Source organism: Schistocerca americana, chromosome 5, assembly GCF_021461395.2.
Source record: "Schistocerca americana isolate TAMUIC-IGC-003095 chromosome 5, iqSchAmer2.1, whole genome shotgun sequence".
Lineage (NCBI taxonomy): Eukaryota > Metazoa > Arthropoda > Insecta > Orthoptera > Acrididae > Schistocerca > Schistocerca americana.
The window spans coordinates 686,523,660-686,595,748 of NC_060123.1; positions in this window are offsets into that span (position 1 = coordinate 686,523,660).

A 72,089-nucleotide genomic window follows, 5' to 3' on the forward strand; every position below is an offset into this window, starting at 1 on the left:
CGTAATCGTATAGTCGAAAATTGTGTAAGACGAGACACGTTTTGTAACCGGAAGTCTTTTAAGTACAAATCAACTGATAACGATTGTATCCACGTGCTTGGTCCGTACTTTCTGACGCTTTGCGCCGATTGTAGATCGTTTCGCGAGTTTGTTTTAGCGGATTTCGGACACATTTTAATACATTCAAAACTAGACACGATTTTTACATTTTTGTGGATTAGGTACTACGTCTCTTTATAAACGATCTTCTCGTCTTGTCCTTGCTGCTATGCATTGCGTGAAACTTATCGCGTTTATTTTTCCCATTTCGAAAGTAACGCAGTGTCCACCTGTGAGGTTTTCTTCTTATTTATGTGTTTATCCTGAACTATTGCGTATCCTTTCCATAAGGTCGGTCCTTCACTTGTTTATGAGCCACTTCTTGGTCCTTAAAAGTGAAAATAAACAATGATTTTATGGAAACAACCACAATCTATGCCTATTGGACAACAAAACGCTTTACACTACTCGTAAAGTATTACAGTCATATCTTCCTGTACACTCACGTAAAGTAGCCTAATGTGATCCATAACGTTTCCTTGTTCTCATGAGCTTCTTACGACATGCTAGTTTTGACAATTTCCTGGCTGTTTATACACGATCACAGTAATTACTTGCAACCACGCGTTTCCTTACTCAGTCTAGTAGAAGACCTCAAAAATATACCAGTACGTATATTTTTGTGAAACTGAAATAGGAAATTAAGTAGGTACTACTGAAAAAGTTGACGACTTCTTATCCGCAAGCTCAAAAACTCCAGGCATTTTTATAAGACAGTAACATCTTGGTTGCCCGCCCGGTTAGCCGATCGGTCTAACGCACAGCTTTCTGAAGTGGGAAGGAGCACCTGGGGCCCTATTCTGTATCGTTCATACTTTCGGTGTAGTAGGTTAGTCTCGGTAGTGACGTCATTTTCGGTTCTTTATCGAAATATCCCATTCAGTAAGCTTCTGAGACTTGCTACCGAACGGTCCTCCCACCGATTTTAGGACAATTGTACCGAGAGATTTTGGATTTCGGTCTGGCCCTGTCGATCGGTGGTTTGTTATTTTAAACATATTTAGCGGTTTTAGCTTTGGATTTAACCATTGTGTTACTAAAGAATCACCAGATGATGCATCCGGCTGGAAACTGAGTTCATAGTAGACTACTTTCCTTTGTTAGAAATATGGTTAGGTTAGGTTGTTACTGTGAATGATTACATAAAAAAAACGTTTTCGGTCAATATTCACTCAAAATACGTGTTATTTTTATGCAAATAAGTGTTTAAAGATCATTAAATATCAAGACATCGGCTCTGCTTACGTATATTACATGAATGTGAACTGACGTTACTAGTGACTTTGTGCATTTTTTCCCACAAATGGTTTAATTAGTAATTGTCGAAACGTGTTTACAAGTAACAATGGAAAGCAATTATGTGACGCCTGATATTGGAAACCTCCCAAACTTTCACGCATTTATGACTCACGCAGCACCGTTTAGCAACCAAGTTAGCCTACGTTCCTCTACGTAATAATAGAAAAATTGAGGCGCACGTTACCGTCGTTCGGCGTGTCCGAGTGGTGCCGGAACGGTAGCTCAGCGTGTTCGGCCAGAGAGCCGGTTGGCCTCTGTAATAAAAAAACTGAGTGGAAGGATCAACCACCGAACTCGAACAGGATGTCTTGCGACGTCCGCAACGAAGAAACACAACGGGAAAAAAAGTAGTTAGCGCGCGAGAATGCGATACGAAAGGTCATTCGTTGGAGCATGGGTGGATGCAAAAAAAATGTTTTTCCTCTTCATATATGCAACACGTTCTGAGATATTGTTATTCGTGTAAATTAAGATTTTTCTCCAATATTCGTTATTACTTTCATGTAAGAGCGCACATTCACAGTAATGATTTCGTGTTTTCTATGTGTTTAAAATACGAAATATGAAATGGTTGGAGATGAAATTGCTGTGAGTGAAACAACCAACAGTGATCTTCATATTTTTTCTTGTCAGAAATAATTCAGCATTTTTTCCGAATATGTAGCGATTTCCCAGTATGCGGTTAGACAAGAATCTAAGAGCACAAGTTAAATTACTGGGAAGGTAACTAGCAGCAGTCATCTTCGTACTCTTGCTTGTCACAAGTATTTATGTGCTATCTAATCCTCAACCACAGGAGACAGAGATGAAAGATCCCTGCCGTAATTTTTTAGACTGTAGTACCATTTGTTGTTGTTGTTGTGGTCTTCAGTCCTGAGACTGGTTTGATGCAGCTCTCCATGCTACTCTATCCTGTGCAAGCTTTTTCATCTCCCAGTACCTACTGCAACCTACATCCTTCTGAATCTGCTTAGTGTATTCATCTCTTGGTCTCCCTCTACGATTTTTACCCTCCACGCTGCCCTCCAATACTAAATTGGTGATCCCTTGATGCCTCAGAACATGTCCTACCAACCGATCCCTTCTTCTGGTCAAGTTGTGCCACAAACTTCTCTTCTCCCCAATCCTATTCAGTACTTCCTCATTAGTTATGTGATCTACCCATCTAATCTTCAGCATTCTTCTGTAGCACCACATTTCGAAAGCTTCTATTCTCTTCTTGTCCAAACTATTTATCGTCCATGTTTCACTTCCATACATGGCTACACTCCATACGAATACTTTCAGAAATGACTTCCTGACACTTAAATCAATACTGGATGTTAACAAATTTCTCTTCTTCAGAAACGCTTTCCTTGCCATTGCCAGCCTACATTTTATATCCTCTCTACTTCGACCATCATCAGTTATTTTGCTCCCCAAATAGCAAAACTCCTTTACTACTTTAAGTGCCTCATTTCCTAATCTAATTCCCTCAGCATCACCCGACTTAATTAGACTACATTCCATTATCCTTGTTTTGCTTTTGTTGATGTTCATCTTATATCCTCCTTTCAAGACACTGTCCATTCCATTCAACTGCTCTTCCAAGTCCTTTGCTGTTTCTGACAGAATTACAATGTCATCGGCGAACCTCAAAGTTTTTATTTCTTCTCCATGAATTTTAATACCTACTCCGAATTTTTCTTTTGTTTCCTTTACTGCTTGCTCAATATACAGATTGAACAACATCGGGGAGAGGCTACAACCCTGTCTTACTCCTTTCCCAACCACTGCTTCCCTTTCATGTCCCTCGACTCTTATAACTGCCATCTGGTTTCTGTACAAATTGTAAATAGCCTTTCGCTCCCTGTATTTTACCCCTGCCACCTTTAGAATTTGAAAGAGAGTATTCCAGTCAACATTGTCAAAAGCTTTCTCTAAGTCTACAAATGCTAGAAACGTAGGTTTGCCTTTCCTTAATCTTTCTTCTAAGATAAGTCGTAAGGTCAGTATTGCCTCACGTGTTCCAGTGTTTCTACGGAATCCAAACTGATCTTCCCCGAGGTTGGCTTCTACTAGTTTTTCCATTCGTCTGTAAAGAATTCGTGTTAGTATTTTGCAGCTGTGACTTATTAAGCTGATAGTTCGGTAATTTTCACATCTGTCAACACCTGCTTTCTTTGGGATTGGAATTATTATATTCTTCTTGAAGTCTGAGGGTATTTCGCCTGTTTCATACATCTTGCTCACCAAATGGTAGAGTTTTGTCAGGACTGGCTCTCCCACGGCCGTCAGTAGTTCCAATGGAATATTGTCTACTCCGGGGGCCTTGTTTCGACTCAGGTCTTTCAGTGCTCTGTCAAACTCTTCACGCAGTATCGTATCTCCCATTTCATCTTCATCTACATCCTCTTCCATTTCCATAATATTGTCCTCAAGTACATCGCCCTTGTATAGACCCTCTATATACTCCTTCCACCTTTCTGCTTTCCCTTCTTTGCTTAGAACTGGGTTTCCATCTGAGCTCTTGATATTCATACAAGTCATTCTCTTATCTCCAAAGGTCTCTTTAATTTTCCTGTAGGCGGTATCTATCTTACCCCTAGTGAGATAGGCCTCTACATCGTTACATTTGTCCTCTAGCCATCCCTGCTTAGCCATTTTGCACTTCCTGTCGATCTCATTTTTGAGGCGTTTGTATTCCTTTTTGCCTGTTTCACTTACTGCATTTTTATATTTTCTCCTTTCATCAATTAAATTCAATATTTCTTCTGTTACCCAAGGATTTCTACTAGCCCTCGTCTTTTTACCTACTTGATCCTCTGCTGCCTTCACTACTTCATCCCTCAAAGCTACCCATTCTTCTTCTACTGTATTTATTTCCCCCATTCCTGTCAATTGCTCCCTTATGCTCTCCCTGAATCTCTGTACAACCTCTGGTTCTTTTAGTTTATCCAGGTCCCATCTCCTTAATTTCCCACCTTTTTGCAGTTTCTTCAGTTTTAATCTACAGGTCATAACCAATAGATTGTGGTCAGAGTCCACATCTGCCCCTGGAAATGTCTTACAATTTAAAACCTGGTTCCTAAATCTCTGTCTTACCATTATATAATCTATCTGATACCTTTTAGTATCTCCAGGGTTCTTCCATGTATACAACCTTCTTTCATGATTCTTAAACCAAGTGTTAGTTATGATTATGTTGTGCTCTGTGCAAAATTCTACCAGGCGGCTTCCTCTTTCATTTCTGTCCCCCAATCCATATTCACCTACTATGTTTCCTTCTCTCCCTTTGCCTACACTCGAATTCCAGTCACCGATGACTATTAAATTTTCGTCTCCCTTCACAATCTGAATAATTTCTTTTATTTCATCATACATTTCTTCAATTTCTTCGTCATCTGCAGAGCTAGTTGGCATATAAACTTGTACTACTGTAGTAGGTGTGGGCTTCGTATCTATCTTGGCCACAATAATGCGTTCACTATGCTGTTTGTAGTAGCTTACCCGCATTCCTATTTTCCTATTCATTATTAAACCTACTCCTGCATTACCCCTATTTGATTTTGTATTTATAACCCTGTAGTCACCTGACCAGAAGTCTTGTTCCTCCAGCCACCGAACTTCACTAATTCCCACTATATCTAACTTTAACCTATCCATTTCCCTTTTTAAATTTTCTAACCTACCTGCCCGATTAAGGGATCTGACATTCCACGCTCCGATCCGTAGAACGCCAGTTTTCTTTCTCCTGATAACGACATCCTCTTGAGTAGTCCCCGCCCGGAGATCCGAATGGGGGACTATTTTACCTCCGGAATATTTTACCCAAGAGGACGCCATCATCATGTAATCATACAGTAAAGCTGCATGCCCTCGGGAAAAATTACGGCTGTAGTTTCCCCTTGCTTTCAGCCGTTCGCAGTACCAGCACAGCAAGGCCGTTTTGGTTATTGTTACAAGGCCAGATCAGTCAATCATCCAGACTGTTGCCCTTGCAACTACTGAAAAGGCTGCTGCCCCTCTTCAGGAACCACACGTTTGTCTGGCCTCTCAACAGATGCCCCTCCGTTGTGGTTGCACCTACGGTACGGCTATCTGTATCGCTGAGGCACGCAAGCCTCCCCACCAACGGCAAGGTCCATGGTTCATGGGGGTAGTACCATATACGAAACGTTTTCATTCATGAGATGCATGAACTGCAGAGGCTCTCGAAAATGCGTTTTTCCTTTCAATTTTGTGTTTAAGATCCAAATCGTTGACGTAGAGAAGTGGGCTACTTAATTATTTGGGTCTCTAGGAGCGTGCTATAACCACATTCTGTTTATCATCTTATTCTTTGAAACTCTCAGAATCAATTTTTCGGTCGTTTTTATAGATGTATTAGTACAATGTAGTACTGCACATCATTCCTAACTCATTTTCCGAAGTCCGCAGCTCGTGGTCTCGCGGTAGCGTTCTCGCTTCGCGAACACGTGGTCCCGGGGTCATGGATTTTCACCTGCCTCGAGATGTCTGGGCGTTTGTGTTGTCCTCATCATTTCATCATCATTCATAAAAGTGGCGAGATTGGACTGAGCTAATGTTGGGAATTTGTACGGGCGCTGATAACCGCGCAGTTGAGCGCCCCCCAAACCAAACATCATCATCATTTTCCGAAACGTAAAATCCAAAACACGATGTCAGTGTGAGTGAGAATAAGATGACATAATGCGGCGTTTACGACTATCTGCAGAATACAGTCAAATACGCTATCGTTGTTATGCATGCATGGAAACATGTGGTCAGAGAAACTGTAAAAATATTTATGCATTTCAGCTAAGAATCATGGAAATGGATATACTGTTCATGATACTGTTAAGGAGGAAGCAAGGGCGATGAAGGCGGGCACATCAGCTCGATGGAACGCGGTGTCATGAGTTATGGCAACGTAAACGCAATTTTTGGTACTTGGAAGAATAGCGCGCCTGTGTCGGCTGCTAGCCGCATTGTGTTCGTGGCGCTGTGCGTGCTGCAGTGCGCATGCGCGGATCTGCGGCAACTTGCTTTTGATTGGCTTGCGCGACACGAACCGACGACAGCGCTTTGGTTCTCTAGACCCGAACGGTATCGCTACCGAAATGCATTCTGAATAATGCAGGGACTCTAATACGAGTACTAGACCGTTCGGTACTCTTGAGTACAGAAACGATCGGCACAGTGGCGGAAAGATACACAATAGGCACCCTGGTCCCTAGCACGAATCCGTCCGGCGGCCTTGTGTCGAGGTCTGGTGAGCCGGCCAGTCTGTGGATGGTTTTTAGGCGGTTTTCCATCTGCCTCGGCGAATGGGGGCTGGTTCCCCTTATCCCGTCTCAGCTACACTATGTCGGCGATTGCTGCACCAACAAGTTCTCCACGTACGCATACACCACCATTGCTGTACCACGCAAACGTAGGGGCTACACTCGTCTGGTGTGAGACGTTCCCTGTGGAGGGGGAGTGGGGGGGGGGGGGGGGAGGAGGGCGCACAATAACCCTTGGTTCGGTGTGGGGCGGCGGAAGGGTGTAGTGGACTGCAGTAGTCGTCATGGGGTTGTGGACCACTGCGGCTCCAGCGGGGACGGAGCCTCTCTGTCGTTTCTAGGGCCCCGGTTAACGTACAGCATCTTGGTTGTCGATTGCTTACCTGTAATCAGGAACATCCAGACATTCTTATAGATTAGTAAAATCTTGAAATTATAGTTAAGGTTTTGGGATTCTCATTAAGAACCGCAGTGCTGGAGACACTGCGAGGGAGTGGAAATGTTAAACACTTTCTCGCATTTCCTAGAATATAACTAGCCATCCCTAAAATGATTATTTGTTATTCCTAACGTTATTGACTAACCTTTCAGCATCCTTTGATTGGGGCTACAGTTTACAGTGTCACAATAAGCGCCAAAATACAACCGCATTTCACTGTGTTTCTCCCTCCATCATCATCATTCATCCCCATTAAGGTCGGAGGAAGGCAATCGCAAACAACCTCCGCTAGGACGTTGTCTAGTCGGCGGTGCGGGCCTCCCGCATCGTTCCCTATGCTCCTCGGAGTATGGGACCTCATCATCATCATCTCCCTCCATATACACACACACAATCGTTTCGTAGTATGTTATGTTCATAAAGGCCGGTCGCTTCACAGCGCTGCAGTAGCGAAGTTGCAGAAAATCTCAGGGAGTTTCGAGGCATATGTTTGTCTCTAGTCGCGTCACTGGCGTGTGTGAGCTACTATTGGCTGCTGACACTTTCGTGACGCGCTCGTCGTTCCAGAAGTAGCCACGTGCGGCGCTGCCTGTCGAGAGACGGCGTCCCCCGTGTGGCAGAGGCGCAGCGACGTCTGGGCCGGCAGCAGCCAATCCGCCTCCGCCAGCTGCCGCTGACGGCAGGTGGGGCCCGCGGCTGCTGCTGCTGCTGCGGCTGCGACCGTGAAATGGGACGTCTGATTGGCCCGCGGGACGCCGCCTTTGCCGAGGCAATCGCTATTAAAGAGGGCCCCCTGGGAACGAGGCTTCTCTTGCAGGCTCACTCATTATCTGTCCGCAAGAGGCGGAGAGCCGATTGAGGGTTAAATTAAGGCGCTGCCATGAAGTTGAGTGGCTCACAAAGAAACGCGCGTGGCGTGGAACGAGTACTCTCCATTCACTGATGCTCTCCCCTGACGTGTGCTTGAAGTGAAGGTTCTCTCATTCGATCACTGTATTCCGTAGATCCTGTCGTGAGGACGAATCCTCCACTATGGGAAACAAGTAAAAAAAAAGTAATTTATTTATTATCTACTTATCCGCTGTCTAGGTACCGGGTGGCTATAATTTAAGTGCAGCTATTTACAGAGATCCAGTGAGGGGCTGAAACTTGGTAGATATTCCAGTGAATTAACGTGCAATCGATTTGACCTAAAAAATCTAGTTCCAATTTTGGACAACAGGTGCGCATCTGGTGCTACGAATGCAAAGAAGAGGTACGGAAATTGATGAGGGTGAGATGCAGAAATGGAGGAAAACTGGCAGGGATAAATTTATTTGCCAGGAATATCACACAAGATTTTATAGCTAAGTGCTTAACGCACATTTTCAAAAGCGTTTTCATTCAAAGTTCAACAGCTAACATTTTTGAAGTCACTGAATAAATCAAAAAATGATAGCAAGAGACTCCAAAGGCATTTTAACACATACTTACATCATAATTAGGTAACATTGTTTTTTAATTATTGAGGAAAATTCAAAAAGAGTAAAACACAGCTCACAGAAGGCTATCAGCAACCAGAAGCCAATGATATTTATGTAGAATTTGTCCTTGGATGTAAAAGACATAATTGCATTCATCTCTGTTAGTGTTGATCGAACTGACTCCGAAAGAAGTCATTTGGAAGTAGGCGTTGTAGGCTTTTATATTTCGAAGAAAGTGTTTTGATTCTGGAGTTTCCTCGGTCATGTTATGTAAAAATTCCTACGGAGATTCTTGCAATGGTGGTAATCGAATTTTTCCATTCATTAAGCAGAACACTGGTGTTTTTCTACTGGACTTTTTCGCATTGAAAAATTGGTAGATGTCATCCATCTTTCCGATTGCGTCGTGTTTGTGTGTGTTTTTTTTGTCCGGTCGTAGAGGAATGCTTCACTTGTTAGCTTGTATTGCTTACTTGTCCTCGTTCGCGCTTCTCGTGGGACGATACTTTCATGGCTGGATTGAATTCGCCGTCTCTTATTGTAAGATTGTGTATCAATTCTTGATTCCTCGTTGTTCTTCGGTTTTTCTGCTTCTCATGGTGCTCCTTGTTGTTCGTTGACTTCGCGCATTTCGTCTGCTTCGTTTTTATTCAATTCCTTTTTTTTTTTATTTTCGCCGTTTTGCATCAGAACTGGCAAGATCTCCTCCTCTTTCACTTTTGCGTACTGTCAGAATACGTATATGAAATCAACTTTTTACTCACAAATACACTAAGTACACTTTACACACTTTTCGCACTTTATTTTCGATTTACGTTCAGTCACTGTATCACTCTGACTACTCACACTGGGTGCTTTTATTCAGTCACCCCACTAATTTTTCGTTTCCTTTCTTTATCACTGATAAGAAACTAATGGGTAGCCCAATCAGTGGCGAATTCCAGAACATACCAAGAAGGCTTCGAATGGTCCACAATGTCCAGAACATTTCACAACATTATAGAGTTTTCTGGAATGTTCCACAATGATCTGGATGTTCCCGAGCATTCTGGAATCTTCCGGAAGGTTCTAGACTGTTCTCGAACATCCCAGAACATCCCGGATCATTGTAGAACATTCCGGAACATTCTGGAATGTCGTGGAATGCTCTTGAATACTCTAGAATATTCTGGAATGATCTAGAACTTTTTAGAGGGCGAAACGTCCCAGCCCTTATATCTTCCCAGCCCTTATATCTTCAAAACCCTTCAAGTAAAAGTGGGAACCTTCTTCACGGATGAGGGTAAAGCACTGCCACACCACACAATTCCCTTCATCGTAGCGTGACTCGTTTCTCAGTTTTACCGATACGCATATTGTGCACTTAGTTTTATAATGCATGTAGGTTAAACCGTATAGAATTAGGATGCTAGATCCGGGGAAGTACGCGTACCTAGTTATTACACGTGATTCTTTATTATCTTAATCCAGAAAAAATACTATCAGGATAGCTGAGAGCAGTACTACTTTTTGCTTTAGCAACCGATCCACACCGAGCGATGTGGCGCAGTGGTTAGCACACTGGACCCGCATTCGGGAGGACGACGGTTCAATCCCGCGTCAGGCCATCTTGATTTAGGTTTTCCGTGATTTTCCTAAATCGCCCCAGGCAAATTCCGGGATGGTTCCATTGAAAGGGCACGGCCGAATTCCTTCCTGGTCCTTTCCTAATCCGATGAGACCGATGACCTCGCTGTCTGGTCTCCTTCCCCAAAACAACCCAACCAACTGATCCACTCGGTACTGAAGGTGAACTAAGTTTCATTATTCCTGTGTCGGTCATTACAAATGTCTCGCATGTCGAAGATTATATATCAGCCTCGTCCGACACACACGGAGTATAATGTTCATATATTGCTCACCATGCAGTCCCTTCGCCGACAATCCATCCACGTACGTTTCAGAAGTTGACCAACATTCATAAGTCCAGACTGTCTTCCTTTCTAAGAGACAGTTCCATATAACCGGTGCCACTTGAAATTCAGCATCAATGTACTTTCCTGTCCACTGTGCAGCCTCAAACACAATCACCGGTCAAGCGAACTCCTCGTGTTGTGACCAGTTAGTAGCTACGAAAAAAACTGTCCATAGTCACTGCAGGCGATAAACCTCCTCTCCACGCCGACGCAGCCGCTTAAATCGCCTTCCCCAGCCATGCCCTCTCTCAGCCGGCCAAGGAAGTTACCGAAGTCTCAGAGCAAAGATAGACAAGCATAATAGCTATCGTTACGTGCAGTGTTTCCAAAAGTAATGGCTTAGGAATGGAACGAGGACAGAAAGGTGAAGCAAGAGATAAAGGCAGAATGTTGATTTTATTATTAACCGCCGATTACACATTTTGTTGAATATGAGAACTGGAGACGTCGGCAGGTCAGAGGTATAACAGGAACGATCATTGGATGGAAAAAGTTTAGCAAACGCGGGCTGTTAAAATCATACCTTAAGTGCTGTGAGTACTTCTTCATCTTCGACACTATGAAACAAATCTTTTCTATAGCAAGCTCTTTGCTTTCCATATTTTTAGAGGTGGTAGAATGGACCAAAACAAAAAAAAGCTGTTCAGTAAACATGGACCTTACGAGTTAGGAGCACTTGTTCATTTTCGCTACTGTTGAACACGCCTGTTGTACTGAACGAATGCTCCTAAACAACGCATTTTATAGCCCAGGTTTACTAGACTTCTTCGCTTCGAATGGTCGTTGCTCTCATCTCCCTGAATATTAAATATTCCTCCTAGGCACCGTAATATCCTAATTAAATGTTCCAACTAGGTGAATTACGATATCATCTATAACATATGCTAGTAGTGGATGTCCATACGCTCCAACTACTGTTTCAAAAAATCGTAACTTGGTAACTGTTAGAGATAGAGCATCATGATTTGTTGTAAAAAGTTAAGCAAGCATGAAAATTTATTTTTAATGCTAGAATATCAATGTGTGCATCACTTGTCGCTCGTAGAACATCGAGGTGATATTCGAGTTCCGCTCATACACGGATCGGTATCGCAGCAACAACAGCTCCGAACGCTTCAGTGATTCACGAACGAAGGGTACCTGGGTCATTGGCTACTGTTGTGTACACTAGATCCTTGACGCAAGTCCATAAGTAGAAGTTTAATGACGTGACTTCGGGAGAGTGCAGGGGGCGCAGGTCATGCCGGAAGATCATGGGTGGCTGCAACTCTTAGATCTTTAGATCTATTGTAGGAGCATGTTTCGTTAAACATTTTCCGCGATTGTTTTCTCTGTGAAGAAAAATGGGCTTCATCCTGTCGTGCTTAGCCCGCACCAAGCACTAATCTTCGTGCTATCACGGACGTGTTGCACTGTGTTGTGTTGGTTTTCGGAGCCCTAAGTGAATGGGTGTTTTTTAAAATGGCATAAGACAAAAACATCAACTGATAAAGGAAATTAAAAAACTGCTTTAGAAGAAAAATACCAGGAAATAAGAAAGTCTGCTCATATGAAATAGTAGTGTAGGTGCCCTTTGATTGGTGTACACATTAACTGTTACGTGACTACAAATACATACAAAGTTATGGACATTTAAAATGTGAAAGCATCGGCCCTGTTAAAAAAAAAAAAAGGTGATCTCCCAGAAAGAAGATCCAGAAAAAAGTTGATATTTAGCCACGTTACTGAATTAAATGTCACAAAAACGTTTCTAAGCCATAGAAAATGAACATAATACTTTCAAACTTGCAAAATAATCATGTAGAAATACTTGAAAGAGACATAAAACTCAAGTCTCTCCGATTGTGATGACTTGTTCCTCTGTCACCATCGTGATCTGTACTACTGTCAGCAGTCCAGGTCAACAGTTCCCCGTAGAACTGCAAATGCGCACTTGGAAAGTGCTGCTGCATCTTTTCTAAGTTTTGAATTTTTTGCATTTTAATTGGCGCCTGTCCAGCTGGATAGGCGTAGTTTCTTGGTGGACGGACAGGCTTTCCTTGATGTTCCATGAAAAATGTGTGACTCACTAATCCGTTGATACGCGTCTATCTTTAATGAATCCAACTTTGGTACTCGAATATATTATGTGAAAGAAACTGCTGAATCCAAAGGTCTTCGTATAATATTTTGCCAACCCGTCTTTAAAGTCCAGAATGTCAGATGTGTCAATTTCTCTCACTATAAATTTTCCAGGTTTCGTTCTGCTTGGTAGAATGTGCTGTGCCATGAACAGTGAATATCCTGTCATTCTTTCGAAGCTTCTTTGAAATGATAGCAAAGTCTCGATCGCACGGCAAAATGATGTGTTCCCTCACCGGGAAGTACTGCTGAATGAGTCTGAAACGTCCAGAATTTGTTAGTGAAAGTAGGAATGAAGAGAGCGTTTGATTTTTGTTCCCTCCTGTGCAGTTGTCACAAAACTGTGGAAACTCTGTGATATTTTCGGGGATACACTTCAGATAATCAAATATGAAGGAACAGACTTCATTGGCACTCTTTCCACCGGTATCTTCATCATAAACGTACAAAGTGATTGGCCCCTTTTTCATGTCCTGAATGTTTACACTCACTTTATCATTGGCAATTGTTCGGTTTTAAAAGAGAACGTGTCAGTGACTTACACCTATTTAAAACAAAATTTGATTTTCAGTTTCATGTTGTAGCACACTCGAACGTGTTACAGGCGCCCTTTTAAACGCAAGTGATGTTCTACCCTCGTAACATATGAGCCAGCATAAAACGCGACGTAGCCAAAGTAGAGACTAAGCATGTCCAGACACTTGGAACTTTGCTCCAGCTGATAACACACTTTTTTTCAGGTAGTAATTATCATCTATGGGGGGGGGGGGCAGCATGGAATACGTGAATACATACCCCAGAGAACGAACATTTGGCTAGGACCTTTTGCACTTTGTACGCAAAAAGAGTGAGAGGCACCCACATGCCTTGCTCATACTGTGGCATCAAGCAGTCAGGCCTGCAAGATGATTGGTCTGTCAAGCGAGTGGATTTATTCTTATTTATCGAGTCTCCTGTTTGAATATTACGCAACGGAAACGGATAACGCAACCTGACTATTAGGAATTTACACAACTCCGATTGTTCACTACGCTAAGGCAATACCACATTCTCCTTCTTACCCAACGGCTTTGTTCAACACGTGGCCATCGCACTGAATATGAATGGCGCACACATTATAAACTCTGGATATCATGACTACACACTATTCGAAGAACAAAGCCACCATTCTTTTTCTTTTCACTATGCTCTTTGTTCCGATAAAACCTTAAGGACAGACAACCTTGTAGGTGGGGCAATCAAAGGCACGAGTATTCATCTTGGGTATTAATAATCGCTTCATCTGTATTTTGGTCCTTTATTACTGTACCACTACCGATTTCGTGGCGTTAAAGCCACATCTTGTGGCCAGCCGGCTGGATGAGGTATCGGATATATTGCTTCCCCCTACTTATACTTCCCGAGGAGATCACGAATGTAAAAATTAGAGAGATTCGAGCGCGCACGGAGGCTTTCCGGCAGTCGTTCTTCTCGCGAACCATACGCGACTGGAACAGGAAAGGGAGGTAATGACAGTGGCATGTAAAGTGTCCTCCGCCACACACCGTTGAGTGGCTTGCGGAGTATAAATGTAGATATAGATGTAGATGTAGATGTAGATCCACTGCGGATAACTTGATAGTTCGGTAATATTCACACCTGTCAGCACATGCTTTCTTTGGAATTGGAATCATTACTTTCTTGTTGAAGTCTGAGATCGAGGGGTATCAGGTGACAATTGCTCTGGCGGCTTTCAGCAAGTGTCAGGATGAGGAGCGGCTGCTTGTGTTCTCGTAAGAGGAAGCTCTGCCTGGTGTTGGAACGAACCAGAGCGAGAGCAACAGTTTGCCCGGCGGCTGTTGCGAGTTAACTCTGCACGGACAAGCGCGACGCGTCTCCGCCGACGGCGAGTGGCCGCCGAGTGCGTGCGCCGTATTTTGATGTGGGCGGGGGTGCTGCGGCAGCAGGGCGCAGGGCGCAGGGCGTGGGTCGCAGGGCGGAGGGCGCTAACCGCTCCCCGGGGGCAGCGCCGGCGCCGGCGCGGCCGCCATAACTGTGCCAGTGAGTTAATCGCGCGCCCTCGCAGCCCCGCCGCCCACTCTGCATGTAAATGGCGCTGTCGCGGCCGGCGGGCCGGTGCCGGCAGTCAGCTGTTCAATTACCCCCTGGCCCCGGGCCTGCCCACGCGCCGCCTCAGCTGCTCCGCTCACACTGTCGCCGGCAGTCCGCTCCCGCTGCAGAGCTGCCGAGCCTCTGTTGCGAAGATGGTGGTGGGCACTGCAGTTCACTCGTAGACCGAAACAAGTGCACCAACATTATAGAAGAAGAACGCTTCACACACGCCAAATACCGGGTGATCAAAAAGTTAGTATAAATTTGAAAACTGAAGAAATCACGGAATAATGTAGATAGAGAGGTACAACTTGACACACATGCTTGGAATGACATAGGGTTTTATTAGAACCAAAAAATACAAACGTTCAAGAAATGTACGACAGATGACGCTTCATCTGATCACAATAGCAATAATTAGCATAACAAAGTAAGACAAACCAAAGCTGATGTTCTTTACAGGAAATGCTCAATATGTCCACCATCATTCCTCAACAATAGCTGTAGTCGAGGAATAATGTTGTGAACAGCACTGTAAAGCATGTCCGGAGTTATGGTGAGGCATTGGCGTCGGATGTTGTCTTTCAGCATCGCTAGAGATGTCGGTCGATCACGATACACTTGCGACTTCAGGTAACCCCAAAGCCAATAATCGCACGGACTGAGTTTTGGGGACCTGGGAGGCCAAGCATGACGAAAGTGGCGGCTGAGGACACGATCATCACCAAACGACGCGCGTAAGAGATCTTTCACGCATCTAGCAATATGGGGTGTTTCTTTTTTTTTGTGCTAATAAAACCCTACGTCATTTCAAGCATGTGTGTAAATTTTTACCTCTCTATCTACATTATTCCGTGGTTTATTAAGTTTTCAAATTTATACTGACTTTTTGATCACCCGGTACGTTTCCGTGAGAATGTCATTTAGCTAGGTGTCTAGTTAGACCGGACCACGTACAACACATCGCCAAACGAGCATATGCGAGGCTCAGACAACTTCACCCAGAGCTCAAATAGGAGGGTGTCGATGTCCATATAAGTTGATCAGGAAGCACATTATAACCACGTACTTAATAGCATGTATGTACACCTTTGCCACCGATAATAGTGGTGACGCGTCGTGGCCTGGAAGCAACGAGGCCCTGGTAGGTCGCTGGAGGCAGCTCGCACCACATCTGCACACATGTCACGTAATTGTTAAATTCCGGGGAGCGGGCGATGAGATCTGAAGTGACGATCCATCACGTCCCACATGTGTTCAGATCTGGCGACTTGGGGAGGGGGACGGCAGCACATCTATTGGAAGTATCCACTGAATTCCTCGAACCATTCCACCACACACCTGGCCATGTGACATGGCGCATTGTCTTGTTGAAAATCATCACTACCTATGGAAAACATGATACTTATGAAGGGGTGTACGTATGTGCAACCACTGCACGATACTTCTTGGCTGTCATGGTGTCTTGCACGCGTTCAGCTCCACCCATGGAAGCCCAGGTGAATGTTCCCCAGAACATAGCCGCTACCAGCTTGTCTCCTTCCCGCAGTACAGGTGTCATGGATCTGTTCCGCTGGAAGATGACAGATTTGCACCATGCCATCAGCATGATGAAGAAAGTATCGGGATTCATCAGACCATGCAACACTCTGCCACTGCGCCAACGTCCAGCGCCGGTGGTCAATTTCCCATTCCAGTCTTAAGTGACCGATGTTGTGGTGTTAACATTGGCATATGCATGGGTCGTCGGCAGTGGAAGCCCATCGTTAGGAGTGTTCTGTGCACTGTGTTCTCAGACACACTTGGGCTTTTCCCAGCATTAAGGTCTGACGTCAGTTACGCCCGTCCTCTTTTAGCAGTATGCCCAGCCTACGACGTCCGACATCTCCAATGAGGGGTCGTCGCCCGACCAAACGAGGTCTGCACGTGGTTTCATCTTGGTAACGCCAAGTGTTGAAGACATTCAGCACAGCACTCCTCGAACACCCGGCAGCCTCCTAAATGCGAGTGCCGAGTCTCCTGGCCATCACAATCTGCCCTAGGTTAGACAGATCGCCTGCCTTCACCATTCTATCACGGGACAGCACACTGACGGATACTACATGCACCTTTCGTGTGTCTGACTAGCATTTATTTCTCATCAGATGACGCTGCTATCGCCTGCACGGATCTAAATCGACATTAGGACGGTGGTCATAATGTTCTGGCTGGTCAGTGTGCATGACACTGATTAGGCCCTTGATCACGTATGCAGCACCAGTCTGGGGCTACGCAGCTCCAACACACTTGCGCCGCCTGGAGGTCACTCAGAACAAGGTGCTACGTGTCGTAAGCAGCTCCGCGATACACACGCATCGGTGAACTTCACGATGAATACAACCTCGAGACTTTCTTGGAGGTATTCAAAATACTCACCACACGACTGTATAGGAACTCGAGACACTGAACAACACCTCCATTCTCAGTCTGGGGAACTACATCCGCGACCGTAGGTGGAAGCATAATTGTCCCAACGCACTCCTCAGTAGAGACACAATACCACCTATGGCAAGCTAACGCACAAAACAACTCAAGTAACGGCGGACCCCTGCATCACAGCACAGCTGACTGCCACTGCCAGATGAATTACACAGCCGCTCAGTCGGCCACAGCAGGGAAGTCAAATTTTGCGCACTAAACACAAACAAAACCCACACATCCTACCGCAATGTGCGATCGATTCTGCGACTAATCGACCGCTAATACGTCGACTATGGCTTTTACAGGTATGCAGACGGTGCACCTGACCCAGGAGACCCATATGTGGCCAGCCCAGCCATACCCCTCCTCGACAGGACTGACACATTTTACGACGACCTAAGCTATGACAGGAATGGGGGAAAGAAGTGTAGTAGAAGAAGAATGGATTGCTTTGAGAGATGATGTAGTGAAGGCAGCAGAGGATCTAGTAGGCAAAAAAAAGACGGCTACTAGAAATCCTTGGGTAACAGAAGAAATATTGAGTTTAATTGATGAAAGGAGAAAATATAAAAATGCAGTAAATGAAGCAAGCAAAAAGCAATACAAACGTCTCAAAAATGAGATCGACAGGAGGTGCAAAATGGCTAAGCAAGGATGGCTAGAGGACAAATGTAAGGATGTAGAGGCTCATCTCACTAGGGGTAACATAGATACTGACTACAGAAGAATTAAAGAGACCTTAAGAGAAAAGAGAACCACTTGAATGAATATCAAGAGCTCAGATGGAAACCCAGTTCTAAGCAAAGAAGGGAAAGCAGCAAGGTGGAGGGAGTCTACAGAGGTTCTATACAAGGGCGATGTACTTGAGGACAATATTATGGAAATGGAAGAGGATGTAGATGAAGATGAAATGGGATACGATACTGCGTGAAGAGTTTGACAGAGCACTGAAAGACCTGAGTCGAAACAAGGCCAGGGAGTAGACAACATTCCATTAGGACTACTGACGTTCTTGGGAGAGCCAGTCCTGACAAAACTCTACCATCTGGTGAGAAAGATATATTAGACAGGCACAATACCCTCAGACTTCAAGAAGAATATAATAAATCCAATCCCAAAGTAAGCATGTGCTGACAGATGTGAAAATTACCGAACAATCAGTTTAATAAGTCACGGATGCAAAATACTAACGCGAATTCTTTACAGACGAATGGAAAAACTGGTAGAAGCCGACCTCGGGGAAGATCAGTTTGGATTCCGTAGTAATATTGGAAGACGTGAGGCAATACTGACCCTACGACTTATCTTAGAAGCTAGATTAAGGAAAGGCAAACCTACGTTTCTAGCATTTGTAGACTTAGCGAAAGCTTTTGACAATGCTGACTGGATAATCTCTTTCTAATTCTGACGGTGGCAGGGGCAAAACACAGGAAGCGAAAGGCTATTTACAATTTGTACAGAAACCAGATGGCAGTTATAAAAGTTGAGGGGCATGAAAGGGAAGCAGTGGTTGGGAAGGGAGTGAGACAGGGTTGTAGCCTCTCTCCGATGTTATTCAATCTGTATATTCAGCAAGCAGTAAAGGAAACTAAAGAAAAATTCGGAGTAGGTATTAAAATCCATGGAGAAGAAATAAAAACTTTGAGGTTCTCCGATGACATTGTAATTCTGTCAGAGACAGCAAAGGACTTAAAAGAACAGTTGGACGGAGTGGATAGTGTCTTGAAAGGAGGATATAAGATGAACATCAACAAAAGCAAAATGAGGATAATGGAATGTAGTCGAATTAGGTCGGGTGATGCTGAGGGAATTAGATTAGGAAATGAGACACTTAAAGTAGTAAAGGAGTTTTGCTATTTGTGAAGCAAAATAACTGATGATGGTCGAAGTAGAGAGGATATAAAGTGTAGACTGGCAATGGCAAGGAAAGTGTTTCTGAAGAAGCGAAATTTGTTAGCATCGAGTATAGATTTAAGTGTCAGGAAGTCGTTTCTTTAATTATTTGTATGGAGTGTAGCCTTCAATGGAAGTGAAACGTGGACGATAATTAGTTTAGACAAGAAGAGAATAGAAGCTTTCGAAATGTGGTGCTACAGAAGAATGCTAAAGATTAGATGGGTAGATCACATAACTAATGAGGAGGTATTGAATACAGGTATTGAATAAAATTGGAGAGAAGAGGAGTTTGTGGCACAACGTGAGTAGAAGAAGGGATCAATTGGTAGGGCATATTCTGAGACATCAAGGGATCACCAATTTAGTATTGGAGGGAAGTGTGGAGGGTAAAAATCGTAGACGGAGACCAAGAGATGAATACACTAAACATATTCAGAAGGATGTAGGTTGCAGTAGGTACTGGGAGATGAAGAAGCTTGCACAGGATAGAGTAGCATGGAGAGCTGCATCAAACCAGTCTCAGGACTGAAGGTCACAACAACAACAAGCTATGACAACCGTACCGGTATTGTACTATACCCGAAACTAACAACCTCACTCTTGCATGAGCTGTCGCAGATAACAACAAAACCGCTACTCCCCTTATCACCCGACCAGAATATCGCAGAGGTTTTTCTTTCCCTTGGCGCTTACCTTGACACTTTTTCCCCCTCTGCTCTTGAATCCGCTACCCTTCGTTTACTTTTTGTCGTCTGTCTATCTCCTCGATGCGACCGTATTGGTGGGCAAACCTATCCAGACGCTCGAACACCATCACGAAGACGAATACCATGAACTCGATTTGCGACAAACGATATGGAGGTGACAGTTGATCTTTTGACGCTGTTCTGCTCGCGTCTGCATCATCCTAAATGGTAATAAATTTACTTTTTTCTGTTTAAATACCAAGTTAATTTTACGATATTTAGTGAATTTGAAAATGCATTTCATGTATGAAAATATTTTAACTAGCGAGCGGTGTTGTGACTTGGCAAGACAGCCAGGCCACTATGAGATAGCCGAAAGGCACGCATTTAATCTCACGCAGGCTGTCGTGAGGTCTGGAACAGTTAAAGGAGTTGAGACTAGTAAAAAAGGTACGTAGCTTCTGGAATACTTAACTTTAATCCATTATTGGTAAATATCGGTCCGACGGTACATGCTTCACAAGATAAATAGCAATTGATAATGGCGCCTTGCTAGGTCGTAGCAAATGACGTAGCTGAAGGCTATGCTAACTATCGTCTCGGCAAATGGGAGCGTAATTTGTCAGTGAACCATCGCTAGCAAAGTCGGCTGTACAACTGGGACGAGTGCTAGGAAGTCTCTCTAGACCTGCCGTGTGGCGGCGCTCGGTCTGCAATCACTGACAGTGGCGACACGCGGGTCCGACGTATACTAACGGACCGCGGCGGATTTAAAGGCTACCACCCAGCAAGTGTGGTGTCTGGCGGTGACACCACAAGCGGGGGTACTGATTTTTTGTAACAAGAACGGGCGCACGGCGTGTCCTGCACACATATCAAGAGTAGCTGTCTTTATGTTACCGAGGTGAACATATATGAATCACACCGCAATCTTTGTATAATTTAACAGCAATAGAATTAAGTTACATTATTTGAGATAAATCACTGTTTAATTCGACAATAAGAAAAATTTCATTCTATCACTCACATGCAGCGTACTTGGGTAACGCGACTGTAACAACACACTCTAAGTAGTGAACAACGAAGTTGCGTTAAATCACAGCCAATCGCTTATTCGATTTCTAATTATATCGTAGACAACTGCCAAATAGGAAACTGGGGTTCTAACTCGGAATCTAGGTTGTTTTTTTTTTTTTGTGCACAGGGCGTACATTTTTCTTGCCTAACTCGCTGTTTATTTTATATTATTGCTGCTCACTTGGACGTACGACAGCAAAATTTAGCACTGTGTTAGCTGAAGTAATAATGAAGGAATAGGTCTGAGCTCGCTATTTTAAAACAACAATGGAACGGTACAAGAAAATGTAACTTGTGGTTGGTGCTCTTTATACACACGCGGTCCCACTCGAGAATTAATAAATTTTAAATAGTTTATTCATAAACGTAACGCTCGAGTCATAATGATCCGACACAAATATGAAGGGCGTTCAATTATTCAACAGTTTTTTTTCTGGAAGCATGTTGGTTTTATTCATTACTCTCTTTTGGCTACAAAATCCTCTTTTGCAACGTATCTCCCGTTCAGTGCGGCGGCCTGTATGCCCGCATGATACCACTCTACTGGTTAATATCGGAGCCAACACGTCTTGCTGCATTAATAATCTTCCCATCGTCCACGTACTGCTTCCCGTGGAGTACGTCCTTCATTGGGCCATACAGATGGAAGTCAAAAGTGCGAGATACGGGCTGGAGGATGGATGAGGAAGAACTGGTCAATGAAGGTTTGTGAGCTGGTCTCGGGTGCGCAGATTTGTGTGAGGCATTATGTTGTCATGGAGAAGAAGTTCGTTTGCATTTTTGAGGCAGCGAAGACGCTGAAATCGTTCCTTCAATTTCATAGCGTTTGCAGCATGACAGACGCCTCGCCCAACGACTCACCTTGCTTTTGTTCGCTGCCAGATCTCCCTAGACACTCTGCAAGTGCTTATGAATATCTGCGATGCTCTGGTTTTCCTCCAAAAGAAACTCAGTGATAGCCATCTGCTTGGAACCCACCTCCGTTACACACGCCATTTTGAAGGTTGCGCATAGCGCCGACACCTTGTAACGTGTTACTATCTTTACGACGTTTCTCATCGACCCATATACGTTATCTCGCATTTAGAGCTGCTTCTCTCACACAAATAATGATAAAAATTCGGAAATTCAGTGTCGCCACCAGCCCAAGCCCTTCCTAACCATTTAAAAAAAAACGGAGCTGGAAAATTGTTAGTTTAATTACATTAATAATTTAATTACAACTATGCAAATTTCTTTAAGTAGCCACATAAATAGCACTCCATGTCGTGCGTGAAACAACTTGATTAATTCAGGATTGGAAATCGGAGTAAGTGGGTTAGATCAACACCACAGAATTTACCTTTCACGTAGATTATTTATTGTATCTAAGTAGTTGGTTGCACATCCTAACTACACATAACTGGTGACTGACTAGAATTATTGAAGTAAGAATTACGTGAGGATGTAACAGAGCACAATTTAACTACAGCAAGAAGAAACACAGAAAACAGGGGTGGGAGACAATGATACTATCATCTCCTTTGCCTTCATACCATAAAAATATCTCAGTGAGATTCGCATTACGATTCTATGCATGCACTATTCTGGACAGAGGTTTAACCAATGCACGAGGTTGTGCGATAATTCTTCAACATACTAACTGCGACTGCTGCTTGCAAACGGCCGAACTACAGCACGTGGTGCATTCCGAATCAAACTGTTGTGCTGCTTTGTAGAAAGCGCACGAAAGTACAGATACTATGGCCGAAATTATAGCTCATCAAACAAGCAAACTGTTAACATAAAGCCTATTGTGGTGCCGTGGTGGACCAGAAGTGTCATTGATTACCAAATGCGTGGCACAAAATCGACACACAAAGACAAAAGCAGCTTCCACAAAATTTAAGATTAAAAATCATTAAAAATCATACTCGCTTCGACACAGTATTACACTCACGTACGGTTGAAGTGATCCTAACCAGCTTTTCCTAATCTGATTTACCGTTTGAAATTCTGCTTCATCGTTGTTCAAAATGAACAAAGTAACTTCCACACTTTTAACTCAAACATCCAAAAATCGCCTATTTAAAGGAATATAATTATGGCACATTCGGAAAAATAACTCGCTTCACACGCTTCAGTTAAGCTGAAGTTCTTAAGTATTTCAACAGTTAAACATAACGAAGTCCTAGCTCACCCTACTTCCTATCACCTGAAACCCCTCTTAAGAGCCACGATCCGTACTCACCATGCGTTCACCGAAGAGTGCCGCTTTCTCTTTCGAGATTACCTAGGTCCCCGTGCAGCGGAAGCTACCAGAGGGTTAGCCGTCTGTCACCAACCTCACACACAAAAACAACCTTCGACTGAGATGGGTAAACCTCTCTGTTCAGGCATTGGAAACCTAAATTTGTCATCTTGTGCTCTCCTTCGAACGAGAAGCAACATCGTCTGCTCCCAGCAGACATGACCAACTCAGCGTTTTCCACAAAACAAAACCGATACCCCACATTAAAACACACATATAATATTCAATAGGCCTTATTTGAGTGCTCAGTCGTGCTGGGAGAGTTCATGAATTGAGCTAAAATCAGGTAGTAAAGTGAATAAGTTGTACCGAATTCGATAAGCGTCTTATGAAACGACTTCACAGAGACGTTTCAACCTATTGTAACTTCATGAAACTATAGGGGCTAAAGCGGGAATATTCCACGATGTCCCACAACAAATTTCCATTTGTTAAACCGAAACTGACCAAGAAGATAAATGTGCTGCACTGAATATTCAACGCTTCTCGTATTATTACTGTAATGTCAAATACTTTTCAGCTTTTTGTTATACGTTACGCTAATTACGATTTTTATCGCTACAGCTTACTACTGTGTACTGCGCTGCTTTACTGATGCATATGCAATGGAAGCGTTAATAGAAATGCAAGTTCTAGAATGTGCTGCTAAAGTATAGGTAATTATCCTTATTAACTAAAGACACCCAAAGAACGAGAGGCACGACAAACTGTAAATAGCAGCCACAATAGGGCTGAAGGCTCATTAAATAATCATGTGCCCTCCTTATTTTGCGTTAATTTACTTAATAAGTGTTGGAGAAGGTTTCATACTAAGAACTCGTATGCAGGAAATTTTTTGAGCGACTGAAGTGAGCAAGTTAACGAAACTTCCTGGCAGATTAAAACTGTGTGATGGACCGAGACTCGAATTCGAGACCTTTGCCTTTCGTGGGCAAGTGCTCTACCAACTGAGCTACCCAAGCACGACTCACCCTCCGTCCTCGCAGCTTTACTTCTGCCAGTACCTCGTCTCCCACCTTCCAAACTTTACAGAAGTTCTCCTGCGAACCTTGCAGAACTAGCACTCCTGAAAGAAAGGATATTGCGGAGACATGGCTTAGCAACAGGCAAAGGTCCCAAGTTCGAGTCTGGGTCGGGCACACAGTTTTAATCTGCCAGGAAGTTTCATATCAGCGCACACTCCGCTGCAGAGTGAAAATCTCATTCTGGAAACATCCCCCAGGCTGTGGCTAAGCCATGTCTCCGCAATATCCTTTCTTTCAGGAGTGCTAGTTCTGCAAGGTTCGCAGGAGAGCTTCTATAAAGTTTGGAAGGTGGGAGACGAGGTACTGGCAGAAATAAAGCTGCGAGGACGGGGGGTGAGTCGTGCTTGGGTAGCTCAGTTGGTAGAGCGCTTGCCAGCAAAAGGCAAAGGTCCCGAGTTCGAGTCTGGGTCCGGCACACAGTTTTAATCTGCCAGGAAGTTTCATATCAGTGCACACTCCGCTGCAGAGTGAAAATCTCATTCTGAGAAAGTTAATGCCGTTTTACTTGCTAATTGGTTTCAGAAATTTAAAAAAAAGTGGCTGAAAAAGTAATACGGAGTCCGTACACGGATAGATTAACATAGGAGGGCGTTGGAAAGTACTCCCTTTGCTCATGCAGTATTTTATTTCCTTATTTTCCAGTTTTATCATTTTGCATCGCGTCTGTAGGTATCTTGCAGCATTCAGAGAGTGAGAAAGTCGGGAGTGACCATGCTGGCTGAAGGAGCCGGTGGACCATACGGAGCAGTGGACGCAGGTATGAGGCGCTATGGCTAGAGATTAGAGCGCTCGTTTCGTAGCAGCGAAGTACATAGGGAAAGCACAGTTATTCTGGCACGGAGCTAGTAATCTTGCTTGATAAATATTGGCTTGTCGTTTTTCCCAAACCAGATATTAGGAGATGCCTACAGATCACAAGTACTTTCTTACAACAATATTACAACACTAGAAATCCATCATCTTAATAAACAAAGGAATAATGTTTAAGCCAACGAAAATTGGCTACGAAATACCACGAGCGTAAGTGTGAAGTACAGGCTATACCCCATAGTCATCAGCTGCCGACAAGGAGGCCTTCCGATCTTGTTCTAGCGTAAGACAGTGCTCCCAGGAAATGGTAGTTTTTAATTAGATATTAATTATCAGTTTATGGCGTTTAGTAAATAAGCACATTATAATGGAACCCGATTTGACCGTTATACCCGATAATATAGCTTACCGATACATCACACAGAATCACAGGAAGTAGAACTGCACTTTACAGAGAGAACATGACGGCGCTGATACTGCTTCTGCGAGGGACATAAACTTCGAGAGCTTCTCAGCAAAACAGGTAGAAAGAATCCTACACGACGACTGACTAAGGCAGTCCAAGGGTGAGTGTCTTAATCTGCGCAAAACTCGTATGAAAAAGCTTGGCCTGTCCTCCACAAACACTCTGGCTACAATGAGACGTTCATGGAGGTATATTACAAGTGGGGTTTCTTGCAGAATGCTGAGAAGTAATACCTCCAAATTTTTTATGTGACTGGCCGGGATGGCCAAGTGGTTCTAGGCGCTACAGTCTGCATCCGCGCTACCGCTACGGTCCCAGGTTAGAATCCCGCCTCGGGCATGGATGTGTGTGATGTTCTTAGGTTAGTTAGGTTCAAGTAGTTTTAAGTTCTAGGGGACTGATGACCTCAGATGTTAAGTGCCATAGTGCTCAGAGCAATTTGAGACATTTTTATGTGAAAACTATTAAAACTGTTCAAATGAAACAAACTTGATTAAAATTCTACGTTTTTATTCTTCATGTCCTCAACGTAGTCACCCCCGCGACAAACACGTTTCTGCCAAGGAGTAACCAGTCTGTTGATACCGCCCTTGTAGAACATTTGACTTGTTGACGGAGCCCGGGTTCACCTTTGCTTCATCATCGTCTCAATGAAGTTCTAGAAACAGGAGAAAATCGGATGGAATCGAGTCGGCCTTGGACGGAAGATGATCAAAGACAGTCAACCCAAGGCGACGGATTGTTGCAGATGTGGCCAGCGTTCGTGTGTAGTCTCGCATTGCCTAGCCCAAGGAGAGAGTGCTCCATGTGTGGACGATGTCTGAGAATTCATGCTTTCAGTTTTCTTACTGATCACAGCACGCTGTTTCACACTTACCGGCATAATTAAGTTACACTCTGACGTGTTGCACGCTACAGTTCGTCACCCTCTAATGGCACACGGTTGCAACTTGTGTTAGCGAGGCGGGAAACTCGATCAAGTAATGTGCATGACGTGTAATACCTCAACCGATGGTGAGAACAGGATAAAAAAATCCGAAGGCATTACATTTCACCACGCCCTCATAGTTTCTCTGGATGGAAGTCGCTCAAAGCATAGCTGTCTCTGCCTCGTCGAGCACACTCGTAATGTATTTTAAACGAATTTTATCTGTTGTTGAAATGTGTGTGAATTCCTAAGGGACCAAACAGCTGCGGTCATCGATCCGTAGACTTGCACACTACTTAAACTAACTTCCGCTAATGACACCACGCACACCCATGTCCGTGGGAGGACTCGAACCTCCGGCGGTGGAAAGGGGGGGGGGGGGGGGTGGCGCAGTCCGTGACAGGGCGCCTGAAACTGCGCGGCCACTCCACGCGCTCGAATTTTATGGCATGCTGTTACGTGATATACTACATTACTCTGCACAGGTAACAAAGTCTCTGCCTTTACAGAAATATTGTTTTGGCTTTTTTCCAAGAAATCGTCCCGAGCCACTCAGTAATTTGAAATTATCTCATCAGTGTGAATCGTGACACCATGGCCATTAGATCATTGACTGATGTTGAGGCATCGCGAATTACTAAATTTAGCAAGTTTGAAGATTATGGAGGTGATGCATCTGAAAGCAGGTGCACTGGGCACAGTAAAGACACTACAGAACAGTGTATAGTCCTTTCCTTCTAACAAAGGGAATGCAGACTGGCAGTTACACCAACTACCAGCCCATCAGCTTCGAATATCAGTTGGAGTAGTTCAGAGTTCTGCTCACGAGATGACTAGGTGAGCACAAGCGATCACGCTCGCTAGCCTGATCGGTAATGAGCGCAGCGCATGCGGTAAAATGGGTTGCCACACGACATTAAGTAGCACAGTGAGGCCCACTAAGAAGGCGAAGCCGGCCGGAGTGGTCGAGCGGTTCTAGGCGCTACGGTCTAGAACCGCGCGACCGCTACGGTCGCAGGTTCGAACCCTGCCTCGGGCGTGGATGTGTGTGATGTCCTTAGGTTAGTTATGTTTAACTAGTTCTAAGTTCTAGGGGACTGATGACCTCAGAAGTTAAGACCCATAGCGCTCAGAGCCATTTGAACCATTTGAAGTAAGAAGGCAAACCGTGGTGCGTACGACACACTACGGTACTCTGCAGGTTTTAGAGGGATAGCGGCCTCTCCGGTGGGGAGCACGTAATTATTTCACACGAGCTTAATACAGGGTGATTCAAAAAGAATACCACAACTTTAAAAATGTGTATTTAATGAAAGAAACATAATATAACCTTCTGTTATACATCATTACAAAGAGTATTTAAAAAGGTTTTTTTTTCACTCAAAAACAAGTTCAGAGATGTTCAATATGGCCCCCTCCAGACACTCGAGCAATATTAACCCGATACTGCAACTCGTTCCACACTCTCCGTAGCATATCAGGCGTAACAGTTTGGATAGCTGCTGTTATTTCTCGTTTCAAATCATCAATGGTGGCTGGGAGAGGTGGCCGAAACACCATATCCTTAACATATCCCCATAAGAAAAAATCGCAGGGGGTAAGATCAGGGCTTCTTGGAGGCCAGTGATGAAGTGCTCTGTCACGGGCTGCCTGGCGGCCGATCCATCGCCTCGGGTAGTTACGGACAGATAAGTGCCAATGTGGTGGCGCTCCATCCAGTTGATTGTGGAATTTGCAGCTCTCTGCTAGCTCTGCGAGTCAATTTTCCTGGGCTGCGAACAAATGCTTGCTGGATGCGTGCTACATTTTCATCACTCGTTCTCGGCCGTCCAGAACTTTTCCCTTTGCACAAACACCCATTCCCTGTAAACTGTTTATACCAACGTTTAATACTCCACCTATCAGGAGGTTTAACACCATACTTCGTTCGAAATGCACGCTGAACAACTGTCGTCGATTCACTTCTGCCGTACTCAATAACACAAAAAGCTTCCTGTTGAGCGGTCGCCATCTTAGCATCAACTGACGCTGACGCCTAGTCAACAGCGCCTCAAGCGAACAAATGTACAACTAAATGAAACTTTATAGCTCCCTTAATTCGCCGACAGATAGTGCTTAGCTCTGCCTTTTGTCGTTGCAGAGTTTTAAATTCCTAAAGTTGTGGTATTCTTTTTGAATCACCCTGTAATTCTAAACTGGGCGTTTGAATGCGTCCACAGCACATCACGAAATTAGGGGCTGTAGTAGGTACGTATTCACTGACATATTGATTTCCCATGGGTCCTACAAGGGGACAAGCGTTCACGAAGTATGGCGACCAAGTCGACTAATCTGACGTCACAAGTTCGTTAGAGGGTGGGAGGACATACTTCTCATGGCAGAGCAGGGAAACGCAAACTTCGCGCGATCTTCACTTGAACGATCGCGCATTACGTTGGCCGCAGCCTTAAGCGCAAGCATTATTTACTTGATGTCTCAGTACTTAAAGTGTAGAGCAGCTCTTTCAAAATCAGTGAAATATAGCATTATATCTTATTTAGGACCACGAAGGCCAAGGTCAGACACACCAGAATCAGTAGTTTATAAAATGGCAGTGCTGGATTCACTGAAATGCTACAGTTGGAACTTACAGACCTGCAGTGTGACAGGTAGTTGCCTGATCTACATCTGCATGATGACTCTGCAGTTCGCACTTAGTGCGTGGCACAAGGTTCATCGAACCACCTTTAAGCCACTTCTCTACCGTTCCACTGTCGAACGCTGAAATCTATCTGTGCGAGCTCTGACTTCTCTTGCCGGGCGGGGTAGCCGCGTGGTGTTAGGCGCCTTGTCGCGGTACGCGCAGCCCCCTTGGCGAAGGTTCGAGTCCTCCCTCTGGCATGTGTGTGAGCGTTGTCCCTAGCGTAAGGTAGTTTAAGTTAGATTAAGTAGTGCGTAAGCTCAGGGAGTGAAGACCTCAGCAGTTTGGTCCCATAAGACCTTACCATAAATTTGCAATTTTTGAGTTCTCTTATGAAGCAAGTGTTGTAGATTTGTATAAAAATGTTCTTCGGCACAAATCTTCACAACTTCACAGCTATGATTATGCCAGTTTTTGGACTTACAAAGTTATGCGCACAGGTATTTTTCGCAATGAAGAGGAAGAAACGCACCCATAGAAGCACATTGACAGAATTTCATTTACAAGCTTATCTTCGAATTAGTAAAGCTCATAAAGTGGTACCAGACACTGTTGCTGTAGTGAAAAGCAAAATGAGTAGTTTTTATTGACATCCAGTGTTTCTAATGTGTAAATAAAGTAGTCAATTTAAACTTCATCATAAGGCTGTGTCAGTCATAAGAAATCTCTTATTCCATACTTAGCTGCCCATGTACTTCCCTTCATCAATTAAAAGAAATAAAATTTCCATTTCGTTGTCATTTCTCATCAATGCAACAGTCCTAGGAAATAAATCCTTCACGGAAAGCATTAATTAGCCACCGTGAAGCGATACATCACTGCAGAACTAATGTGAGCGGCCGTACAATAGACTCAGCTGACAACAGTTTCTCGTGCAGAGCTGCCTTGTTCCGATTCCTCCTATCCTCCTCCCCCCCCCCTCCCCGCCTTCCCCACACTTCTTCCATTTCCATTACTCACAGTGCGCCGGCCGGTTGCTCACTGCTCGAGTCAGCTCGCATGAGACGATCGGTGAACGCACTTGATCAGGAGTACCCCAGCAGCTTCCAGGTATGCAACAAGCAGAATAAGTGACGTAAGAAGTTCATTTGGAGCAGTATTTTGTACAGTGCTTCAAAACAAAATAATTAAGATGTGAAATATTGAGGACCCGAATATCCTTGGAGAAACATGGAAAGTCGCTGGTATCAGAACACATTGATTGAGTCAAGGAAGCACTTCCGAAAAACACAAAACTCCTTAAGAATCGTCAAGTGCATCCAAAACCCCGAGGTTAGGACAAGTATGTCAGACACACTGACAAAAAAAAATCTCCTAAATGTGCAATCATGATCGCATGTGCACATTGCACATGATCCAGCTAAAATCCAGCAAACGCCGTCAACTGCACGTTGTCTTCCGTTGCAAAGCCCGCCAAATGTCCAGTGTTTGCAAAACCCGCCAAGTTCAACAGGCATGGCAATCGCTGTGCCATGTCTGGAAGCAAAGCAACCCAGTTGACGTCAGACTTACGAATCTAGACATTCAAAGCTACCTTTCTACCTCTATATGTACATGTGCTTCTGCATAGATACTCCGTAAGCCACCATAATGTGCGTGGAGGATAGTATCCGGTACCACTACTATTCATTTCGTTTCCTGTTCCACTCCCAAATAGAGCGAGGGAAAACCGACTGCCGGCCGCTGTGGCCGCGCGGTTCTAAGCGCTTCAGTCTGGAACCGCGCGACCGCTACGGTCGCAGGTTCGAATCCTGCCGCTGGCATGGATGTGTGTGATGTCCTTAGGTTAGTTAGGTTAAAGGAGTTCTAATTTCTAGGGGACTGACGACCTCAGATGTTAAGTCCCATAGTGCTCAGAGCCATTTTTTTAAAAAAACTGGCTTCCTGTATGTCATCGTATGAGTTCTAATTTCTCGAGTTTTATCTTCGTGCACCTGAAGCGCAATGTATGTTGACGGCAGCAGGATCGTTCTGCAGTCAGCTACAAAAGCCGGTTCCCTAGCTTTTCGCAATAGTATTTGTCGAAAAGAACATCGCCTTCCCGCCAGCGATTCCCATTTGAGTCCCAAAACGATCTCCGTCGCACTTACGAGTTGTTCGAACCTACCGGTAACAAATGTAGCAGCCCGCCTCTGAATTACTTCGATGTTTTCCTTCCATCCGACCTGGTAAGGTCCCAAACACTCGAGCAGTACTCAAAAATAGGTCGCAGAAGCGTCCTACATACGGTCTCCTTTATAGGTGAACCACTCTTACAATATTTCTGGCTTTGCAGCCATGATATTCAGATATGAGAAGGCCTTCTTAGAGCAGCTGAGAAGGCAGAAATGGGAAGATGACGTAATGTGGTGTGAGGTACCGATAACAGATGGTTTACTCCGCATGGGGATTGTGAGAAAGACCGCCTTAAATATGGTCCTTCTCCACAATCGGCTGCTGCATTCGAAGTTGCGGGCCAAAATTAAACAGCCTATGTACTTGCACTTCAAATTAAAGCATCGCTCAATAGCGTGCTATCATTCCGTTATTTCACAAGTATTAGTAACCAGGAGAATAATAAACAACTGCTAAATGAAAAACCAGACGAAACACTTCTGCGACCATAGGATAGCGCCTAATTTGGATGGCGGACGAAGTGGTTCGGCTGTAAGATCAGAGGTGGTTCGGCAGTCTCAGAAGACAGGCATGTTGTCTGCTGCGGTTGGCATTAGTTAAAACTTAATTATCAATGTCTACTTTGTAAAACATAGCTGATTCGGCAGTGTCAGAGGACACACATATTATCTGCCGCGGTCGGAATCAGGGTCCGACTTTATTAGCAATGTATGGTTATATGGACATGTAGTTGAGAGCTGTGTGATAATACACTCCTCGAAATGGAAAAAAGAACGCATTGACACCGGTGTGTCAGACCCACCATACTTGCTCCGGACACTGCGAGAGGGCTGTACAAGCAATGATCACACGCACGGCACAGCGGACACACCAGGAACCGCGGTGTTGGCCGTCGAATGGCGCTAGCTGCGCAGCATTTGTGCACCGCCGCCGTCAGTGTCAGCCAGTTTGCCGTGGCATACGGAGCTCCATCGCAGTCTTTAACACTGGTAGCATGCCGCGACAGCGTGGACGTGAATCGTATGTGCAGTTGACGGACTTTGAGCGAGGGCGTATAGTGGGCATGCGGGAGCCCGGGTGGACGTACCGCCGAATTGCTCAACACGTGGGGCGTGAGGTCTCCACAGTACACCGATGTTGTCGCCAGTGGTCGGCGGAAGGTGTACGTGCCCGTCGACCTGGGACCGGACCGCAGCGACGCACGGATGCACGCCAAGACCGTAGGATCCTACGCAGTGCCGTAGGGGACCGCACCGCCACTTCCCAGCAAATTAGGGACACTGTTGCTCCTGGGGTGTCGGCGAGGACCATTCGCAACCGTCTCCATGAAGCTGGGCTACGGTCCCGCACACCGTTAGGCCGTCTTCCGCTCACGCCCCAACATCGTGCAGCCCGCCTCCAGTGGTGTCGCGACAGGCGTGAATGGAGGGACGAATGGAGACGTGTCGTCTTCAGCGATGAGAGTCGCTTCTGCCTTGGTGCCAGTGATGGTTGTATGCGTGTTTGGCGCCGTGCAGGTGAGCGCCACAATCAGGACTGCATACGACCGAGGCACACAGGGCCAACACCCGGCATCATGGTGTGGGGAGCGATCTCCTACACTGGCCGTACACCACTGGTGATCGTCGAGGGGACACTGAATAGTGCACGGTACATCCAAACCGTCATCGAACCCATCGTTCTACCATTCCTAGACCGGCAAGGGAACTTGCTGTTCCAACAGGACAATGCACGTCCGCATGTATCCCGTGCCACCCAACGTGCTCTAGAAGGTGTAAGTCAACTACCCTGGCCAGCAAGATCTCCGGATCTGTCCCCCATTGAGCATGTTTGGGACTGGATGAAGCGTCGTCTCACGCGGTCTGCACGTCCAGCACGAATGCTGGTCCAACTGAGGCGCCAGGTGGAAATGGCATGGTAAGCCGTTCCACAGGACTACATCCAGCATCTCTACGATCGTCTCCATGGGTGAATAGCAGCCTGCATTGCTGCGAAAGGTGGATATACACTGTACTAGTGCCGACATTGTGCATGCTCTGTTGCCCGTGTCTATGTGCCTGTGGTTCTGTAAGTGTGATCATGTGCTGTATCTGACCCCAGGAATGTGTCAATAAAGTTTCCCCTTCCTGGGACAATGAATTCACGGTGTTCTTATTTCAATTTCCAGGAGTGTAATTAAGGAAATACTCAGTTCATTTTTTGCTGAAGAAAGGAAATTACTTGTGACTCTAAAGTGAAATGTAATTGTGCAATGTCTCGTGTACTGACAATAAACAGCGATTGGTATAAAAAATTAACTGGAAATGCAATTATTCACATATTATCAATTCCTCGCTAAGAGTTTCTTACAACCTCAAGATAACGGATCTGCGACCTAGGTGCTGATTTTTGCGCAGGGGACAAACAGGGCAGAAGACTGCAGGTTGACGAACATTTGTTAGAACTTGAGCATTGTAGAAGCAAATAGGCACCTCGCGTGTATTGCAGAGTTAGCACGAATGAGATCAGTGACTCAGAGGAGATAAGAAAAAGAGAAATTATAAACGGATAGGGTTTATCATACGCACGTATAAATATCCAACCCCCTCCCTCCCTCACTCTCTTTTTCAACTTGCTGCACTCTTTCCTAAAATTCTCCCAATAAAGCGAAGTCGATAATTCGCCTTTCCTACCACAGTTCTGACATTCTCGTTCCATTCCACATAGTTTTGCAACGTTATGCCCGAATATTTAAACGACTGTGTCAAGCAAGACGCTAGTAATATTGTAACCGAACATTACAGATTTCATCTCCCTACTCACGCGCACTAACATATTTTTCCACATTTAGAATGGCTCTGAGCACTATGGGACTTTTTAATTTCTAAGGTCATCAGTCCCCTATAACTCAAAACTACTTAAACGTAACTAACCTAAGGATATCACACACATCCATGCCCGAGGCAAGATTCGAACCTGCGACCGTAGCGGTCACGCGGTTCCAGACTGTAGCGCCTAGAACCGCACGGCCACCCCGGCCGGCTCCACATTTAGAGCTAGCTGCCATTCACACACAACTTCGACGCCTCTACGCCAAACTATTTATGTATACAGAGAACAACAGCGATCCTATTTCACTTCCCTGGGACACTCCTGACGATACCCTCGTCTGTGATGAACACTCGCCGTCGAGGGCAACGTACTGGGTTTTGTTACTAAGTTCTCCGTGCCGCTCATATATCTCTGAACTTCTTCGTTAACAGCCTACAACCTTTCAGTTTGTTACGATTAGAAGTGATATTTTTCTTATTCAGAGCTTGGTTGATTGCGCTGTAGCGATGGCGTACGCAAAGATGGAAGCTCTCGCTACCCAAGCATTCTCGATCGAAATATTCGCCGGTAAGCCAAGTTCACCTGATCAGCAGGGTGTTTGTTGCCTCATTTGGATGAGAGTTTTGAAGAAAATGGGTGATTCTGTGGACGGTTTATATGCAGGCGACGGTTCCTCCTGGAAAAGGAAGAGGTATCCTGATCAGTGGAAGAGAAATATTTCCAAAACAGAAAGGCAAGAACGTAAAAAGTCACATTAAAGCAATGTTATGCAATGGAAACTACCTTGACACTAACTGTTGTGACCTAACCTCAACAAATTCGTGGTACGGTCTGTGCTCTCCTCTACACAGTGGCGCAGTCCGATCAATCGACAAATTTAATGAACAATTCCCGCAAAACTGAAACTGGTAGCTATCTGGCAACAATGTAAGAGTGTAGTGCTTAAAAAAGTTGTGTTGAATGCAGCAGGTCTCGCAGGAAGCAGAAAGGAGTGTGCGCGACCACGTGTAGTTGTGCAACACACTACACTACTACTATTGCCAGATTGCTCCCAGTTTCAGTGTCGCAGGAATTGTCCGTTGGGGAAGATTTTAAGCAAGCACTGTGGTGCGCGGGTGTTGGCAGAAAAAATGAAATTTTCTACCGGGCATGTGGTTTAATCACGCCTTTTTATATATGCTACTTCATTTTTTAACTTAGCTCGTCGTCCTCACTATCCCTTTTATTTTATCCGCATCTACAGACTTCTGCCTACTTTTCAAGACACGTGATGTGGTTTCTGCTCTTTCTCCCCCTCCCCTCGTCACCGTTTACTGTTTCTATGTAATTAAGCAGGGTACTTTGTTTCAGAAGCGAAACCAAGGCTTTCCCAAATACGCCTGATCGTAAACATCGCTTCGGAAAACTAAGATGTAGCGAACTTACCATGCAAGACGCAAGAAAATTACACCAAACGTTTTACTAGAAAGTAACCCGAGAGTGTCACAGCAACTATATGACTCAACGTGTCTACCACGTCGTCTAAAAGAAGATCCGGCAAGGAGGAGAAAAGGAAACGAACTGTCACTACCCATTTTTACCGGAAAAGAGGGGCGAGGAGATCGAAAATGTTGCTGTTTGCAAAACGGATTTTCTGTAATTTTTACAGGTTAGGGAAACTTGGGTTACCGGGTTTTACCACAAAATCTTAGGCCAAGATGCAGCTCCCCCTGAGGGCAGATGAGGTGACAGAAGAACCACGTTGTATGAAGCGATAATAGTGTGTGCGAAAAATCACATTAAGAAGTTCATCCCCTTAAAACGTCTCTACTCGTGAGAAACCATCACCCAACGGTTCTATATAAGCAGTGAAGAGAGCATAACGAATATGTGAACCGTATACTGTGAACACAAGGCTAAAACGTTGTCAAACGCGATCACTACAGGAGAGGTATTTGCCATGATTTCAGTACTGGCTTTGATGCCCCACATGTTGACACGTTGATACCTGCTCGACATGCTCATTAGTGGAAAATCGTACTGCAGAGGGAAAAGGAAGCGCCGGAAAGGAGAGCCTGTAAACCGAGCCTCAATTCCAAAAAATGAGAGCTGATGTGGTCTAACCAAAGCTGAAAGAAAATAACGAGGGTCAAATTGTAGAGTCTTGCACCGCAAGGAAGCAAGGCAGAGGATTTTGTTGTGGGTGACCAGTTTCCTCCTTCTGCAACACATATCCACACGTGGATTATTACTGCTCTTTATTTACAAGAACATTTATTTAACTTGAATAGAGTCCATGTTCTGTGGTACAAGCTCATCATTAGTAGCCCTGTTGCAAACAATATTGGTACTCTTGCTATTACAAACTTTAGTCTCGCTATAGTCACAAATCTGGTCGCTTTGCACTGTCGTAGGCGAAGTGAGTTTATGAGGCCATCCGGTCAGCGGTGGCTGCCTAAATACGTGCTGTCGAGATTGCGCTGGCGGCCTGTTGCTTCTCGGTGTGTCTTTGGTCTCTCTCGTGATACGCACGCTTGATTCAGCGCCTACTATCGATCTTCGCATTACATCTTTGCCGACCGGTGTGCTGGCAACAGCTTACGCCAGCACAGAAATAACTCTCAGCTACGATTGTCAAAATAATCAGTACTACCAGAAGTTCCAGACCAAGCATCCTATTATTACCGTCAAATGTATCTTTACAACTTTCCACTCTGCCAGGATTCCTCGAAGTCCCCCCAGAACGCTGACTGGGTGTTTTAGTGCATTTGCTTGGAACATCAGTATGCCAAAGGAATAAACCAAATAGCGTCGATGTTTCACCACAGACTAACTCATTTAAACTTCGAAGGAGCGAAAAAACTTCGGTTGTTTCCTGATGGATGAGGGCGTCTGAATAGAAATATGGCGATGATCAGCATGCTATATCACTTGTTTCTTCTCGTATCTCCCGACAATCTAGAAGAAATAGAACTGTGGTTCCCAATAGTGGGCCACTCATTCATCTCACCTGACATTTTGTTGTTGTTGTTGTTGTGGTCTTCAGTCCTGAGACTGGTTTGATGAAGCTGTCTATGCTACTCTATCCTGTGCAAGCTCTTTCATCTCCCAGAACCTACTGCAGCCTACGTCCTTCTGAATCTGCTTAGTATATTCATCTCTTGGTCTCCCTCTACGATTTTTACCCTCCACGCTGCCCTCCAATACTAAATTGGTGATCCCTCGATGTCTCAGAACATGTCCTACCAACCGATCCCTTCTTCTAGTCAAGTTGTGCCACACGCTCCTCTTCTCCCCAATTCTATTAAATACCTCCTCATCAGTTATGTGATCTACCCATCTAATCTTCAGCATTCTTCTGTAGCACCACATTTCAAAAGCTTCTATTCTCTTCTTGTCTAAACTATTTATCGTCCACGTTTCATTTCCATACATGGCTACACTCCATACAAATACTTTCAGAAACGACTTCCTGACACTTAAATCTATACTCGATGTTAACAAATTTCTCTTCTTCAGAAACCCTTTCCTTGCCATTGCCAGTCTACATTTTATATCCTCTCTACTTCGACCATCATCAGTTATTTTGCTCTCCAAATAGCAAAACTCCTTTACTACTTTAAGTGTCTCATTTCCTAATCTAATACCCTCAGCATCTTCCGACTTAATTCGACTACATTCCATTATCTCGTTTTGCTTTTTTTGATGTTCATCTTATATCCTCCTTTCAAGGCGCTATCCATTCCGTTCAACTGCTCTCCCAAGTCCTTTGGTGCCTCTGACAGAATTACAATGTCATCGGCGAACCTTAAAGTTTTTATTTCTTCTCCATGGATTATAATACCTACTCCGAATTTTTCTTTTGTTTCCTTTACTGCTTGCTCAATATGTAGATTGAACAACATTGGTGTGAGGCTACACCCCTGTCTTACTCCCTTCCCAACCACTGCTTCTCTTTCATGTCCCTCGACTCTTATAACGGCCATCTGGTTTCTGTACAAATAGTAAATAGCCTTTCGCTCCCTGTATTTCACCCCTGCCACCTTCAGAATTTGAAAGAGGGTATTCGAGTCAACATTGTCAAAAGCTTTCTCTAAGTCTACAAATGCTAGAAACGTAGGTTTGCCTTTTCTTAATCTAGCTTCTAGGATAAGCCGTAGGGTCAGTATTGCCTCACGTGTTCCAACATTTCTACGGAATCCAAACTGATCTTCCCCAAGGTCGGCTTCTACCAGTTTTTCCATTAGTCTATAATGAATTGGCGTTAGTATTTTGCAGCCGTGGCTTATTAAACTAATAGTCGGTAATTTTCACATCTGTCAACACCTGCTTTCTTTGGGATTGGAATTATTATATTTTTCTTGAAGTGACACTTTTTTAGTAACATCGAAAGACAACTTCGCAACTTGAACGTCGTTGAAAACTCATCTGTATACATGCAGCACATTGAGGAATGTATCTCCTGTTCAAGATTGGAAAGAATACGTGGAAGTCTCAGCGAAAGTTACTGGTAACTGGTATTTCTAGTTTGAAAAAACCTAAAAAAAATATTGTGTTTGTGAAAAGCAAAAACAAAAAGATTTTTGTAATTCGTGGAGAGCCGTTCTATAATTTTGAAGCTGGAGAGGGGAAGAGCATACTGAAGAGAGGAAGAAATTTCAGTAAAGCTAGAGGCCCAACTCAAATCACAGCAGGTGTACAACTTTAAGAAGCCAAACTCGGAGTTGTCGAAAGGCTTTTGGAGCTCCGCTTTGGTAATGACTGGGCGACCACCGGAAACTCAGACTCTACACCAAGGTGTTGGACGAGCGGGAAGACACTCCTTGAGTAGCTGCTGCCGCTCCCAACCCTCAGAACGAGGTAGAAGGCGAAGATATTTTGAGTCGATGTCACTTAAAAGCAATTTGCAAGCAATTTCATTTTCTAGATTTTTTTGGTCTCTGTTTTAACTAGAATGCAACTTTTCGCCATTTTTTTCATTTTCTAAAATGTTGTCTATGTTTTACTAAAATGCAGTCTGGAGCTTATTTTATTCTCTATAATATCTTGTGATGTCGAAAGCACGATGGTGCGTTTTTTTAAAAAAACCTAATGCTGAACATTAATTTCTGTTCCCTTTTTGACGTTAAATAAGACAATTTTTCCTGATAAAATAATGTCACTTTCGTATTTTTATATTCCATTTCTGTAGAATTTTCAGACTTCTCTTTGAAATAAAATGTAATCTGTTTCTACTTTCGCAAAATTCCGTCCTTCCGCCGTTCTTAACATATCACAGAACAGCGGGTTTTCAAAGGAATGTTTGTTTCGTAATTGGATCGATACGTTTGTAAAACCAGCTGGCTGCATAAATCTGGTGCAAAAACTGTTAAGTCAATATTTCGCTTAAGATTTTAACGTATAAATCATAACTGGAGATTTTAGTTATTAACATCCTGTAATCAATTAATTTTTACTTATTTTTAAAAAAGAAACGAAGTCTAACTTCAGTAGTTCATCGCGATTATCTCACTTTCACTTATTATGCAGTTCTTCGTACATCCACATTTAAACTAGATGAAGGTGGGACACAGCTGGTATAATTTTTATTAAAAATGAAATTCCTCCGACCGACCGGCTTGGCCGAGCGGTTCTAGTCGCTACAGTCGGGAACTGCGCGACCGATACGGTCGCAGGTTCGAATCCTGCCTCGGGCATGGATGTGTGGGACGTCCTTAGGTTAGTTAGGTTTAAGTAGTTCTAAGTTCTAGGGTACTGATGACCTCAGAAGTTAAGTCCAATAGTGCTCCGAGCCATTTTTTTGAAATTCCTCCAGCTGTACTTAAGATTTTTTATTTACTTCGCTACTAGTTTCTGCGATGCGTCAACGTCATCTTCAGGCCCGTACACTTTGCTGAAATCAGTTGTGTGTGGCTCAGTCTAGAAGTCCGCGGTGAGATCAACACGTGCTCCACATGGATGGCAGTTAGGCTTAGTTACTGCCGGGCAGTAACTAGACTAAGTCACACATAATGGATTTTAGCCAAGTGTACGGGCCTGAAGATGGCGTTGACTAAGCGCCGAAACTAGTAGCTAAGTAAATAAAAAATCTTAAGTACAGCTGGAGAAATTTCAATTTTAATAAAAAACATATTACGCAGTTAGTGGCTTTTGTATTTGGGCTACTCAAATATTTCATTTAGTGATTCATTGTAGCGATTTTCAGCTGCAATTGATTATATACTGCCACGGTGTTCAAAGATCTCGACTACTGGTATATTACTTTTATGGTCAGTGACAAGCTAAAACTGTAAAGAAGGCAAAGGTCACAACCACCTTATTTTTCAAATGACTCACAGGAGCTCTTCTCGCTCTCTAACTCAAAGCTGAACTACTATTGTCTTCGTTGTATAAGACGCTTTACAATGCCTCAATAGAAGGAGCATTTTTTCTGACTTAGATCATTGATCTCGAACACAAATTTAACTTCTGAGAGGTGACATACACATGACACAGACACCCAACACAACAGTAAATATTCATTTATAGATTTTGTTGCGAAGTTGCTCTTTAATACTCTTATGATGCCTATAGGCCGTTTAATTGATGAAACTGTCAACAGAAACCGAAGTTCGGAGCTATTTTTATTTAAATAATGATTTAATAATGGTATTCTACAACTCTGGTAATTATTGTGTTTGTCACGAAGTAACTAGTACGGTGCCGCGCAGCCTTGGTTGTGTAATGGATGAGGATTCGCCACTCGTAAAGATATACGTTCGTACTGTATATTTCGCGTGCAATTTGACAAATACGTATATTTTCCCTTAATAGCCTGTTAGCCAAAAATCTAACAAATTCCTGATTTATAATGGTTTCACTCAAGTGAAATGTGGGGTCGAGACAATGCCTTAAAATGTGTGGAGTCACAAAGAAATACATGTAATTAATTTGTTTTTGCTTGTAGGTACATGTCTGTATGATGTTTGTACAGCACAGTACCATAGCGCGCAGGCAAAGCGAAAACCAGATGGTTCCGCCCATTGACAAAGTGAAGTATCATGCGGTAATCAGCATACAATCCGTCCTGAGTTTGATGAAGTGTAAGGCAACAATGCACCATCATATTTCACGGTGTTTATAATTGGAGTCACGATTGACGGCGGTCAAGTTTAGGCTTGTTCTAGGCACCTACGTCAGGCATTCTTCGACAGCCATTGCGCTTTCTGTTGTGTACTGACTGCTCTGCTGTGAAACTTGAAGGTAATCGGACCATTAACAGTGCATTTATCGGTTTATTTAGTGAATTTTTATTCTACTTGTTTTGAGTTGTCACTGCTGACGGCGGTGGTGGTAAGCGACATACTGTATGTAAGCAAGTGAGAAACGTAGTTTGCAGGATACCCTCTTTCTTCAACGCCTGCACCCTGCAACAGTTCAATCCCAGTCCCTGTCTCCACCTGCACGATTCGCCATCGTTTCTGAAGCGAGCTGTTGGGCACGCAGAAGCTTCCAGTGCAGTCACAGAACTTTGGATGTCCAACAACGAAGTGGAAAGCCATCTCTCTGTGAACTGGGAAACTCAGCTGGAATGAAAATCTCAGGTGCCCGCATATCGGCGTATCACAGTCGAGGCGACGCTGGAAAAATTGACAATCAACCGTGAATAATTTTTCAGCATCGCACACGACAGTTTGAACGTGATAATTCAGCTGTTGGCTTGGTTGCGCGACTTCCCTGTCGAGGTAACAGCAGAAATGCTGCGGCTGTGTCAGGCCAATCCGGATGACTTACTTACCTGCCTTATCACCACGTCCGAGCTCTGGGTATATCACTAAGACTCTGATGTTGTAGGAGGTGTAATCTGTCCCCTCCTTCCTTCTTCCAATGCCCAGTCCAAGCAATTAATAAGGTAAGTCGTTTACGAAGATTTGATAGGAGCCAAGATAACAATAAACTTTCAAGTTTACTTAGCTTGTCATGTTGAGATGGCTCCAGTTCTTCCTGTCTAGGGGTCTGATTCTTGAAGCTGAAAATCTAACATCAGGTCCTCACGGTTTGTTTGAACTAAATAAATTGAAAGATTGTTGTTGCAGAATTTTTTACGTAAAAATATTTTCCACTCACTTTCTCACATTTTAGTATATCACACAGTATGTTGATTTTTCGAGTTAACAAAGCTGAAATTACGTTATTCGTACCTATTATACAAAAATACGTCCGATCTCATCAGAGGAAAGCTTACGACTCCCACACTCTGCGGAAATAACGGTATTGCAAAGGGTTTCAAATTTTTTTAACATATGAATTCCTACTAGTTTTGGTTACATTATTAATTTGCGTAATTAATGATAGAAATTTTAAGTCTGCAAATAATTCGTAATTTCAAATATTTCTAAAAAATAATTTTAACTGTACATTCAGAACTAGTACTTATTAGTTATAACATCGAAAGTAAAATATTTATAAAGTAGTTCCTTTTCATAAATTTTAGCTAGAAATATATCATATTCTGTATAAAAATATATGACATTTTTCAGAAAAGCAACTGAGATAATACTGACCTGTCCAAAACTCGAAAAATAATACGGGTATCGGCAACTACTGTTGAGGAAAAGAAATGTTAGAGGAGAATGTCCCGTTACATAGGCTAAGAGAAACACAGATCATTTAGCACACACATTCTGCTTCTCTGAGCTATGAAGTTTTACCTAACCCTCTGTATTCCATGCACGGCTGGTTTAACATTCAAGCGACACAAGCTGCTGTGAACCACCGAGATGAGAGGGTGGTTTGTACCGGGTGGTTATAATTAACCTGACCGTGTTCCGAGTGCTGCAGTGTGGACTGTATACATTGCAGGGTACTGAAACATTGCAAGTACGTTCATTAATTGGTGCTCTTGTGGAATATGTTGAAAAAACCGATAGTCTCACTTTCTGCCACCAGGTGAAAATATGGCGTTGTAAACAATTTGAATGTGAAATGTTTCATGTTTTGACGTCAGTCTGTTGTTTGTCGCTTGGTGACGTGCGTTGATTTCTTTTGTTATGACTATTGGTGTAATGGATTAAATAGGTTGATATTTTTACGGAATGCGAAGGCTGTTGAGAAGAAAGATTGTGAACTGCCGTAAAGTTGTTTTATCGGAATGACGTCAATAGCAGCGTTACATTGCGGGAATATGGCCGACAAAAACAGCTGTTGAGAGACCGATGTCAATAAATGGGCTGAGGTATATGATCAAGAAATTTGGAGAAATAGGTGATTTAGTTGGTACACCAGGCTTAAGAGGCAGCCTATTCCCATGGCAAATGCTGGTGAAATTGCTGCTAGATATAGCCGGCCTTGCAGCACATTGCGACAGTTCAATTAATTTATAAATTTCGTTGTTGCTGGTATTCAGCTCCGAGAAGTCTGCGAACCACAGAATCGTTGACAATTAATCTTATGTCTGCAGAAGAGCTCAGCTACTTCAAAAAAGCAGGACTGATCAGCTCTGATTTGCAGGAAGACTTCTGTTGAGTCTTTGATTACAAAATGTGTTCAGCTAGGTACAAGTTCTTTGAATGAACTCCAAACTTTGACTCCAAAACGAAAAAAAAATTAAGCACTTCAGTATGAACATTAACTGTTAAAATCTTCAAATCATCGGTGTTCTCTGACCCCATGGTTAGCGGTTCGCACGAAAGATTCTTTGGCGCCTTAGAGTAGTTTGCACGCCATGATGCCAAGTACAGCTTAAAAACTCTCTTGGGATGCCACAGACCCCACATGAAGTACCTCGGACACAACATAGAACTTACTAAACAAGACTTGCTCCTTCATAAATCCTCTTACATAGCAATTAAGCTTTTAAGTTCTGGACAGTTTTTTCTGGATAAAAAACGAACAGATTTTCTGATAATAAAGCTTGTCAATTTATATTCAAATGTAATACGCGATATCATCCTCAGTCAACGCAATGACTCTTTTCCAAGAACTTCGACTGGAAAACATTTGGAAAATCTCACACCCTCACAATGTGCGTCATATTCTGGATGAACAGTTCAAAACACTTCGGGACATACGAGTGTGAGTCAAATGAAAACTTAAATATTTTTAAATATTATTTATTGTGAAGAACTGGTATAAAGCTGTATCACTTTTCAACACAATCTCCCCCACGCATCCTCCAGCACTTACAAAGTGCATAAATTCCTTTAGTAAAAAATTCTTTTGGTAGTCCGCGCAACCACTCATGCTCCGCGTGGCGTATCTCTTCATCAGAACGGAACTTCTTTCCTCCCAATGCGTCTCTGAGTGGCCCAAACATATGGAAATCACTTAGCGCAAGGTCTGGTGAGTACGGTGGATGAGGAAGACACTCAAAATGAAGGTCTGTGATTGTTGCAATTGTTGTACGGGCAGTGTGGGGCCTTGCATTGTCGTGTTGCGTGCTGCAAAAGGACACCTGCTGACAGCAATCCACGTCGCTTTGATTTCATTGCAGGCCGCAGATGATTTCTTAGGAGATCTGTGTATGATGCACTGGTGACAGTGGTGCCTCTAGGCATGTAATGCTCCAAAATGACGTCTTTTTCGTCCCAAAAGAGAGTCAGTATAACCTTCCCTGCTGATGGTTCTGTTCGAAACTTCTTGGGTTTTGGTGATGAGGAATGGCGCCATTCCTTGCTCGCTCTCTTAGTTTCCTGTTGGTGGAAGTGAACCCAGCTTTCGTCCCTAGTAACGATTCTTGCAAGGAAGCCATCACCTTCTCGTTCAGAGAGCCGAAGAAGTCCTTCACAAGCATCAACACGTCGTTCTCTCATTTCAGGAGTCAGCTGCCGTGGCACCCATCTTGCAGACATTTTGTGAAACTGGAGCACGTCATGCACAATGTGGTGTGCTGACCAATGAGTAGTCTGTAAACATGCTGCAATGTCATTCAGTGTCCCTCGGCGGTTTTCCTTCACTATGGCTTCAACTGCTGCAATGTTCTGTGGAGTCACAACACGTTGTGCCTGACCTGGACGAGAAACATCTTCCAAAAACATGCATCATCGTACTGAACCGTCATTCGTCGATGAATTTCAACAGGTTTCACACCTTCAGTACGCAAAAACCGAATAACAGAACGCTTTCTTCCCTGGTGAAAGTCGCAAGAGGGGCGGCCATCTTTATACTCATACTGCGACGGTATGTGTGCATGTGCACTATGCTGCCACCAACAGGCCATTCTGCACGCTGTTTGTAGCACGCTTACCAACTTACAGGATAACGGCACGAAATTTTGATTTGTTATTACAAATTTAAGGTTTTCATTTGACTCACCCTCGTATTTTTCACTGGAATCCCTGCAGGATTCAGAATGTGCAGCAAATGAAGTCCCAAGATAGGTTACCACGTCGTTACACTGTGCATCGTTTTTTAGCACGCATGAAAATAGATAACGTGTGGTAGGGGAACATTCTTTGGACAGAAGACGCACGCTTTCCTTTGCACGGGTCTATGAGCACACAGAACTGTCGCATATGGGGCTCTGCTTCGCCACATGTTGTACAGGAACATTCACTGCACTCAGCTTATGTGATGTGTTGTGTGATTTCAAAAGCTCCTCCTTTCTCGGTCCGTTTTTGTTCGAGGACATGACAACTCATGGGCCTGTTAGGTGTACAGTGGCATTTGCACATTATAAGGACTTCCTTGTGCAACACATTATTTCAGCATTGCAAGAAGGCAACTGTGACCACACCACTATTTTCATGCAAGAGGGGCCAACACGACATGTCGCTTGCCAGATGAAAGGTTTACTTGGAAATCCTTTGGTAACGATCGCATCATCTCTCGGCAATTTCAAGATGTCCTTGCAGATCCTCTGATCTAAATTGCTGTATCTTCTGGTTGTGGAGATACCTGAAAGATCGTGTCCATCACAGATGTATCTGTACTCTTCCTGATCTGAAGGAAATCATACGACGACACGTCGCTGTGATCACACCTGATATGTTACAAGCAACTGTCGATCATTTCGCGTTGTGGATGCAGCATGTTTGTGGGTAGAGAGACCATATTGAAAGCGTGTTATAACTTGTGAAAATACCCAAATAAACCTGCCAGAACGACGGTCATCGTGTGTCTGATCGTCCCTCCCCATGTCATGCGCCAACATCACATTCTGACTGCTTACAGCGCCATATTTTCACCTTGTGGCACAAAGTGGAAATGTTTTCAGCGTCCGTCGCGAGCGCACTGATTAATTAAAGCGTCTACGACGCTTCAATTCCCTGCGATGTGTACAACCCGCACTGCAGTAGTCAGAACGCTCTCAGTTTAATTATAACCACTTGGTATGTAGCGTGTATCGTAAATGCCAGCGAAAACTGACACGTATGAAACTGTGAGAGTGAAAAGCGGCCGAGAGTGGGTGGGGGTGCGAAATTACAGCTCCCTTGTGTGTAGAAATTTCCTCCAACTGGTGCCGGCCGCTGTGGCCGAGCGGTTCGAATCCTGCCTCGGGCATGGATGTGGGTGATGTCCTTAGGTTAGTTAGGTTTAAGCAATTCTAAGTCTAGAAGACGGATGACCTCAGATGTTAAGTCCCATAGTGCGTAGAGCCATTTGAACCATTTTTCCTCCAACTGGCCCTGATTCTGTATTTTCGGGATGAAGAAACTATTTTGTGGCAAGCGTCTGCATGAAAACGGTGTAATTTTCTAGGTGCTACGATTCCTGAAATCTCTAAATGCAAACGATTCCTGAAACCTCACAATGCAGACTTCTACATTCAAGGTATCTGGAAAAGTGTGTCGAATTAAAGGGTGAATATATAACGGTTCAACATCATCAGCACGTTTCATGGTGATTTTGGAAGTGTTATTTAAAACTTGTCGATACCACGTATAGCAAACAGAACACAGCATGTTGTTCTCAACGGAGAGACGTCTACAGACGTTGAAGTAACCCCTGGCGGGCCACAGGGGAGTGTTATGGGACCATTGCTTTTCAGTGTATAAATGACCTAGTAGATAATGTCGGAAGTTCCATGCGGGTTTTCGCGGATGATGCTTTAGTATACAGAAAAGTTGCAGCATTAGAAAATTGCAGCGACATGCAGGAAGCTCTGCAGCGGATAGGCACTTGGTGCAGGGAGTTGCAACTGGCCCTTAACATAGACAAATGTAATGTATTGCGAATACATAGAAAGAAGGATCCTTTTTGTATGAGTATATGATAGCGGAACAAACACTGGTAGCAGTTACTTCTGTAAAATATCTGGGAGTATGCGTACGGAACGATTTGAAGTGGAATGATCATATAAAATTAATTGTAGGTAAGTTTGGTGCCAGGTTGAGATTCATTGGGAGAGTCCTTAGAAAATGTAGTCCATCAACAAAGGAGGTGGCTTACAAAACACTCGTTCGACCTATACTTGAGTATTGCTCATCAATGTGGGATCTGTACTAGGTCGGGTTGACAGAGGAGATAGAGAAGATCCAAAGAAGAGCGGCGTGTTTCGTCACAGGGTTATTTGGTAAGCGTGATAGCGTTACGGAGATGTTTAGCAAACTCAAGTGGCAGACTCTGCAAGAGAGGCGCTCTGCATCGCGGGGTAGCTTGCTGTCCAGTTTTAGAGAGGGTGCGTTTCTGGATGAGGTATCGAATATATTGCTTCCCCCTACTTATATCTCCCGAGGAGATCACAAATGTAAAATTAGAGAGATTCGAGGGCGCACGAAGGCTTTCCGGCAGTCGTTCTTCCTGCGAACCATACGCGAATGGAACAGGAAAGGGAGGTAACGAACAGTGGCACGTAAAGTGCCTCCCGCCACACACCGTTGGGTGGCTTGTGGAGTATAAATGCAGATGTAGATATAGATGTTAGGACAGAAGCGCCCAAAACATTTTCTCTCCAGACACGGGAATAATAAGAGTATCTAACGACTATGCAGCAATGTACCCTGAGGTGACAAAAGTCGTGAGGTAGGTAATAATACCGAATCGGACCTTCTTTTGTCCCGAGTAGTGCAGCAGCTCGACGTGGCATGGACTCAACAAGCCGTTAGAAATACCCTGAAGAAGAACTGAGTTACGCTTCCTCTGTGCCCGTCCGTAATAACGAAAGTGTCGTCGGTGCTGGATGTTTTGCACGAACTGAAATGTCGATAAATGTTGGATGGGATTCATGTCGGGCGATCTGGGTGGAGAAATCATTCTCTCGAATTATCCAGAATGTTCTTCAAACCCATCATGAACAATTGCGGCCCAGAGGAATGGCGCACTATTATCCATAGAAATTACATCGTTGTTTGGGAAAAATCCGTGAATGGCTGCAAATGGTTTCCAAGTAGCCGAACACAGTCAATTTTCAATCAATGTTCGCCTCAGAGGGTCCAGCGGACACACTCTATTCCATTTAAACACAGCCCACATCATTATGGAGGTACTACCGACTATCGTAGCGTCTTCTTGACAACTTGGGCCCATGGCTTCTTGGAGTCTGCACCACAATCGAATTCTACCATCAGCTCTTTCCAAGTGAAATCTGGACTCATCTGACGAGGCCACTGCTTTCCAGTCGTCTAGGGTCCAACCGCTGTGGTCACGAGCCCAGCAGAGGCGCTGCAGGCGATGTCGTACTCTTAGCAAAGACACTCCGGCGGTCGTCTGCTGCCATTGCCCATTAACTGTACGTGTCACGGCACTATTGTAACGGATACGTTCATCATACATCCCAGAATGATTTCCGTTTTTACTTCACGCAGTGTCTCTTGTCTGTTAGCGCTACAACTCTATGCAAATGCCGCTGGTCTCGGTCGTTAAGTGAAGGCCGACGGACACTGCGTTGTCCGTAGTGAGAGGTAATGCCTGAAATCCGGTACTCACGGCACACTCTTGATACTGTTGATCTCGCAATACTGAATTCCCTAACGATTTCCGAAATGAAATGTTCCGTTCGTCTAGCTCCAACTACCATTCCGCTTTCGAGGGCTGTTATTTCCCGTCGGACACCTTCTCACATGAATCATCTCAGTACAAACTACAGCTCTGCCAATGCACTGCACTTTTGTACCTTGCGTACTCGATACTACCGCCATCTGTACCTGTGCATCTCCCCTGGCGACCTCAGGCACCGTACCTTAGTATTTTTGAGTCCTTGCGATCTGTTTTTTGGAGAAGCGTAAGTGACCGCTGCCACCTCCTTCATCGGTACCTGAACTTGCCACTGTTTTGCAAGGAGAATGGTAGAACATTGCCTTGAAAACAATACAGAACCTTTATTTATGCATTTCGAGACGTCTGGAAGCAGTTTTCAACGCCAACAGTTTTCCTGCTCTGAGAGAGCAGTGGCAATGTGTTGAATTTTTTGTGTTCCCATACTTTTGTCACTCCGTATATATTGTGCCACAATACTGCCCAGTAGGGTGGTGTTAATACAGTTAACGCTGACTGATGATTATTGGCTTCCGCGTATATTCTGTTCACCAGTAACACAACGCCGTCTGGCAACGCCAGCTGCAATTAGTTTCCGTGTGATTATGCGACATGAGACACTGGCTCCCCACAGATCGGTCTAGACCAGCCTAGCCTACCAGTGTCTCGTATCACGAGTCCAGGGAGTAGAAGATGCTGGTCTCTGCGACACACTGCACGTGGCTTGTCGGTTGCACAGAATAATAGGTGGTCGCAAAATTCAGAAAAGTGTTTCAGCAGTAGAAGCGTAAAATTTTCGTAGGGAGGGACTGCAGCTCCTCTGTATGGCATACACTGCTGAACAACTGCGTCTGGTTGTAACGAAATGGAAAGTATCAATTTTTTCACATATGACATTTCAAAGTCTTCTGCTAGGATTTCCATGGTCCGGAGTACTGCATATCTCATCTCTGTGGCTACGATGCCATAGACCACTGTGGAAGGGAGCCCGCTATCTTGGCACGTTAATTTGATCAAATAAATTACCGTATGATCTCCGACCTACCGACAGCAGTTAAAGCATTTTGTTGGTGCTTTTTGATTTGATGTATGGACGAGGTAAAATATCTTCAGATTTTTATTCACAAACTATCGTAACTAAACTAACACCCGATATAGATGTTTCAAAAGCAATGTCTCGAAGTACTGTCGCTACATCATCGTGCTTATCGATGATCTTTGTCTGTTCTCTATATCAGACGTTAACTGGAACTGCATAAAATATTCCTAGAGGGACGTAATGGTTTTCAAATAGGAGCACCGTAGAATTTGATGGGCACTGGAAAAACCATTTGGTTGCGTAAAGGTATCTTCAGCCTCATTCTTGGTAATGGCGGGTACATAAGGTTCTATCGATATTTCTTTACATCACGGGAAGAGTACAAGTAAGCGCACTTTTTAACGTTTTGCGCAAAAACATTCAAATTGTAAAACACTTTATAAGACACCAGGGGCACCATCTTACATAGACTTATCGCTGTTATGATGAAAATCACTCAAAGTCTTCTGAGTCCCCCCAGAATTTTTCATATCACACGTTGATAGTAAAGCAGAAATTGTGAAATTCAGGAGCTGCAGTACGTAGAACAGCATCTTAGAAGTGCATTGTCCAAGGGTGAGCAGTACATGCACCTGCGTGGTACCAGAGAACTGATTTCCACTGGCTCCTTCAGTAGCTACAGTGATTCCAATATACATGAAAGAAAAGCAATTTTTTTTTAAAAAAAAAGAAAGAAAATTAAGAGTATTATAGCTAAGAATTAATTCTATGGTAAGGCAGTTTTACTCCGATAAAAAGGGACAACCTTATACAGCGTAGAGGATTGAAGGAAAATTTGTTCGAATTGGCAGAATTATGTAGATATTATTCTGAGCTGCGTTTAGCAAATAATAGCCAAGAAAAGGATAGTTGGAGGTAATTGCGATGGTCTTGCATACCTGTAACCAGTCCAATACGCCGTTATGTGGCAGGAATCACATTCACAGTTGACAACACCAAAGAATATTACTCAACAGAACGTTAACACAGATTCTCATGTCCCCCCTTCTTATGTTACAAAATTCTTGAGAAGAAAAATTTCTGAAAATACCAAAACCTACCTTATACACTACTGGCCATTAAAATTGCTACACCACGAAGATGAGTTGCTACAGACGCGAAATTTAACTGACAAGAAGAAGATGCTGTGATACGCAAATAATTAGCTTTTCAGAGCATTCACACGAGGTTGGTGCCGGTGGCGACACCTACAATGTGCTGACATGAGGAAAGTTTCCAACCGATTGGTGACCGGCGTTGTCTGGTGAAACGTTGTTGTGATGCCTCGTGTAAGGGGGAGAAATGCGTACCATCACGTTTCCGACTTTGATAAAGGTCGGATTGTAGCCTATCGCGATTGCGATTTATCGTATCGCGACATTGCTGCTCACGTTGGTCGAGATCCAATGACTGTTGGCATAATATGGAATCGGTGGGTTCAGGAGGGCAGTACGGAACGCCGTGCTGGATCCCAACGGCCTCGTATCACTAGCAGTCGAGATGACAGGCATCTTATCCACATGGCTGTAACGGATCGTGCATCCACGTCTCGATCGATGAGTTAACCGATGGGGACGTTTGCAAGACAACAACCATCTGCACGAAGAGTTCGACGACGTTTGTAGCACCACGGACTATCAGCTCAGAGACCATGGATGGGGTTAACCTTGATGATGCATCACAGACAGCAGCGCCTGCGATGGTGTACTCAACGACGAACTTGGGTGCACGAATGGCAAAACGTCATTTTTTCGGACGAATCCAGGTTCTGTTTACAGCATCATGATGGTATTCGTCATCGCCATATTGGCGTATCATCCGGCGTGATGGTATGGGGTGCCATTGGTTACACGTCTCGGTCACCTCTTGTTCGCATTGACGGCACTTTGAACAGTGGACGTTACATTTCAGATGTGTTACGACCCATGGCTTTACCCTTCATTCGATCGCTGTGAAACCCTACATTTCAGGAGGATAAAGCACTACCGCATGTTGCAGGTCCTGTACGGGCCTTTCTGGATACAGAAAATATTCGACTGCTGCCCTGGCCAGCACATTCTCCAGATCTCTCACCAACTGAAAACGTCTGGTCAATGGTGGCCGAGCAACTGGCTCGTCACAATTCGCCAGTCACTACTCTTGATGAACTGTGGTACCGCTGCATGGACAGCTAGCTGTACCTGTACACGCCATCCAAGCTCTGACTCAATGCTTAGGCGTACCAAGCCCGTTATTACGGCCAGAGGTGTTTGTTCTGGGTACTGATTTCTCAGGATCTATGCACCCAAATTGCGTGAAAATGTGATCATATGTCAGTTCTAGTATAATACATTTGTCCAATGAACACCCGTTTATCACCTGCATTTCTTCTTGGTGTCGCAATTTTAATGGCCAGTAGTGTAGTTACAAAACTTTATTAGCGCCAGAAAACGTCGTTTTTTTCCTTTTTTATTTCAGAGTACCTTGAACTGACTTTGGACATAAAATTTTAACAATGTCTTTGAATTCGACACAAACTGGTGGTAAATAAACAACAAATGCGTTATAAGGCGTTGGTAACATAAGTTTAGAATAAACCGAAGTTATCGGAATACAATTCAGACCCCACTGCGGGCGATGCAGACTGGATGGGTGGTGAAGACTCGCCACACATGGTCGTACTGATAGATGGGAGGTTCCCATTCAATGGACTTTTTTTACAAACAAGGAATGACATATTGTGGTACATAACAACTTGCAACCCCAACGTAAATCAGTAGAAACATCAGCCCGTTGAGTATATGTGGTGATAACCTACCTGTCAGTACATGCAGCACAGTATTACAGTGGACTGTACAATCCTTAACGTCTGGGTAACTCCAGCACTGCAGTTATGGGCGACAAGACAAGGCTTCAATACCCCGAAATTATTACATTAAATGATTGCCCGCAAAACTGCACTAAAAAGAATAGTTCTTATTAAAATCAATTAGCAGACCAGTCAGACACTCAATGCTCGAAAATATTTTATAAATGCTTCCCCTGAATAACTGCAGTGAACAGGGCAGCTCTTATCAAAGTAAGGTTCACCACTGGAACAACCTCCACTTCTTTCGGAATGAACCCAGACAGACAACATAGAGAGCAATACGGTTGAGGGAAAACTGGTCGGAGTACCACGACGTTAATGGGGCAAGCCCACAGTTAAAAGTACCAAGCTCACCAAAATACACGCATCAAAAAAAGTTTTGCATCACCCCGCTTCCCAGAACTCCTGAAGATAGACATTGACTGTGGATATTTTATCACAGACACAGTCCCTTTGACTGTTCTAAGATGTCACTAATCCCACCCAAAGAAGTAAACAACCATGCATGAGAAGTGTCTATTAGACGGAGGGTGTCCGACAGTCGATCAGTTCCACTCATTCCACCAGGAAGGATGTACACGGCTCGTGTTGTCTGTCGTTCAACCATGCCTGGATGGTCAATACCTCGGTTCGATCGCGTCCGCGTTGTTTGTGCCAGAAGGGGCTCTCAACAAGGGGAGTGTACAGGTGTCTCGGAGTGAAGCAAAGCGATGTTGTTCGGACGTGGAGGAGATACAGAGAGACAGGAACTGTCGATGACATGCCTCGCACAGGTCGCCCAAGGGCCATTATTGAAGTGGACGGCCGCTACATAAGGATTATCGCTCGGAGGAACCCTGAAAGCAACGCCACCATGTTGATAATGCTTTTCGTGCAGCCACAGGACGTCGTCTTACGACTCAAACTGTGGGCAATAGCCTGCACGATGCGTATCTTCACTCCTGACGTCCATGGCGAAGTCAATCATTGCAAACATGACACCATGCAGCGTGGTACAGATGGGCCCAACAACATGCTGCATGGACCGCTCACGACTGGCATGAGTGTCGCATATGCCTTCAATCAGACAATCGTCGGAGGCGTGTTTGGAGGCAATCCGGTCAGGCTTAGCGCCTTAGACACACTGTCCAGCGACTGCATTATGTTTGGTTGACGTACGCCGCTGGTGGTCATGGAAGGCGCTGTAACGGCCGTACTAAAGGTGAATGACATCCTCCGGCCGATAATGCAGCCACATCGGCAGCATATTGGCGAGGCATTCGCCTTCATGGACGACAATTCACGCCACCATCGTGCATATCTTTGAATAACTTTCTTCAGATAACGACATCGCTCGACTAGAGTGGCCCACATGTTCTCCAGACATTAACTCTATCGCACATGCCTGGGGTAGATTGAAAACGGATGTTTATGGACGATGTGATCCACCAATCACTCTGACGGATCTACTCCGAATCGCAGTTGGGGAAAATTACAATCTGGAACGACAATGCGTTGATCAACTTGTGGATAGTATGCCACGACGAATACAGGCATGCATCATCAATGCAAGAGGACGTGCTACTGGGTATTAGAACTACCACCTCTGAAGGTCTCGCTGCATGGTGGTACAAAATGCAATGTGTGGTTTTGATGAGCAATAAAAAGGGCAGAAATGATGTTTATGTTGATCTCTGTTCCAATTTTCTGTACAGGTCCCAAAACTATCGGAACGAAGGTGATGCAAAACTTCTTTTGATGTTTGTATTTGATGAATTAGTAGTGGAGGGGCACTCAAGGGGCGCACAAGCTCTGCTCAGGCAAATTTCCAGAGGGCACCGTCGCCCCGCAATTCGCCAAAACACCGTCCTGCTACAGATCAGGTGTTCACCCACCGAGGCAGAGTTTAGCGGCAGCGCAGCAGACACCCCTAGGTACAGGGTTATTACAAATGATTGAAGCGATTTCACAGCTCTACAATAACTTTATTATTTGAGATATTTTCACAATGCTTTGCACACACATACAAAAACTCAAAAAGTTTTTTTAGGCATTCACAAATGTTCGATATGTGCCCCTTTAGTGATTCGCCAGACATCAAGCCGATAATCAAGTTCCTCCCACACTCGGCGCAGCATGTCCCCATCAATGAGTTCGAAAGCATCGTTGATGCGAGCTCGCAGTTCTGGCATATTTCTTGGTAGAGGAGGTTTAAACACTGAATCTTTCACATAACCCCACAGAAAGAAATCGCATGGGGTTAAGTCGGGAGAGCGTGGAGGCCATGACATGAATTGCTGATCATGATCTCCACCACGACCGATCCATTGGTTTTCCAATCTCCTGTTTAAGAAATGCCGAACATCATGATGGAAGTGCGGTGAAGCACCATCCTGTTGAAAGATGAAGTCGGGGCTGTCGGTCTCCAGTTGTGACATGAGCCAATTTTCCAGCATGTCCAGATACACGTGTCCAGTAACGTTTTTTTCGCAGAAGAAAAATGGGCCGTAAACTTTAAACCGTGAGATTGCACTAAACACGTTAACTTTTGGTGAATTGCGAAATTGCTGCACGAATGCGTGAGGATTCTCTACGGCCCAGATTCGCACATTGTGTCTGTTCACTTCACCATTAAGGAAATAATGTTGCTTTATCACTGAAAACAAGTTTCGCACTGAACGCATTCTCTTCCATGAGCTGTTGCAACCGCGCCGAAAATTCAAAGCGTTTGACTTTGTCATCGGGTGTCAGGGCTTGTAGCAATTGTAAACGGCAAGGTTTCTGCTTTAGCCTTTTCCGTAAGATTTTCCAAACCGTCGGCTTTGGTACTTTTAGCTCCCTGCTTGCTTTATTCGTCGACTTCCGCGGGCTACGCGTGAAACTTGCCCGCACGCGTTCTACCGTTTCTTCGCTCACTGCAGGCCGACCCGTTGATTTCCCCTTACAGAGGCTTCCAGATGCTTTAAACTGCGCATACTATCGCCGAATGGAGTTAGTAGTTGGTGGAACTTTGTTGAACTTCGTCCTGAAGTGTCGTTGCACTGTTATGACTGACTGACGTGAGTGCATTTCAAGCACGACATACGCTTTCTCGGCTCCTGTCGTCATTTTGTCTCACTGCGCTCTCGAGCGCTCTGGCGGCAGAAACCTGAAGTGCGGCTTCAGCCGAACAAAACTTTATGAGTTTTTCTACGTATCTGTAGTGTGTCGTGACCATATGTCAATGAATGGAGCTACAGTGAATTTACGAAATCGCTTCAATCATTTGTAATAGCCCTGTATTCTCTCCGATTGCCTACCCATGTGCGGGTCAAAGCGCCCGGCGCGGCGGACCGTCAAAGATTCAGCACGACTACCGCGATCGAGCGATCGATACCAGCCGGTACGGGTTAATAATAGATTAGTTACCTGCGCCAATGTTAACGGAATACTAACTACCGCATGGGTACACAACATTACAGGAATGGTGTTCAGGATTTATCTTGTTAGTAGCTCTAGCGTCACGACTTGCAGTTAGACTCCAGTATTGGTACGGCGACGTAGGGTCGAAACACTAGCGTCAGTATGCATCAGAGCTGCCGACAGTCAACATGGGTGTGGACGAGCAGGGCTTTACTCATAAAGCAGTTTTATAAAACCACAGCAACAGTGTCGCTAATCCACGCGAGTTTCGACGCATTAAAGGATACAGAGAGGTCCTCTTTCCGAACCGTTGTTGAAGAACATCTTTCGAAAGTTCGAATTAACTGATGATAAATTGCTCCTGGAAGAAGTGGACTGCCAGTTGCGTCACAAATTGTTGAAGAAGTTACTATAGCCACGGCTACGAATGCTCGACGCCGTGCGCAATCTTCAAGCAGTGCACGAGGTGTGTCGCCACACCTTGAAAGCTCCACTTAGAAAAATGTATGAATGATTGTGCTGATAAACCCCTTACGTTATTTGATTTTCAAACAGCTGAGCAAAACTGAACATACTAAGACATTTCTCTCTTTACTTTTTATGATCATCACTAAACTGTCACACAATACTTTTAGCGCAACGCAATCTGACTTTCAATAATCCCTACAAAAGAATGGCCCTGACTAACAATAACCTATACCTTTAATGAATCACTTACCTCACAAAAATCTTCGTTACTCGAACTACTGCAATACAGCGAGCGCTAATACTGCCAGCTAAATAAAAGATTCTAACTACTGAAGTCACTAACTACTGATGGGCATAGTTAGAAAATGAAAGATTTTGATAGAGAACAAACAATGTATTTACCTTAATAGTGTTCAAAAGTCATAATATATACAGGGTGTTACGAAAAGGTACGGCCAAACTTTCAGGAAACATGCCCCACACACGAATAAAGAGAAGATGTTATGTGGACATGTGACCGGAAACGCTTAATTTCCATGTTAGAGCTCATTTTAGTTTCATCAGTATGTACTGTACTTCCTCATTCCAACGTGATCAAATTGTAAATTTTCACAATCAACATGTCTGGGCTGACGAGAATCCGCACGCAATTGTGCAATCACGTCATCAACGCAGAATTTCTGTGAACGTTAGGGCAGGCATTGTTGTTGATGTCTTGATTGGGCCCCATGTTCTTCCACCTACGCTCAATGGAGCACGTTATCATGATTTCATACGGGATACTCTACCTGTGCTGCTAGAACTTGTGCCTTTACAAGTACGACACAACATGTGGTTCATGCACGATGGAGCTCCTGCACATTTCAGTCGAAGTGTTCGTACGCTTCTCAACAACAGATTCGGTGACCGATGGATTGTTTGTGGCGGACCAATTCTATGGCCTCCACGCTCTCCTGACCTCAACCCTCTTGACTTTCATTTATGGGGGCATTTGAAAGCTCTTGTCTACGCAACCCCGGTACCAAATGTAGAGACTCTTCGTGCTCGTATTGTGGACGGCTGTGATACAATACGCCATTCTCCAGGGCTGCATCAGCGCATCAGGGATTCCATGCGACGGAGGGTGGATGCATGTATCCTCGCTAACGGAGGACATTATGAACATTTCCTGTAACACAGTGTTTGAAGTCAAGTTGGTACGTTCTGTTGCTGTGTGTTTCCATTCCATGATTAATGTGATTTGAAGAGAAGTAATAAAATGAGCTCTAACATGGGAAGTAAGCGTTTCCGGACACATGTCCACATAACATATTTTCTTGCTTCGTGTGCGAGGAATGTTTCCTGAAAGTTTGGCCGTACCTTTTTGTAACACCCTGTATATATATATACAGGGTGAGTCACCTAACATTACCGCTGGATATATTTCGTAAACCACATCAAATACTGACGAATCGATTCCACAGACCGAATGTGAGGAGAGGGGCTAGTGTAATTGGCTAATACAAATCATAAAAAAATGCACGGAAGTATGTTTTTAACACAAACATTTACATTACCATGAGGGGTGAGGTACACGTACACACGTGGTTTCCGTTTTCATATAACGGAGTGGAATAGAGTGTGTCCCGACATGTCACGCCAATAGGTGTTCAATGTGGTGGCCATCATTTGCTGCACACAATTACAATCTCTGGCGTAATGAATGTCGTACACGCCGCAGTACATCTGGTGTAATGTCGCCGCAGGCTGCCACAATACGTTGTTTCATATCCTCTGGGGTTGTAGGCACATCACGGTACACATTCTCCTTTAACGTACCCCACAGAAAGAAGTCCAGAGGTGTAAGGTCAGGAGAACGGGCTGGCCAATTTATGCGTCCTCCACGTCCTATGAAACGCCTGTGGCCAGTGTTTGTTACAACACGCAACTGAACGTCGGAGGTTTCAAGCGTCAACTTTAGGTTACAACATCTCCGGATGTAATTAACATTGTACAATGCAACAAACGGCACTGATTACGTATTTGTTTATATGTTCAGATGTGCTAACAAAACTAATGGGGTTCCATTTAAAAAAAGGTAGGTTTGTGTTAAAAACATACTTCCGTGCATTTTTTTATGATTTGTATTAACCAATTACACTAGCCCCTCTCCTCACGTTCGGTCTGTGGAATCGATTCGTCAGTATTTGATGTGGTTTACGAAATATATCCAGCGGTAACGTTAGGTGACTCACCCTGTATATCACTTCATGACATCCAGTGTTACAAATTTACTGTCTCTGATGGACACACGTCCAGATCATCCGCTGTCAAAACTCCGCCATGTCTCTCCCCACCTCCACCACTGCTGGCGGCTCACCTCCAACTGCGCAACGCTACGCGCTGTTCACATCCAACTGCCCAACACTACAATAGCGATATTACAACAATGCCAACCACCCACAGACTGCACACAGCACAGCCAATGATTTTCATACAGAGCGCTACGTGGCGTTACCAATATAATAACCTAAACAGCCTACTTACAATCTCAACACTCCATCGTCCACCGTTGTTTCTGACAGCAATAAGCAATTATTGAGCCATTCCAGGCTGTCGGGATGCAGGTGGTCGTCACATCGACCAAATTTGTAACCTGGAACATAATCATGGTAAGCAGTGAATCTCTCAAGTGTAAATTAAAATGTGTTTCTTTCTATAGCTTACAGACTATTTCTCTTCCGCATGTCCTCATAAATGTTTCCACAAAGTTTCACCTACGATCACTCGTTTTTCATGGCAGCCCTCTCATGTAGCGAAAGTTTTATTACTGCCACTATATGTACCTAGCATATAACGTAGCAAAATCATTCAGTTCTTAAATCGTTTAGAAAAAGGAATAAATGCAGTTCACTCCGCCGAAAACGATTTCTGACACTTCTGAACACGGTGTGGAATCCTTACTTGGGTGGACAAAGCTGTTAAACATTTCCCGTCTGAGGGTTTTGACGTCAAGAAGGCCTTAAATGTTCTCAACAAAGTACTCGGAAAGTAGGTATAATCACCAGAAAAACTTAGTAACACAATCACATTAGCAGCCATGATACCTGTGAAGAACTAAAAACCGATCACGTAGAAGTTTTTGCCCATTTTGATAAAGCTACATAGTAACTGATGGATTCCAAATCACGTCAAGGCGAACCGAAATACCGTCTGTGAAATGTATGAAGAAAAATGAATTTTCTCTGTAATTTGAAACTGCTACTTACGGATGGCACAACTGGGCGACGGACGACCGTTTCTCATGAGAACATACGGTCGTCGATGTACGGTGCAGCTATGTGGTACGAAAGCGCGCAGGACTGTAGCGTGTCGCTGTATGGACTCTCTTCATAGCCCAAAGACTAATTGTTTGACAGCGGATATTGGATACGCATGTAAATTAATGAAAACCGACGTGAAGAAGAGGAAAAAAGTGTTTATCACATGGGCAGCTGTGTGTCGGAGAGAAATACATTAAAAGATGACTTTGACATTGTAATAACCAAACCGATACAACCACGATTAACGATAACCATTCTTGAGCAGAAGTTTCCCTGTACCTACCAGTTTTCTTGATGTTTCTTCAAATATTGACCGTCACTGTGGTACTTAATAAGTTTCTGAACCTCCCTACACCCAGGAATTACGTTAGTAGTTAAAAGTACGATTCCTTTCTAAATCACAAGGTACAAAAAAATTTCAAGGTGTAATACAGGCTATCACGAGAGAAGAGCAACTGTAGTATAGCTAAACTCGGGAACAAGATCTTCTTCGTAGGTAGTTGGTAATTATTGTAGTCGCTAGATAATTCACATAGGACATACAATTACGTAATCATTCGGTTACACACGGTTGCTTTTTGTGAGTGCACATGTTAAGACATTTGGATGGTCATAGAAAAGAAGGCAAAAACCCTTATTCGATCTGAAGAGAAATATTTTCTTTAGAATTAAGAACCAGTCAAAGCTGAATGTTTCACTTTTAAATTCACTCGCTAATAGATTTCCGGCTGACACCCATTTTCACATCATCGTTAAAATGGTATTTACAAAAATTCAAAAACTATGTCAAAAATGTATACGTATTATGAGTGTATTCCATTTTGGACATATCTTCTGCTTTTCGGAAATACCATTCTGACTATCTGTTGCTATGATTTGAAAACGGGTCAGGGCCCGAAACTAGTCATCGTGAGAATAATAAGAAAAGTTAAATTTGCGGCTTTGGCTGATTTTTCATCGTACTGATTAACGGAACCTGCTGACCTACAATTATTCCGGTATGCTGGACGTAAGTTTAGAAATATTTACACCAAAAATTTTTGAGCAGATACAGAAAGTATGAATAGAACGAACTACATTTCAGATAACATTTTTGGTGACATTAATGCGGTCATAAAATTTCCAAACAGTAATATCTAAGTAAATAATACGCACATGAAACCACGCATAAGCAGTAACAAAATTAGATTTCTTAAATATCTTAGTCAGATACGAACATACTGTTCTACATTAATATGAAATATTATAACATTTCACAGTTCCACTATTTGCACTGAAATATTTCATGAGTGCTGAACACGCTTTTCCAACGGGGCTCCGAGTTTAGGCTTTATTCCAGTATTTGACTCGTTAATTAATAGCACAGTACTACGGTACGAAATAAAAATGTGGAAAAGGAATCTATCCTTAGTTACATGAAATAGTGTAATGATAGTATTGACACAACTATGAAAATCACAGACAATACCTTCTCTCACTAACGTAACAGCTGTTGCATCCATTTCCATACCTGTTGTTGTTGTTGTTGTTGTGGTTTTCAGTCCTAAGACTGGTTTGATGCAACTCTCCATGCTACTCTATCCTGTGCCAGCCTCTTCATTACCGAATAACTACTGCAACCTGCAACTTTCAGGATGTGCTTACTGTTTCCATCTCTTGGTCTCCCTCTACAATTTTTAGCCCTACGCTTCACTCAAGTACTAAACTGGTGATCCCTCATGTCTCAGAATGTGTCATATCAACCGCTCCCTTCTTTTCCTCACATTGTGCCACAAATTCCTTGTCTCCCCTAATTTATTCAGTACTTCCTCATTAGCTACCTGATCCTCATCTAATCCTCAGCATTCTTCTGTAGCATCACATTTCGAAAGCTTCTATTCCCTTCTTGTCTAAACTGTTTGTCGTCCATATTTCACTTCCATAGACAGCTACACTCCAGAGAAATACATTCAGAAAAACTTCCTTGCACTTAAATCTGTATTTGATGTTAATAATTTTTTCTGCTTCACAAATGCTTTTCTTGCAGGTGCCAGCCTACATTTCATATCCTCTGTAATTCTGCCTTCATTAGTTATTTTGCTGCCCAAATAGCAAACGCATCTACTACTTTAAATGTCTTGTTTCCTAATCTGATTTCTAGCATCACCTGATTTAATTCGACTATATACCATTATCCTTGTATTGCTTCTGTAGATGTCCATCTTATAGCCCCCTTTCAAGACACTGTCCATACCGTTCAACTGCCATGACAGAATTACAATATCACCAGGAAACCTCGGAGTTTTTGTTTCTTCTCGCTGAACATTCATTCCTGCACCTAATTTTTCTTTAGTTTCCTTTACTGCTTGTTCCATGCAAATATTAAAAAACATCTGGGATAGGGTACACTCCTGACTCACTCCCTTTTCAACGACTGCCTCCATTTGATGCCTCTCGGCTCTTATAACTGTCTTCTGGTTTCTCTACAAGCTGTAAATACCCCTGCTAATTTCAGAATTTTAAAGAGAGTATTCCAGTCAACGTTGTCAAAAGCTTCTTCTAAGTATACAAATGTTGTCAAATGTCGGTTTGCCTTTACTTGACATATCTTCTAAGATAAGTTGTACGGCCAGTTTTGCCTGACGTTTTCCTACATTTATTCGGAATCCAAACTGATCTTCCCCGAAGCCTACTTCGGCCAGTTTTTGCATTCTTCTGTAAGGAATTCGTGTTAATTCGTGTTAGTATTTTACAGCCATGACTTGTTGAACTGGCGGAACATCGTCTACTACCGGGGCCTTGTTTCGAATCAGATCTTTCAGAGCTTTGTAAGATTCTTCTATCAGTATCATACCTCATATTTCATCTTCATCTACGTCCACTTCCCGTTCTATAACATTTCTTTCAAGTTCATATCTCTTGTACAGACCCTCTCCATATCCTTCCACCTTTCAGTTTTCCCTTCTTTCGTTAGGACTGGTTTACCATCTGAGAACTTGACATTCTTTCATCTGCTTCTCTTTTCCCCAAAGGCCTCTTTTATTTTCCTGTAGGTGATATCTATCTTTAGTGAAATATTCCTCTAAATCCTAACGCTTGTCCTCTAGCCATTCCTGCTTAGAAATTTTGCACTTCCTGTCAATCTCATTTATAAATGTATATGTTCCCATTCGACTGCTTCATTTGCTCCATTTTTAAATTTTCTCCTTTTATCATTTAAAGTCAACATCTCTTGTGTTATCCAAGGATTTTTAATAGGCCTTGTCTTTTTACGTATTTGATCCTCTCCTGCCTTCATTATTTCATCTCTTAAACCTATCCATTCGTCTTCTACTCTTTTCCTTTCCTATGTACTAGTCAACCGTTGCCTAATGCTCCATCTGAAATTCTCAACAACCTCTGGTTCTCTCAACTTATCCACGTCTCATCTCCTTAATGTCCTGCCTTTTACCAAATTCTTCAGTTTTAATGTACAGTTCAGAAGCAATAAATTGTGGTCAGGTCCACATCTGCCCCTGGACATGTCTTACAGTTTAAAATCTGATTCCTAGATCTCTGTGTAACCATTACATAATCAATGTGAAACATGCCAGATTTTTCAGGTCTTTCCCTCGTATACTACCTTTCGCGTATACTATCTTTCTTAAATCAAGTGTTAGCGATGTTTAAAGCATATTCTGGTCAAATTTCTGACAGGTGGCTTCCTCCATCATTTCTTTCCACTAGCCTATATTCACGTACTATTTTTCCTTCTCTTGCGTCTCCTGCTATCGAATTCCGGTCCCCAATACAACTAAATTTTCTTTTCCTTTAACCATCTGAATAATTTCTTTTATGTCACCGTAAATTTCTTTAGTCTCTACGTGTTCTGCGGAGTTAATTGGTAAGTAAACTTGTACTATTGTACTAGGCATGGGCTACGATAGCGCCTTCACTATGTTGTTCATAGTAGCTTACCGGCATTCCTGTTTTCTTATTTGTTATTAAACCTCCTCCTGCATTAGCCCTATTTGTAATTATAACCCTGTATTCACCTGACCAAAAGTCCTGTTCCTCCTGCCACTGCGCTTCACTAATTCACAGTATATCTAACTTCAACCTATCAATTTCCCTTTTTGAAATTTTCTAACCTAACTGTGAGATTTAGGGGTTCAACACTCCACGCTCCGATCCTTAGAACGCCAGTTTTGTTTCTCCTGATGATGACATCCTATTGAGTAGTCCCTGCCCGGAGATCCGACTGGAGGACTATTTTACCTCCGAAATATTTTGCCCAAGAGGACGCCATCATCATTTAAGCATATAGTAGAGATGCATGTCGTCGGGCAAAATTACTCCTATAGTTTTCCCTTGCTTTCAGCTCACAGTTCCGACACAGCAAGGCCGGTCTGGTTGATGTTACAAGGCCTGATTAATCAATCATCCAGACGGTTGAACCTGTAACTACTGAAAGGGCTGCTGCCCCTCTTCAGAAACCGCACGTTTGTCTCCCTCTCCGCTGTGGCTGCACCTACGGTGTGGATGTATCCCTGAGGCACGCATGCCACCCCACCGATAGCAGGGTCCATGGTCAAGGGGGGTTTCCACACCGATGATATACTATTTCTGAACACTTTAATCTGCTGTGTCGAGTTGGATGTCACCGTTTGTTCCGTCCATGCCATCTCTTTCCTACAACGACTCACACGTGGCATGTTAGGCCTCTATCTTGCACTTTCTATCGGTATAGCTCCTATAGCTGTGCCATTGATCCAGGTATGTCAGTCGTCCATATTTTGTCAGTATGATCCGAGGCTATGTTTTCTACTAACACGTTATAAGGCTGACTAATCCTAAGTTAGATTCTTTCTAGCTCTTGCCTGAAGTGGTCTATATTTCTGGGAAGTGAATATTATAATCGTTATTAATAGACAGTTCAATTCCCTCCTTCAAGGACCTGGACACACTAAAATTCTAAGACTTGGACCAGGTGCAGCCCCAGTCTAAGATAAATCTCTTGAGAATACGGAACGAAAAATAAAGTAATTAAAAAATTAACCTATCACTTTTTTGATACGCCGTAATTGCCTCGTATTGCAGCCATTAAGTTTTACTTTGGGTAAAAGATGACTACAACCTTCCCTGCAAAAGCACGGCGCCCTGCGACGTCACCCAAGGGCTCAACGACGCTTCAAACACCAAGGTGTTGAAAAATGCGAAAAAACGGCCACAACACAGAAGTTCATATGAATTATAAAATAGATTTATGGTGTCACAGTGGCACCAAATTGCACCACAATTCTGCCCAGCGCCGCCGGCCGGAGTGTTCGAGCGGTTCTAGGCGCTACAGTCTGGAACCGCGCGACCGCTACGGTCGCAGGTTCGAATCCTGCCTCGGGCATGGATGTGTGTGCTGTCCTTAGGTTAGATAAGTTTAAGTAATTCTAAGTTCTAGGGGACTGATGACATCAGCAGTTAAGTCCCATAGTGCTCAGAGCCATTTGAACCATTTGCCCAGCGCCACCGCGGACGTGTCGCAAGATGGGAAGGTCGTCGAAGCCACTCTTACCCAAGTTTCGCCCCTTCTTTGACGACTCCGCGATGCCCAGCGTTTAACTCTCGCTGTTTTCTTATTTCAAACACCGCCGCTTAGAGCAGACACGAAATGGGCTCGGGTGAATCCATAAAGGGTGTCAGTGAAACTACTCCTATCCTTCGGACATGGATACCCACACATTTCGCTGTCGAAAACGACAGTTCGCAGTGCAAAAAGCAACTGGATGACATTCTTGACGACATTTGACAATATTGACACCACCTCGGCGATTAAACCATTCTCGGCGAGCATCACTGGGCTGCAACCCCATTGAACATTGTCCCACCTCCTTGAAGCACAGTGACAACAGTATTTGCTCTCGAGTGGAGAGTGGGACCACTAGGGACCGTTTAAAGCCAATCAACGAAATTTGAACGTGATCGGAAGCAACTTGCTTTTTCAGTGTCCTTGTTCCAGCCTAATATATCCGCCGTCCGCGGACAGGAAAATCTCAGAGTGTGAGTTATAGCGTTTTTATTCAAACTACTTTCTTCAAAAAAATTTTTTTTGGTCATCAGTCTACTGACTGGTTTGATGCGGCCCGCCACGAATTCCTTTCCTGTGCTAACCTCTTCATCTCAGAGTAGCACTTGCAACCTACGCCCCCAATTATTTGCTTGACGTATTCCAATCTCTGTCTTCCTCTACAGTTTTTGCCCTCTACAGCTCCCTGTAGTACCATGGAAGTCATTCCCTCATGTCTTAACAGATGTCCTATCATCCTGTCCCTTCTCCTTATCAGTGTTTTCCACATATTCCTTTCCTCTCCGATTCTGCGCAGAACCTCCTCATTCCGTAGCTTATCAGTCCACCTAATTTTCAACATTCGTCTGTAGCACCACATCTCAAATGCTTAGATTCTCTTCTGTCCCGATTTTCCCACAGTCCATGTTTCACTACCATACAATGCTGTACTCCAGACGTACATCCTCAGAAATATTTTCCTCAAATTTAAGGCCGGTATTTGATATTAGTAGACTTCTCTTGGCCAGAAATGCCTTTTTTGCCATAGCGAGCCTGCTTTTGATGTCCTCCTTGCTCCATCCGTCATTGGTTATTTTACTGCCTAGGTAGCAGAATTCCTTAACTTCATTGACTTCGTGACCATCAATCCTGATGTTAAGTTTCTCGCTGTTCTCATTTCTACTACTTCTCATTACCTTTGTCTTTCTCCGATTTACTCTCAAACCATACTGTGTACTCATTAGACTGTTCATTCCGTTCGGCAGATCATTTAATTTTCTTCACTTTCACTCAGGATAGCAATGTCATCAGCGAATCGTATCATTGATATCCTTTCACCCTGTATTTTAATTCCACTCCTGAATCTTTCTTTTATTCCATCATTGCTTCCTCGATGTACAGATTGAAAAGTAGGGGCGAAAGGCTACAGCCTTGTCTTACACCCTTCTTAATACGAGCACTTCGTTCTTGATCGTCCACTCTTATTATACCCTCTTGGTTGTTGTACATATTGTATATGACCCGTCTCTCCCTATAGCTTACCCCTACTTTTTTCAGAATCTCGAACAGCTTGCACCATTTTATATTGTCGAACGCTTTTTCCACGTCGACAAATCCTATGAAAGTGTCTTGATTTTTCTTTAGCCTTGCTTCCATTATTAGCCGTAACGTCAGAATTGCCTCTCTCGTCTCTTTACTTTTCCTAAAGCCAAACTGATCGTCACCTAGCGCATTCTCAATTTTCTTTTCCATTCTTCCGTATATTATTCTTGTAAGCAGCTTCGATGCATGAGCTGTTAAGCTGATTGTGCGATAATTCTCGCACTTGTCAGCTCTTGCCGTCTTCGGAATTGTGTGGATGATGCTTTACTGAAAGTCAGATGGTATGTCGCCAGACTCATATATTCTACACACCAACGTGAATAGTCGTTTTGTTGCCACTTCCCCCAATGATTTTAGAATTTCTGATGGAATGTTATCTATCCCTTCTGCCTTATTTGACCGTAAGTCCTCCAAAGTTCTTTTAAATTCCGATTCTAATACTGGATCCCCTATCTCTTCTAAATCGACTCCTGTTTCTTCTTCTATCACATCAGACAAAACTTCACCCTCATAGAGGCTTTCAATGTATTCTTTCCACCTATCTGCTCTCTCCTCTGCATTTAACAGTGGAATTCCCGTTGCACTCTTAATGTTACCACCGTTGCTTTTAATGTCACCAAAGGTTGTTTTGACTTTCCTGTATGCTGAGTCTGTCCTTCCGACAATCATACCTTTTTCGATGTCTTCACATTTTCCCTGCAGCCATTTTGTCTTAGCTTCCCTGCACTACCTATTTATTTCATTCCTCAGCGACTTGTATTTCTGTATTCCTGATTTTCCGGGAACATGTTTGTACTTCCTCCTTTCATCAATCAACTGAAGTATTTCTTCTGTTACCCATGGTTTCTTCACAGCTACCTTCTTTGTGCCTATGTTTTCCTTCCCAACTTCTGTGATGGGCCTTTTTAGAGATGTCCATTCCTCTTCAACTGTACTGCCTACTGCGCTATTTCGTATTGCTGTATCTATAGTGTTAGAGAACTTCAAACGTATCTCGCCATTCCTTAGTACTTCCGTATCCCACTTCTTTGCGTATTGATTCTTCCTGACTAATGTCTTGAACTTCAGTCTACTCTTCATCACTACTATATTGTGATCTGAGTCTGTATCTGCTCCTGAGTACGCCTTACAATCCAGTATCTGATTTCGGAATCTCTGTCTGACCATGATGTAATCGAATTGAAATCTTCCCGTATCTCCCGGCCTTTTCCAAGTATACCTCCTCCTCTTGTGATTCTTGAACAGGTTATTCGCTATTACTAGCTGAAACTTGTTACAGAACTCAATTAGTCTTTCTCCTCTTTCATACCTTGTCCCAAGCCCATATTCTCCTGTAACCTTTTCTTCTACTCCTTCCCTTACAACTGCATTCCAGTCGCCCATGACTATTAGATTTTCGTCTCCCTTTACATACTGCATTACCCTTTAAATATCCTCATACACTTTCTCTATCTGATCGTCTTCAGCTTGCGACGTCGGCATGTATACCTGAACTATCGTTGTCGGTGTTGGTCTGCTGTCGATTCTGATTAGAACAGCCCGGTCACTGAACTGTTCACAGTAACACAGCCCCTGCCCTACCTTCCTATTCATAACGAATCCTACACCTGTTATACCATTTTCTGCTGCTGTTGATATTACCCGATACTCATCTGACCAGAAATCCTTGTCTTCTTTCCACTTCACTTCACTGACCCCTACTATATCTAGATTGAGCCTTTGCATTTCCCTTTTCAGATTTTCTAGTTTCCCTACCACGTTCAAGCTTCTGACATTCCACGCCCCGACTGGTAGAACGTTATCCTTTCGTAGATTATTCAATCTTTTTCTCATGGTAACCTCCTCATTGGCAGTCCCCTCCCGGAGATCCGAATGGGGGACTATTCCGGAATCTTTTGCCAATGGAGAGATCATCATGACACTTCTTCAATTACAGGCCACATGTCCTGTGGATACACGTTACGTGTCTTCAATGCAGTGGTTTCCATTGCTTTCTGCATCCTCATGTCGTTGATCATTGCTGATTCTTCCGCCTTTAGGGGCAATTTCCCACCCCTAGGACAAGAGAGTGCCCTGAACCTCTATCCGCTCTCCGCCCTCTTTGACAAGGCCGTTGGCAGAATGAGGCTGACTTCTTATGCCGGAAGTCTTCGGCCGCCAATGCTGATTATTTATCAAAATTTAGGTAGTGGCGGGGATCGAACCCGAGACCGAAGACGTTTTTGATTATGAATCGAAGACGCTACCCCTAGACCACAAATTTACAAAACAATATTCGTGAGGTAGGACTGATCCTCCAAGCCTACCAATAACTAGATCAGAGATTCTTCCAAACAGCCTGTAGTAACCAAAGCAAGCCCCGGGTGTCTCGTGAAGAGCGGCGCGGAGTCCACATTGCCCTCACCTGAGTCCGAGTAGAGGCCCTGCGAGGATGGCTCCGGTACGCTGGCGGCGGTGGACGATGACGCGGCGGCTACGATGACACCAGTGTGCTCGCCCGGTGTGAAGCCCTCTCCAGGCTCCTGCGCCAGCCTAAATACTGCTTGGCGCATAAATATGGCTGGCTCTATTTGCAGTCACGTGTCGAGAGGAAGGAAAGAGGTCCGCGGCTGTAGCGACCTCTTGCGGCGCCGTGGACGCCTCCTGGTAGTCTCTGGGAAGCGTCTGTGTTTCCGGGACGACCGGCCAGGCTGACCCCTACTCGGTCCGGGGCCCGCTGTACCGGTCTGCTTCGCGGGAAGCGAGAGTTGCAGACGCCTAGTGTGAACACAGTACGGCCATTTCGTGGCATGATCACAGAGGGATTAGAGGTTGAAACATACATGAATACAACTGTGGAAAAACCCCTGTAAGGTCCCTCAAATCGGCAGTAACCTTAGTGGCACCTGCCCACATTAATTAAGAATTTTAAAAATGTGCCCTTGTAGCGAAATCCTGTGAAGTGGTGCTAGGCATCTGCAGGTGGGCAAATGACATCAGAAGTGTGTCAAGTGGTTGCCTACCTGCAGGTGCCTAGGGCTGTTGCACAGGCTTTTGTCTGTAAAGGCACATTTTTCAAATTATCAATAAATGCAGGTGGCTGACAGGGAGGGTTTTGCTGAAGTGGGGCAGGGCGGGACTTAGAGGGAACCTTGCCATTTTATTCATGCCTGTATCAATGCTGCATGCCTCCATAACAACACCACAGGAGTTCATGAAAGAGGAGCACTGTAAAAGCATAAGCACAATTTGTTGATTAGGATCACATTCACGTTTCGTCGAATGGTTTTATACATTTCTACCCTAGGAACTGTCGTTTTCGATCGCGAAATGTGTGGGAATCAAGGAAGGGGTGGTTTCATTCATGCCATTCATAAAGCCCCAGAGGCCATTTCGTGTCGATTCTGACCTCCACTGTGCCTGAAATGTTTTCTTCGGCCAGTTATAAGACAACAGCGCGTGGGCGCCACGGCTTGACTTTCATCAAAAGATGGGGTGAAATGTGGGTGTGAGGGGTAGTAAAGACCTTCCCATCGTGCGACACGTCCACGGTGGCGTTCGGCAGAGTTGTAGAGAAATATTGTGCCAATGTGACACCATTAACCCACTTTACATGACGCGTGGACCTCTGACCTCTGGCTTTTTTTTTCGCATATGTCGGCACCTTGACGTTTTAAGCTTCCACGAGCCCTAGGGGGACTCGGCAAGGCGCCACGTGTTTTCACAATTAGTGAGGAAGATTGCAGGCAGCTTTTGGTATAATTTAAAACTTATGCGTAGCAGTGGGAGGCAATTTTAAAAAATACTAAACTCCATCCGAACAGACCTTGGAAGGCGCAACAGTACCGACCGGCCGCCGCGTCGTGCTCAGCCTACACGCGTCACTGGATGCGGATAGCACACCGCTCTCCCAGCCGTATGTCATTTTACGAGACCAGAGCCACGAATTCTCAATCAAGTAGCTCCTCCGTTTGCCAGGACACAATTAAGGGGTTTCAAAAGCGTGATCCGTTAAATCTGTTGGGCAGTTATTAGTATAGCTCTGATAACAATGTCTATTTAGTGCATGAGCTTCAAGATAAAATTCGTAACAGTTCACAATTGATGACAGTTCAAGCCACACAGAGATTATATGAATCCCGAAGATTAATTATTACGCTGCAAAATAACAAAACCCGTCACTTCGAGATAATGGGGTTCCAAACACTGAGATTCAGTTAATGATCTAATTGTGTAATCGTGTCTCCAAATACTTATCTGCCACAAAGTTCAGCTCTACCAATCTGAAAAATTCTTACTTTTCCCGTAAAACATGTAGCGCTGCAGAGTCACTTAAGAACTTCAATTAATTTCAATTACAGTGCAAACAATCATTGTAATAGCCTTGGCCTGTCGCTTCAGTCATTACTCAATAAAATACAATATGAAACTGAAATAGCATAATTAACATTTCAAGGTTTTCATGTCGCTGGATTGGCCTCAATGCTCAGTTACATAAAAATCTTTCTGCAACATTCCTCACACTCGTAGCAAGCTTCCCCAGCAGCAATAATTTGAAAAAAATCTCGTAGAGTTGCATCGTATTGGAGAAATAAAGCAAATGCTTTCAGGACGCACCAGGCGACCCGTCACACGCCTTGGGTTGGTAAGTACAGAGCGTCAGGTGCTCACAGTGAGGTGTTCAGCGACGGTAGTCTGCCTGTGGAGGCCTTACTCCATAGTTGGGGCGTCTCCGTCCTCGCCAAGAGTCACGCTTATAACGTCATCTAAACGATAGAAAAAGAAGTGCTGTCCTACATCTTGTGCAGTTCAAACACTTGGGTTTGGATAACTCTAGATTAGTATTATAGTTAAGACACAAGAAGGTGTATTCAAAATACACTTGATTGTTATTAATTTACCATAATATTCCTTAGTACTAATAACCACACCTGCAGGAAACGGAAGAAATAAAATACAGGCAGCTGGCCTTGGAGCGTAGACTCAATGCGCATATCGAGGCCACTACCCGAGCACCTGCGGAGAGGTCTTTTCGTATTGTTTCCTGTTTTCTGTTCTTTCTTA